The 64,711-nt window shown below is 37.5% G+C and overlaps 3 protein-coding genes across 4 annotated transcripts; all 3 read left to right on the forward strand.

Moving 5' to 3' along the window:
• The first annotated feature begins 342 nt into the window (after window positions 1-342).
• Window positions 343-3,532, forward strand: oser1 (oxidative stress responsive serine-rich 1). 2 transcript variants are annotated; one of them, XM_077197843.1, is made up of 5 exons: window positions 368-465; window positions 557-672; window positions 1,189-1,294; window positions 1,413-1,523; window positions 2,335-3,532. In XM_077197843.1, exons 3-5 carry the CDS (start codon window positions 1,209-1,211, stop codon window positions 3,020-3,022), a joined length of 885 nt encoding a protein of 294 aa, XP_077053958.1. In that variant the 5' UTR covers window positions 368-465; window positions 557-672; window positions 1,189-1,208; the 3' UTR covers window positions 3,023-3,532. The 2 variants fall into 2 exon arrangements, with proteins under 2 accessions (XP_077053957.1, XP_077053958.1); XM_077197842.1 differs by having other exon boundaries at window positions 343-672.
• Window positions 3,533-17,851: 14,319 nt separating this feature from the next.
• On the forward strand, window positions 17,852-28,607 carry sdc4 (syndecan 4). The gene is made up of 4 exons (XM_077197844.1): window positions 17,852-18,494; window positions 24,628-24,807; window positions 25,302-25,497; window positions 26,956-28,607. Exons 1-4 carry the CDS (start codon window positions 18,435-18,437, stop codon window positions 27,114-27,116), a joined length of 597 nt encoding a protein of 198 aa, XP_077053959.1. The 5' UTR covers window positions 17,852-18,434; the 3' UTR covers window positions 27,117-28,607.
• A 14,935-nt stretch (window positions 28,608-43,542) lies between these two features.
• On the forward strand, window positions 43,543-49,806 carry gdf5 (growth differentiation factor 5). The gene is made up of 2 exons (XM_077199925.1): window positions 43,543-44,404; window positions 47,434-49,806. The coding sequence occupies exons 1-2, from the start codon at window positions 43,780-43,782 to the stop codon at window positions 48,291-48,293; spliced, it is 1,485 nt and encodes a 494-aa protein (XP_077056040.1). The 5' UTR covers window positions 43,543-43,779; the 3' UTR covers window positions 48,294-49,806.
• Window positions 49,807-64,711: the final 14,905 nt, after the last annotated feature.

A 64,711-nucleotide genomic window follows, 5' to 3' on the forward strand; every position in this document is an offset into this window, starting at 1 on the left:
TTTCAACTGCAAGCAGTCTTAGCAAGGAGCGCACATGAAGGCCTTGAGACAATTCACTTGAACACCACAAGAGGACACCCGTCAGCAATGCGTACTGCTTCTGATCATAGAATGGCTGCTATAACAGTGTAGAAAACATAGACGGGTAGAAAATGGTTCAGGTATATCTTTGAAAAAAAAAATATATTTATATTATTGCACATATATATTTTATTATTGCACTTAATATATTCTATATATATTATTGCATCATTTAACAACAACAAAAAATAATAATTAAAACGCACAACCCGAGAAGCTTCTTTGAGCATTTTCGTAATCTATTGACGTTTGTGCGTACGTGTACTACGTCATCAAGATCTGCGTTGTTGCAGAGTCACTCTTGAATGGTTGAGTGTAAACAAGAGACTAGCGAGAGAAAAATCTAGAATATTGTGTATGCTTTGTTGATTACTTCTAATAATTGTGAGTAGTTACTACATTTACGTAGTATCTAGGTCAAGTTATGCCCGACGACAGCCTGTTATCGGTCGTTTTAAAGCGAGTTTCTTTACAGATACCGTTTCTGCATGCTGACTGGCTAACGTTAGCTTTGTGAGCACACAGACCCTCATAACAGGAGAAACAAGCTCCTATATGTCTAGGCTTTACACGGGGTTTGGTCCTTTGGCCGTGAGTATATATCTCTAATGGTCCATTTTTGTTAATGTATTTTGTTCATGCAAAATTGACAATGTAAACCGCGCCACCTTTGATGTACTCGATGCTAAGCTAAACTTCATTATGCGAATTGTGTATGTGATCAGCGTTACATAACATGAGACAAAACTTGTCAACTACTGCAGTGTGATAAAAAATTAATAGTGTTAAAGGAAATTACAATGTTGGAGTGTATTTGTAAAAAGCATTTAATTAAGTCAATATTTTTTAATATCGTTTTTTATAACCTTCAGGGGGAAATTACAATATGTCTGTTATTTTGCTTATAGATTCCGCCATTGCAGTCTTTCTTCTTTTACAAGGCTATATTCTTCGGATTGTTTGAAATCTTTGTTAATGGTTAAAAGTAATTGAGAGTGTTAAAATAGGGAGTTAATGTTATTGAGATCTATAGTTAGTAACTTGCTATAAATATTTGGGTTTGTCATAACTGCTCACTTGTATTATTCTCTATGGTTTTGGTTTCAGTCTTAAGGCTGTCTAACATTATGGCTGCTGTGGAGAAAGTAGAGAAGGAGTGTGAGGAGGAGACCCTGCAGACTGCTTTTAAGAAACTGCGTGTGGATGCTGAAAGGTTTGTTGCCTTTTCATTTGTTTCAACGTCAGATTGTCCGGCAAGTGAAGTGGATGCTCACTATTTTGGCAGAGAGGGTTTTTGTACTCTGTGAATAATTGCACGTTTTTCTTTCCAGTTCCACAAACACAGTCCGCGTCTCTGAGTCTTTGGCTTCCAGATTGGTTGTTCGAGGCAGTCTGGATGGAACCAAATCCAAGATGACCTCCTCGAAAGATAACTGGCTTGGGTAGGAACCTCAAGAAACTGTTTTTAAAATAGAGTTTATTGAACCTTAAGATGATATTTTATTTAAAAATCTAAAGAAAAGTTTTGGGTATCATATTTGATACCTTAAGCATTTCTATGTCTCATATATAGTATTATATACTGATCATACTGAACTCGTATTTAAGAAAGAAAAAACATACATTTTACTCAGTGGCCCAAACTGAGCATACATATGCAATTTGGTGCCGATGTTATTAAGATGAAATTCTGATAGCTTGTAATGTAGATCAATAAGATTTTTATAACTGTATAACAAATTACTTGCATAAAAAGCATGCAAATATCCATTGTCTCTCTCTATATCTCCCCATAAAATTTCTTAATAAAATGATATTTAAATGCTTAGTTTTATAATCAAAGAGGCAAAACATATAATGAGTGCAATACAATGACGATTGAGAGATGAACGAATAAACGTTCCTCCAATGCCTGATGCATCACGTTTCATTCATTTTAAAATAATTTTTTTAATGATGTATGAATAATTGTGATAAATGAGAATAAGTAAAGATTTCACAGCAGAAATTTAAGTGAAACACAACCTTAAAGGGGTTTTTACAATTATACTAAAAGGCCTTTTAATTGCAAACAATAAACTATTAATCAAAGGGCAGAAGGCATGTAGTTTTCAGCAATGTTACGATCATGCTCATTATTTAGAGACCTTAGAAATACATGTATCGAATATAATACAGTAGGCTTTACAGGGTTAAAGCAATAACAGGAGAAATATACCAGTAAATATGTTTTCACCTTTGTTTTTACTATAGATGCACGAGAAAGTCATCCAGAGGAGTTGTGAGAAGCCAGCGACGCAGACGATCAAAATCTCCGATCCTTCATCCTCCGAAGTTTACGTACTGCAGCAAAATGTCTCCTCCTCCTGGACACCTGAAACACAAGACCCCGCCAGAGCCCGACGACACCAGCGGCGTCAAGAAAGAAGTGGCGTTCTCTGCTCCATGCTCCACTGTATTTGGGGTCGTTGGGTATGAAACCCATCTCCCTTATCCTAAGGGTCAGGAATCGCCCCTCAGTCCGAGAAAGCCGTCCGATGACGAGAGCGCTCCCGAAAACAGGCCTGCTTTAGGATGTGGGCCGGGATCTCGGGAGACGGGCGAAGGTAAAGCTGTTCCGCCTGACTTTAAAACTCTGTCCAAGTTGCAGGAAGCCGGTCAGTGCCCGTGTGGGCAACGAGAATGCCAGTGTCCTGGTTGGCAGGGGGTCGAGGTTTACTCGTTCACCGGCCTTCGTGACGTGATCTCCGAATGTGAACTTCCAAACAGCAGAACTTCCATTGGGAGTAATAACGGAACTTCCAGCTCCCCTCGTTCTTGTTCCGAACAGGCCCGCGCCTACGTGGATGACATCACAATAGAGGATCTTTCCGGATACATGGAATATTACCTTTACATCCCCAAGAAGATGTCGCACATGGCCGAGATGATGTACACCTGAAAAATGAAATTTAACGAAGCAAATTGAAGCATTATTAAAGATGGATAATGGATACTTTTAAGAAAAAAAACATTGATTTATTTAAAAAGAATAATCAAAAATAGTAATGAAGATGTTATCTAAATGCAGTTCTACTTGTATTGAGGATTTCCGATGTTTGTTCTTTTTCTAAAACATCCGGACAACACGTGCTGACTAAGAATCATGGGAGCATGACTCATTCTGTGATTTACTGCTAACTTTCCTTTGTTTTTGTTGGATTTTCCTTGATAACTGTTATGTTTGATTTTCCTTGATAACTGTTATGTTTGGTTTACATTTTAAAGTTGCCAAAGGTCTATCCCAGAGACTGCAGGTTTGATTTCACTGATATATGCAAACTTCCACAATCCCATGTAATAATTCTGTTCTCCATGACCGAGGCTGTGATGTCATCGAAATTCTCAATAAAACGGCATTTTGGGGATTGTTCATGACTTTGTTGTCTTGGACATCTTGCTTTATATCTTACTGCTGCTTTTGTGACTGAGTTACCAAGATGTTTTATTTCTGTAGGAAAGGAATAATCAATTAAATTGCTGTATGTATTTTAAGTAATAAATTGCTAGTCGAATTTTAGTATAAACAATTTTAAGCCTTGGCATTACTTTACTGTATTCACCCATAAAGTAATTAAAAATAATAAAAATGTATCATAAAAATAACATGATGCATTATAACAATTGATAGGATATAATGTACAATTAGTTATACTTGCATGGGTTCATTATGCAAATAACCTTCAGTTTTTATTTTACTTGTTAGAAACTTGTTATTCAATTGAACTAGTACTACATGATTGTTTAATCATCAAAAAAACAAGTCCTTTTCTGACGTAATTTTATCTTTATTTAATTGAATCACCTTCCTGTAATGGTCACTAGGGGGAGACACTGGCGCATTCATTCACTTTCACTACACACACGTGTTCTGCTTAACACGGCAAGTAAAGTAGTTGTTTTTAAACTTAATTTTGTGAGCCATTAGAGTCCAGTGATTTCCAATATTAACAACATGCATATTAATAATATGTAATGGCCTGTTTAGTAGCTGATAGAAGTTGTTCATTGTTTTACTCTTTGCCTTTTTGACACAAAATAAAATTGAAATAGTTAATGGAGATCTCATTTAATCACATAAAGAAATCTCAATCACACAAACCACAACATACTATCCGTGAACCGATTTTGTTTCTGTTTTCTTAGTGTGGAGTTTTGTGGAGTCTTAAGACCACATAAATGTGCTTTTTTTCCGTCTGGGACTGGGTCTCGAAACAAAAATTATGTTCAATCTCGATCTGGATCTCAGCTTGTCCTTAGTCAATTTCAACTTGATTTGAAATTCTACAATAAATGGAGCATTTTCTCTATTTTAGGTCTTTCTGGTTTTTGAATTGACATGATTTTGTCTTGATGGGCGTCAAGTTTCAATGTAACCGTATAGGCCTACTCAAGGATGGGCAGACCAAAGGTAGGCTGATTATATTAATATTCAACTATTCAACCCCCCATTAGTCAAGTCACCTTTATTTCTATAGCTCTTTTTACAATACAGATACAGTGATAACAGGAAAATGATTAAATAATGCAAAAGAAAATGTTCAGCTGAAGTCAGCTCAGTGTTGGTTCAGTTCCATTGAAGATCATCAATTATTAATTTCATCTATAACGCAGTTCTGCAGAAAACAGTCATGTCATCATCCAGTTCAGTTCTCATCCAATAACCTCAGTGCAGTCAAATCAGCAGTAGCCTATTGTTGACTAATTAAGTGTCAAATTTACAATTAAAGTCAAGTAATAATCTGCATATTCACTGTTTATGGTGGTTACGGGATCACCAACTCAGATTTACACAATCATCTTCTTTCTCTCAGATGTAAACGTACAGAAAGCACAAGAGCGAGGGAAAATAAATATCCATGTAAATAGATTGACTTATTCCAGAATGGTCCCAGTGTTGACTTTCCCTAGCCCTGCGCACATGTGCCGGTCAGGTGACTCAGTTCCTGTCAGTGGGCGAGACGCCCTAAAGGGCATTCCAGTGAAGCATACTTTGTGTTTTCAACCACGTCACAGATACTCCATATCATAACATGTGTTCAACGTCACGGCAGAAGTCATCTGTAATGTTGGCTTTGTATTTAGATGCAAGTCTAAATCTTATTCAACAATCCACATTTTTCTGCTTTACTGGTTTCAATTCTGTCTCTCTGCTCCTGTGAGAATGACTTGGTTGTATGGATTTTTACAAAGGGAAACCTCATCAAAGCATACCAAGAAAAGCTATGGAAACGCACAAAAGAGTCTGTTGGATGTTGCCAGTCAACAAAAGCTAACCAGTTTGCCTAATAATCAAGCCTTTTGTCAACCAGATTGAAGAAACACAGGGAATTGTGCTGGGAGTGCCACTGCTTGTGTTGTGGTGTGGTGTGCATTTGTTGGTTTGTCTGAAATTGCTCAGAGGTTATCTCGCTCAGAGCTCATCAACTTTGTCTCAGGCTACGTTAACACATAGCCGGGTTTTAGAGAAACGAATATACCCCCCTCCCCCCCTCCGTTTTCAATAATAACATCGTGCACACAACCCGCATAAATACGCCGCGAGCGCCATCATAACTATGCCAAATCTATGGGGCGGCAGTGTTGGGAGAAGGATAAAGCCATGCAAGCCAATCAGAATCCTCAGAATCGACAAGAGGGAACCTAAAACCACGTTTCTCCCAGTTGACACGGCAACACATAACCAGCGTTTTCAGAAATCTCCACTTTGGCCGGAGTTTTTAGAAATAATCGTTTTCTGTGATAAAAACGGGGTTTTCATGTAAATGAGAGGCCAAACCGCAGGGCAATATCTGCGCTTTCCCTTCGTGTAAACGGGGCCTCAGATGTTTCTATTAAAATGCTTTAAAGGTGCTCTAAGCGATGTCGGGTGACATCACTTCTTGTTGGCGTTTAAAGTATTGTCAAACAAAACGGAGGCTAGCTAGACCCTCCCTCCTCCTCATCCGCACACTAACCCCCCCAAACCCCACCCCAAATCCTTCTTGTCGGTTATTGGCTGGAACAGTTTGTTATGTTTCGTGGCGCGGGTTAGCCCAGTTTGTTTTTGTTGCTGTTTTTGGAGCCTTGGGTGTCTGCAGAGGCTGTGTTTTTTTACAGTGTGTTCAGGGCACAGGCAGCTAGTGGATAGTGAAGAGATGTTTGCGGTATTTGGCAAAAAATGTTTTGGCCTAAAAAAGCGTGACATCGCTTAGATCACCTTTAAGAGAAATTAAATTTGTTATAAAGAGTCCAGGCGCCGGTTGCATAAACATAGGCATTACGTTAAGACAGTGTCTTAAGTTCTAGTATGACCCACTAGCAGTTAGTCAGGGGCAGTCAGTCTTACTTTTCGGTATTAAATTAGGCCAATCCACGTTTTTATGTAACTGATTTAAAAAATGATCAGTCTAAAAGAAACAAATTTGATGTCTAACTTGTAAGACTAGTCTTTTATAGGTTTATGCAACTGGCCCCAGAGCTATAAAATGAGTGTGGATTGCAGCTCAGATGATTTGGGAGAAATGTTTGAGTTCATACTGTGGTAAAATAAAATTTGAGACAATTTTAGGTTCTGAAACTCTAGTGCCGTTATTATTCACAACAATTATTCTCATACTTATTTGAGGTCATTTTCTAAGGAAAATCAGGTGGCTTTAACAAAGATTTCTTTATTTGATCTCCATTCAGTCCCATTGCTGTCTAGAAGAAACATCTGAAATATTAAAGAGAGATTTCATTTCTTGCTCCTCCATTACACATAATAACATTTCTGTGGTTTGTTGGTGGACATTTCTGGCTCACACATCATGTATTTCAGTTATGCATGTTTTAACCCTGCAAAGTCTGACATGAAATAATAGTCAGAATTCTTATTTAATGGAACAGTTTATTGAACCTTTAGACAAAAATATATTTAGAAAAACTTTGCATGTGTGATTTTTGTTGAGAATTATATTTGATACCAGACTTTTATGGCTCCTTTTTTCAATATTTACGAGTTTCAATAAATAGCAAAATTCTATTAAATTCAGTCCATTCCCTTGTTCCATTAAGATTTAAACAAAATGTTTTATTAAGCGTTTGTTTTTTTTACTCATTTAAAATTCTAAATTAATAATATGAATAATATGTTAAGATTATTCAATGCAATTTGATGGAATTTTACTATTAATTTAAACGCATAAATCTATAAAAAAGGCTTCATTTTTTTTATGTAGTAAGAAAATGGAGCACAAACTCCTCAGTTTTACTTGAGCAAAAATAATGCAATTTGGTGCAGATATTATTTACAAGATATTTTATTCTCATTATTACTAATGAGACCTGTATAACAGTACTTATATAAAATGCACTCTATGTCTCTCAATAATATGTAGGAAGTCTTACTAACCACGACCTGAAGGTGGACATTAAACGGCCTTTAACTTGCTAAAAAGTATGAACTATCAGTCAGTCAACAGAAAGCATGGTCATGTTGATAATTTAGAGAGCTTTGCGTATCAAATCTGATAGAGTGAGCTTTAAAGGTTAAAAGTGCTGCTGTTTGAGCACGATCTGGTACCTGCAGTGCTACTGTGCTGGTTTTGTCGAGACTTGTCTCCTCACCTGCGGTCCCTCATTCCCGGCCCTCCCGGCTCTGCTCCTTTTGTACGCTGGAATGTTTGTACTTGAATCCTCGGCTGATTCAATCACGGGCTCAGGAGAGGGAACGCCATTGTTCATCCTGGTGGGTTTGCGTCCCCTCGGGAGACTTATTTCATGTAATACAATATGTTCTTTTTTAAAGGTGGCTGCACAGATTGCCCCATGATGAGATTCGAACTATCTTCTAACACATGCAGGCACATTTTCAGATTTCCACTTTTGGCAATGCTATGGAAACTATGAACATATATGTCCGTGTGGAAAAGATTATGCACCAAAATTGAATACTTAAGGGTTCTGAATTAACTGTGTAAGCACTAGTAACAGTGATGCTTTTCTTAGCAAGACCTACTAATAATATAAAGAGACATTTTACAATGTTTAGATGGACTTTTTGACCCAAGCCACTTTTTCCCATGGTGTAGGATGAACGGTCATATGGAAGTGTTTAGAACGGCACAGCTATAGCGCGGTTCTGTCGCCACTCAACCCGCAGCCACCCTCACAGGGGCATGATCCTAGCAACTGGGGGTCAAAGGTCAGCAGAGTTGAGTGAGACTGGAAAGATCCAGATCTCACCCCTTCTAGATCGCTCTGATGAGTCGGTATGTGTTTTTGAAGGGTTCGAACACTTATTTCTCTTTTTTTCTCATCTGCTTCAGCTGGATTTTGGGAAATGTTCAAATTCTATTTATTTATTTTTTAAGATGGATCACATGGCTTTTATATTTCTATGTACCGTATATATATATATATGTATATGTTCATAAAAATATCATCAAACAAATCTCATGATATTGTATAGATCTAAAATAACGTATTAGATATTAATCATTTGCATTACAGCTACTATGAAATGAAAATTCACATCTAATTTGTAAATGCAGCATGCGTTGCATGATAGATCTTATCAATGAACAATTCATCTTTGCAAAAGATTCTTATTTTTACCTCATAATGTTTAATCGAAATGGCCTTTTGATGAAAATAGCAGACTCTCCCGTTTTATCACTGATTAAAGCAGCGATTTGAGTATTTCAAGTGTTTGAGTGCTGAAAAATAAATCAGTAATTTTGTCTTTTTTCATCTACATTTGAAATAAAATACTTTAATTGTCCAATCTTCACATTCCATTTGTAATATTAGAAACATATATTAAATATTGAATAGTAAATAAAACATAAATCCAAAACACTTACTAATCTATTTTGTTGTCCTTATATCTTTCAAATACATATATTTGATCATATTTCCAATTTAGTTTCAACAGACAAAAAAAGTGGGTTAAAATAGTCATTTTATGTAACATAAATTATCCCTTATTTACTCTGTATACCCTAAAACAAACATTAAACTGTTTTTCCTTTTAAATATGTAAAAAATGCATTATGTTCCTATATTAATTAGATGTATAAGACTCCATTAGAGGTTTCATAAGCATATGAAATACAGATGAAAGCACTCGTTGACTTTGATTTTCAATCTAATGCTTATTAAAAAGGTGAATCAACATTTTCTGTTCTAATTAACAGCAATTCACTTGCAAATGAGAGTGCTGGCATTCATCTGGCTTATGATCAAAGATAAAGTTGTTCTGATTACTTTCTAAACTAATGAGCTTTGTAATGAGAGGAAACATAAAGTCAACACAAATCTCTGTTCACTGACTGATGAGGTGAGACTTTCTATGCAGTGAAGCTTAGCAGAACATTGATTGCATCAAGTACTTCATCATGATCATGACAGCATCTCAATGCTGGTAAATGCTGGCTCCTTTTTAAGTGTCATCATCGCTTATCTATTCTAGTTCTTCCTGGCAGACCAAAACATCAGTATCAACTTCTTCAAGGTCAGAAACACTGATTTGCAAAGACTCAGACCAGTTTTCAATGTCAAAAAACATTTCTAATTTAATACTTTTAAAGCTCTTGACTCTTATAAGAGTACATTTCTCTCAGTTTGTTCTATTTTATTTAATTCAAAGGAAAAAAAGAGCAACATCTGAACAATTAATTGTACCTCAGATGTCCACATTATCACAGACTCAGACTCAAACCCCTAATTAGAAATACATATGAAGCTTAGAACCTTATTTTGCAATGCGGAACTAAGATATTTCTATTGAATCTGCAAGATTTCTAATTAGCCTTTTTCACACTTCCTTGTTTGTGGCTTCTGGATTAGCATAACTAGAAGAAGAATAAAGTGCTGTGAACTGTAAAATTGGAACTTCATTGCATAAGATAGAAAACAACAAAGGCATTGCTTTCATTGCAGGATTTTTTTTATCTGGAAATAAAAATATATTTTTAAGGGTTTCAAATATTTTGAAGGAAATTATTTTTAAAGGCCCACTGATGTGCCTTGAAATGTGGAGCGTTATTCAATGCGTCACATAATTTCTACTGAAACAGGAAGACAGGGCGGGACATATCGAGCAGCTCCTCCCCTTTTTGTAAAATAGCCAATAGCTTTAGTTTATATCACAGCTGGTCCAGAGCCGTTGAGCTCGGTAAAGCTGCAGTTTCCTCGTATTCTCTTACTGTTTCTCCTTCTAATCTCATCCATCGCTTTAAAATACAGCATTCTGTGCAGAATTCAAATGGGTCTGATAAGTTTTGTGGTCTGCGCCGACTCACACATATGATCCGCTCTGTGCTGTCGTGTCTCTGGACTGGAGCTGTGGCGGTTTGCCTGACACTAACGTGAAACCAGACTTCATTTCAGCTTTTATTTATATTTATTTCACTTTCAGTTTTAGTAATTATTAGAACTTAAACTTATTTTATTTCAGTTAGCTGCCAAGGCAATATCTCCCCCCAAAAAATAATCTAATATTTATATATATATTTATTTATTTTATCTCAGCTGGAGTTTAGTTAATGAAAAGTATTTGTAATAGTTTTAATCAACAATCACAACACATGAGGTATTTCATAAATCGGCAGCACAAACATTAGAGCGTGAGTTACACGTGATGCAGCAAAAACCACTAATGAAAGCAAGAAACTTGAAAAAATAAAAAAGGGCATAATATTAGCAATAGAGTAATATTAATAGAACACACCAGAAACTCTTTTTATTTTTTCATGAAACCACAGAGAGCGCCTGCCGTCTGCTCATTACTAAAAAGCAGAAGAGAAACTGACTCGGTTACATCCTGACCTTTTGCCAAAAACCCCAGATTCATTGTAATAGTGGAGAGAACACAGAGAATTATATTGTGTCCTCATCAGAATCATGTGGCTTGTATAAAAGAAACGCTCATTGTGTATTGAAATGTCACACCTGGCCGAGAGCAAAAACTCGGCAGCAGGTGAAACACCAGAGAGACGTGTTAAGTGTCTATATTGTCTCGTGGGCATATAAACACTCTGAGATGGTAACATGATCCATGTCAGAGTTTTTGCCTAACAAAGACAGTTATGGATAATCCTCAAGTAAAATTTGGAGTTGTATGATTCTATTCATCCAAACTCCACACCCTGAAACACATACAGTACATGGACATGTACAATTTAGATATGCATATTTCCCTCAATTAACTCAAAGTTTCTGATGCTTTTTATTTTTATATATATATTTATTTATTTTTACATATTTTGAAGAAAACAAGTGGCGTTGACTCGGGTGTTTTGTGTGGTTGCCACGGTGTGTATAGGTGGTTGCTATGGTGTTGCTGGGAAGGATTTTGTTTTTTCTAAAATGTATAAATAAGTGTTTTTTTTTCACCCATTTTAGTTATTCTCATTCTCTCATTTAAAAAAATCCCAAAATTTTGGGGCCAGTAAGATGTTTTTGAAAGAAGTCTCTTTCAAGAGTGCATTTATTTGATCAAAAATACAGTAAAATTAAGAGTTATATTGTGAAATATTATTACAATTTAAAATAACTGTTATATGTCCTGTAAATATTGTAAAATGTAATATATTCCTGTAATGCAAAGCTGTATTTTCAGCATCATTACTCCAGTTTTCTGTGATCCTTCAGAAATCATTCTAATATGATGATTTGCGGCTCTAGACACAATTATTATTATTATCATGTTGGAAACAGTTGAAATGCTTCATATCTTTGTGGAAATTGTCATGCATTTTTTTCTTCTTCCAGAATTCATTAATAAATCGATAGCTCAAAGGAAAAAAGCATTTATTTGGAAATCATTTGTGACATTATAAATGTATTTACTGTCACTTTTGATCATATTTGTCTTTTTTTAATGTTATGGACCCCAAATGTTTAAACAGTATTTTACAAGTTTATTTTTTATGAGATAGAAATGGTTTCGAAAAAGTAGAAGCACGTCTAACAATCTTTTACTGTGGATTTTAAGGTAAACATGTGTATGGTTCATGATAATCAATATGAATAACTTTATAAAATAACACTTTTAGTAGACACGATGATACCAGCTTATAGCTTTCTTCATACAGGCCCAACTATTGTCTAATAAATTCCCGAAGGAATTATACCACAAGATTTGGCAGAGCGCTGAGGTCAAATATCATTCATGTGAAATCTTTGACTCATCATTTATGGTTAAATATTTTCTCTTCAGGCAGTAAACTGTGGCTGACCAGTGCAACACATGTGACGATTTTAGCAGGAAATTCCAGTCATTCCAAACAATTCCCTTATCACAGCACACACACACACACACACACAGACAAACACACACACACACACACACACACACACACACACACACACACACACACACACACACACACACACACACACTGCTTAACCCCCTATGGGCTTCCTCTTAAATTCCATTTTCTTGCATATGCACAGGAAGTGCTGACGTCTCTGTGACTTTTAGCATGTGTTTGGAAAGGGAAGATGTACTCTTCTATATATGGCTTGTCCGTGCGGATGTGGGTGGAGGAGGGGGTGAACTGGAGCTGTTTTGTGCCTGTTTTTATGGCTTATTGTCAAAGGAGTGACCTTCTACAGCCTCTATCTCTTTCACCATACGGTGAAAGGGAGCAATACGAAAAGGGAAAGTTTAAAACAACAAATGAAAACAAATGAATTTGAGAGGGAGAGAAAATACAGATATGGTGTGAGGAAGCTGATTACATTAGAAAGAGAAGGAGGATCCAGTTCAAAGTTCAATGGAAAATGGGTGGTGCTTTAGTGATATAGTGAAAAAAAAAATGTGTATGTTGGTGTGCATTTCCAAAGAAGAAAAATTTACTGAAAACGGAAAGCAAAATGCGTTTCCATATTCATATTTAAGAAGTGAATATGAAAAATGCTTTGTCATATTTAAGAAATGAATATAAAAAACGGATTTCCACAGAATTACATTGAATATATATATATATATATATATATATATATATATATATATACATACATACATATACTGTAGCATTAACTCAAAATAAGTTATACAGGAGTCAACTAATTTTTCAGTTTATTAAAAACGGTTTAAAAAAAGTCAGTTTGATGTAAATTAATTTGAAATTAATTATACAGGCAAGTTGATAGTACTTTAAAATTTAATCATTTTCTGTATGACTTTATCAGTCTCTCAACTCGTCCTGGACGAATTTTTGCTGGCTCGTGGCACTTCTTTATAAAGTTGCTTCATTTCTTTGAGGTTTGTGGGCATTGGATTCTGCATAGCTCTCTTAAGGTCCCGCCATTTCAATCTGGTTGAGGTTTGGACTTTGACTGGGCCATGGCAACAACTTAATTCTGTTATTTTTCAGCCATTCTGGTATAGATTTGCTGGTGTTCTCGGGATCATTGTGCCATTGCATGGCCCAATTGCGGCCGAGCTTTAGCAGTCGGACAGATGGCTTCACATTCGACAGAATACTTTGCTATACAGAGGAGTTCATGGTCGACTCAAAGACTGCAAGGCGCCCAGGTCCTGTGGCTGCAAAACAAGCCCAAATCTGTTTTTGAGTGGCTCCCCTCAGGGCGACGGCTTCGCTGTCCAGGCTGTAAGACACAAAGGAGGATGGCAACATTTGTTCCTAAAGTTGTGCAGCTCAACCATCTCTGACCCCTTGTTTAGCATGCCCTGACTTTCCCCCCTCTTATTTATATTTTAATTGCATACAGTTGTACATTTATACATTATATATATATATAAAATAACTTATAATAATAATTTGTCAACATTTATATTTTATATAGCGCTTTTCTGGGTACTCAAATCGCTTTACAGAGGGGGGGGGGGGGGGGGGGGTCACTTCAACCACCAGCAGTGTGTAGCGTCCACTTTGATGATGCGACGGCAGATATATTGTGCCAGAACGATCACCACACAGAGGCTTATTGGTGGAGAGGAGACAGAGTGATGAAGGCAATCAGTATATGAGGATGATTAGGAGGCCATGATGGACAGAGGCCAATGGACAAATTTGGCCAGATATGTATATGAAGAAAAAAAAGGAAGAAAAAAAATTCATTCTTATACATGGTGATTGTTTTTACGCCATGTTTTGGACAGTTTTTTAGGAATCTGCTTGCAGCACATTATATTTAATATGTACATTGTGCAATTGATGTTTTTTTTTATTTAATGTATGATGCTTCTGATGTAATTTGTATTATGTTACTATATTTGTCGTGCTGCCATGTTCTTTATAGAGAGAAGAAGCTTTGTCACCCATGGCTTCTCCATTTTGGCCTAGTTTTTGTTAAATGAATAATGACACTGTGTAATATGTCATGTTTTGTTGTTCATCTGAGGTTGTATTTACCTAATTTTAAGATGATTTATTTATTAGGTCCTGATACGTAAAACCGTAGAATTCAATAGGGTGTACTTTCTTTTTCACAGGACTGTTATATATGATAACGACTGATCGTTCATCAACACAGACAACAATTCCTTTATATCAAGACCAATTAATATGTTAATTTTTTTAATGATAGAGGAATGTGGGGCTGCAGCCTTTGTAAACTGATGAAGGAAGATAAAGAAAAACAAACAAACAAAAAGGCCGCCCCTAACAGCGTTAACCTAATTTATGCTGGCTGCTCAAGAGAAATTGCGTAGCTTTATTGTTCCAGTGTCTTCTGTGGCATGTGTTTTTGTGATGAGCTTATTTACTTCATATTGAGTAGTTTACAAAAGCAACGACAAGCACAAACATCATCTCAAGTGTAACAGCCCCTCAGGAGAAAGAGATTAGAAGGGATTGTGTGCACTAAACACTTTAAAGATATCACTGAATACCACACACCTGCTCCGACTGCACACTAACCAGATCTCACAGGGACAGCAGAACTACTCAAGTACAGAAAATGTAGTTTTAAAGCAAAGAACAAAGTATCATTTTTTCTATGAATGGGGGGGGGGGATTTGTTTAAATGTCACAAAAAATTAAACAAAAAATGAGAAAAGAAAGAAAACACAATATATTCAACAATATATTCTATACTTATATATAGTTTTTCCAAGTGAAAGAAAGAAAGATAGAACACAAACAGTATATATTGTGTGTATTTATATATGTATATATATATATATATATATATATATATATATATATATATAAGAAAGAAAGGACTCTAAAAGCGTATGGCACACAGAACTTCATACTCTCACCCCCCCCCCCCCCCCCCCCCCCCCATCCCCATCATAAACAGTCATAAATTCTTCTGCAATTGTGTTTTTTGTTAAGGAGGGGAGTTGTGAAATCACACACATACCAGCAATATGGCTACAGAAAATGATAAAACTTTCTAGTCCATCCAGAGTGTAATAAAAAAATGAAAAGCAAACACACACACACACACACACACACACACACAGCAGCGCAGGCACAAAGGCCTCCATTGTTGTGCTTGAATTGGAATGTGTGTCAGACTATGTCAGAGGTTGGGTGGAATTTGCTTTTTACATGGAGACAAAAGACGGACTATGACTGAGTGAAAGTCGAGGCGGGGATGTGGAGAAGGCCAGTGTACAGCAGCACTGAGCCAGGCAACTCTCTCTAATGTACACCATGTGGATGTGATTGCCACAACGGCTTGAACGAGCTGACCCGAGCTGCAGTGTTTACTGCCTCTGCCTAAACTTTTCCATCGTTGTTCTTGGATCCGCAGCTGCTATAGAACAAAATGATTATCAATGACGGCATAACAGAAACACTGACAACCCTTGAGTTCTGAGATGCACATTACATTCATGCACAAACCAGTATGTGTCGTAGAATATGTGTAAATGGTCTATTTGACTAAACTTTGATTGACAAGGATGTGAAAAGTCTGTGAAGGATTCACAACAAGCTTTCGGTTCATAACCATGACACACTGCTAAATACTTAATTCATGCCATTTTGATTTTTGATTTTAGGACTTTCCGGTAATAATATGCATCTTTCTTGGAAATAATAAAGAACATAATGCATCACTAAGTTGTTATGTCATGTTAGATCATAGCCTTGATTGATTGCTATTTTTATTATCAAATGTCCACTTTCCCCCATGTCGCATTTCTCACTTTGCATGCGTTCAGTCTAGATGTCTTTCACTCCCCACTCTCGATCTTAAGGCGAGTACCATCTCAATCTTAAGGCAAATGCTCATCTCTTGCATTTTTCAGAACACTTCCATCAGGTTGTTTAAAATGTACTCTAGACCCAGACTAAACAAATCAAGCCTGAAATCAGGCCAGATTCTTCTCTCACTTCATAACACAGGACAGTCTGAGACCTCATGAGCACCAGGTCAGACATGCAGCAGTTTTACAAGCAACCTGAAGTTGCTGTCTAATAAACTTTGCTGTAGTGCAGAAGTGGAGAACATATACTGTAATCATGCAAGAAATCTTAATACTGCAAGATTCCTCAGAGTTCGAATATCACTCAACAATATCATTTCAAACAGGGCATTTTTGTTGTTTCAACATTTACAATATAAAGGGAATTGTTGGAAGTGCATGAATGTATAGGCCTATATTTAGGTTGTTGACTTAGCATTAATAATGTCTGTTTAATAGTATTAAAATGATACAGTGTATGTTATCTCTCTGAACTGGTGGTCAAGATTACAATACATAGTGGCAAATTAAGTCAAATTATTTACTTTGCTTTTTAAACCACAGGAATTAAAAGTGGTGCTGCTAAGTTGATTAACCTACTTTATAAAAATGCCTAATTCTAATCTTTGCGATTGAGTATTTCGGGCTTTACAGAAATTAAATGATTTAGGCTAAATTAATAAAGTGGACTGGGAATAGAGATCTTTTCACTGACGATGTCATGTTAAGACATGCAAAAGTGGTTTCAAGTTCAAAGTCATGCTAGAATAAAAATGTTTAGATGAAAACGAGAAAACTTATTGAGCCATTTCCCGTTATTGTGGCTGGATGAGCAAACTGACACCTTTTAATGGAAATGACAACTGTAAATTCCATGAGCAACACCAGTTAAACCTGAATGTAACTGACATTTACGTAAAGAAAGGAAAAAGAAAACAACCCCCCAATACCAAGATGGTTTGCTGGTTTTAGATGGTCTCTCCAGCCTACTCTGTTTGCTGAAGATTTTCGGACAACAGCGAGATTAGCATGATGAACAGTTAAATCTGAAAACTGAGACTGAGAGACCACCAACCATCTAAAACTAGCTTAAAGGGATAGTTCACCCAAAAATGTAAATTCTGTCATAATTTACTCACCCTCAAGTTGTTCTAAACCTGTATGAATTTATTTCTTCTGCTGGACACAAAATAAAATATGTTGAAGAATGTCTGTAAGCAAGTTGATGGGCCCCATTGACTCCCATAGTATTTCCCCCCATACTATGGAACTCAATGGGGCACAGCAACTGTTTGGTTACCAATATTCTTCAAAATATCTTCTTTTGTTTTCAGCAGAAGAAAGAAATTCATACAGGTTAAGAACAACTTGAGGGTGAGTAAATGTTAAAGAATTAAAATTTTTGGGTGAACCATCCCTTTAAACCTACTAAGAACAGCTAGTTTAAGAATTTCTGACATCAAGGGAGCAATAAAAGAAAGAAAAAAACTCGTATCATCAACAGCATCTAAATATCATTGTGTTTTTCATAATCGGGAAAGAGGAAGAACAACTCTCAAAAAGTACGGTTAAAAAAGATTCCCGGAAGTTTACGTCATTGAAACTTTCCATGAACGTCTGTATTTTCGCTTTCCGAGCTCTCCTTCCAAAAACTTCCTCAAAATGCTAGTCATTATTCTAGTTTCATATTGGTCAATTAGAGGCAGAAATTTAGAACACGAATCATGTGAAATTGGGTCAAGACGGAGGATTTTGTTTTGGTAAGAGATTAATAACTACTAAATAGCCAAAAAACAAAACAACCTATTCTAATATTCGCATAATTTGGCTTTTTACATTCTCGACATGGGTTTGGATGTATGGTGTTGTGAACTGTAGCGTCCGGACTCCGGAGTTTCCGAGAATTACGTCATTGACCGTTTGCTCTGCCCTGATTGGCTGCGTGTTCGAAATGAGGCGGAGTTTAAGTTGGTTAATAAAACCAAAAAGGATCAATCATTACACAGGAATACTGCGCACCAACACACAGGACAGCAGTAAGAACACGCGTTAAAATCCCTTCAAATCGACATAATAAAGGACTAACAAAGCGAGGACCGGTTTATTTTGATTCATAAAAGTGAATCATTTCGGAAACTGACAACCTTTTGACACCGGGGCTCCTTACTTCGAAGAGAAGATGTTGAAAGTTTACCTCATGTTGGTTTTGTCAGCGGCTGCTGCTGTTTTCGCTGAATCGGTGAGTATCTTGTGAATTTTAACTAATATTAACTTTAATATGCTAAGGCTATAATCGAGCCAAATCGTGTTTTATAATCACACTTGACCCCAAAAAAGTGGTTATATTTGTGTTAGCTAAAGCGTTAGCTAGCTTTCTGACAACAGACCTGTTGAAACAACAAAGGCTTCTAAGTTAACGTTATATGTTCAACAAAATTGACAATTTAGATGAATAATTTCAACTTTAGGTTAATTTGACAAACGTCTTGCCAAGTCTTCTTTGACTTTGGTCGAATTTATCGATGGGTGATAATCTGAAATAAACCTAATATTACAAAAAAATTATATGATTAACGTTAGCCGAGTAACAATTCATCGTTGTGTTGTGGTGTGTTTTTAGTCTTTTTTGTGCCTGTGTATGTGATGTCATTTATATATTTAAGAGAGTAACTTTCTGGCATTTGGCACCAAACTAGTCATTTTTGTTTGGTGAGTAATCTAACGAGTAGTATTGGCTTTTTCATGTCACAGTATTTGCCTGCAGGGATTCTTTCTTTCTTTCTTTTTTTTTTTTTAGCACAATTTGTTTAGACTGATTCAGTCAATGAGGTTTACGTTTCCATCTGTTCATTATGGAATCACCCACTGGAGCACCTGTGAATGGGATGCCACAGCTTTGTGTTGGCCAGTTCTTTCATAACTCAAAAGAATAGCTTGCTGCAGATGTCTTTGGAGCTGAAATAGAAGACAAATACCACCCAGTGTGCTTGCTCGGTCAGTCAGACACACACACACACACACCCTCACACAAGTCAAAATGCAAATTCTTTGAGCCCAAAGCCTCTATTCTCACAGACCTTTGGAAAGGTGTTGTCGCAGATCTTTATCTACACTTCAACACCAACAGATCCAGCTTGTTTTCGTCTTGTGTCTTGACCTTGTCTGCTGAAGGGTTTACTGTGTAATATTGTGTAATCTACTGGGAAATAAAGTAATAGAACATTAAACAAGCTGTGCAGTTTGTAGCAAATTAGATGGTGTGATTTAATCTCGGACGGGAATGTTGCAACAAGCTTGCACACTCCCAAAAGCCTTGTCCTTTCGAGGCAGAGAAGGCCGCAGCATTCCTCAAAATTATGCTGAAGTGTCTGTGTTCCTTTCATCCCCCTCCCTCTCCATTCTGTTGCATTTTCCTGAGGAATTTGACCCCTCCTGACCTTGACCAGCCCTTCTTTTGGGATTTCACACACTTCGGCGGATTTAAATGGTCCACCTCTTTCATCCAGGTCCCTCCTCTTCAGCCACTGGACAAGTGTGTGTGGCTCAAACTCAACACGGCATGGACACTTTAAACCTCAGAAATAGGCAAAGTAGGAGTGGATGTTCCCGATTTGGCTTCGGGGTTTATTATATTTGAATACTTGTGTAGCTTTCTTCTCCTTAACTGATGTGATGTTGCTACTGCCACTTTTTTTTGTTTGCCCAATGTGTGTCTTTCTAACTAGATATGGAATAGATGTTTGTTTTTTTCACAATAAAAACCAAAACGTTATTGTAACACATAACATGCACTGTGAATATTTTGCTGTTATTATTTTAAGTGTAATGGCCATGCTAGATGTCCTGGTAATGATTGTGTTATGAATTAGGCATGAGGTGATTTGCATATGAATGGGTTTGGTTTTTATTTATTTATTTACTCAGTTATATTTGGGGTGCAAAGCTAATCTGAATGACCGTTGAAAGGCAGAGCAGTGAACATGATAAATACTTTCGCCTCGATTTAATAATGATTTCTGCATTGCTGTCCACTGGCCTAATAAATCGCTTTTGAGCGTGGAATGTTGGCACAGAGCGAGAAGGTTTTATTTGCTGCTTGGGTGAAAGAAGGATTTTAGTAATTTGCGTATTGCTTAGTGTATGTCTCTTTCCATATTTATTTCAACAAATACAATGCCCAATGCTATACCCTTTTGTTTGTCAAGTCCAGAGAGGTATCTTGAGGCCATGTAAAGGGAACCTTGTGTGTACTAGAGTCATTTAGCAGACCACATCCTTCACCATTCCAGTTCTGTTGCTTGTGGGGCTATTAACCATATGCCAGACAGGCTTTACTTGGAAACGCTGATAACCAGCCACCAGCTGTCCTTCATAATAACAGTTCCTCTTTCTTGAGTTTGCCTTTTTCTTGTTTTTCAGCTTCGTAGTGTGTGGATGATAACACTTTTGATGCTTTTATTTGTGCTCAAATAGTAATTTTGTGCTTGCATCAGAATTTGTGTTTCATTTATTGATTGATAGTTATTGATCTGAATCAACTTTACTGACTACTCTAGTTAGGTTTCTTTGTGGACTATACCCTCCCCCTAAGCAATTTCCATCAAGGCTTTTGTCTTTTAAGTGTACTTTTTTTTGTGTACACAAAGTTTGTGTACATTTTTGGTGTACTTCTGAAAAAAACATCTAGGTGTTTCTCAAATTAAAGAAATCTAGTCTAATCACCCCATTTATCACCCTAGAAACATGTGGTAGTTGTTGCCCTAATAACACATTTAATGCTAACTTTCAGTATTTTCAGTCTTTGTATTGTTCAGATGTAGTTAGAACGCTCTTTTACAGTTCGTCATTGCGTAGTTTTGGAGCGAATTGTTTTCTTTCAGTCAGAAAATCTGACAGGTAATTTGTTAATAACTGGGAGCATAAATTATGTTTTGAGATCTAAATGGTCACATTTATGTTTTTTTTGGCCATGTCCGACCGTTAATCTTAATACTTTTCGGTTCTCAAATAAATGGCTGTAAAAAGTTGAGTGATTATGCATAAGTAAATAAATAAGAAACTTTTCCTGTGAACATCATTGTTTCCTGTTGAACTTGCATGTGTGCCATGGCATGGTGTTATTCTTTAGAGAGCCAACCAAATGTCTGTGTCTAATGTGTATAGTTTATTGGTCAATCTCTTGACATCATCAAGAACATATTTACAAGCTAATTTTTGATTCATTATCCAATCGCCGTCTCTATTAACTTCCGGTTTTAGCCAGTCAAGGAAGGTCTGTTGTCAGAAAGCTTAAAGAACTCCATGTTTTCAGGCCTAGACTACACAATGCTGATTGTTTGGGCTATTCAGAACAGCACATTGTGTATTAACCTGGCTTTGACTTAATGGTGAGAACCTACATTAATGAAAGCCACTGCCAGATAGAAGCAAAGCGTGATCACACTTCCTGTGGGAGAGAATAGAGGCTGACACCAGTGAGGCTGAATAGTCCTTTTTGTTTGATTTAGTTGTAGATTTTGAAGTCCAATCTTGTTTCCTTCACATACCCTAATGCTTTAGGGCTTTGAACAGGTGTTGGGGTGAGAATTTGGCGTGTGATTGAACAATTAGGTATCGTTTACCAGGCAGGTGAGTCTTTCTGCCCCGCTGTTGAGTTTCAGCTGGGGGTCTAGAAAGGGAAAATGCAGCTATAAATAGTTCCCTCAAAGGTGGAAAGAATTCTCCTGATGCGCAAGTGTGTTTGTGTGTGCATAGTAGGACGTTCACTCTGTCCCGAGCGAGGAGTGTATCTCATGAGGAGATCAGATGACATGAATAAATCCGATTGGTGGGAGTGACAGACACCGTTTGTATTGACGACTGGGGCTGTAATTGGTTGTGACCTGAAAGGACAACAAGGAGAGTCTCAGTCTTCAAACCACAACAGATACTAGCGGATAATAATTTGTACTGTAGCTTTAACGGGTCATCACCAATCAATCGCAGACAGAATCTGTGGACATTTTCTAAATTTTTTTGGAGACAATCTGTGAAATGTGTTCCAACTCTGTGTTGACCTATAATGACTTTTCATACACAGAAACAGTCGCTGTTTTTAAAAAAAATTGGCCCTTAAACCGTGAATAATCACCTGATCACCAGGGACAGTTTACCACACTATTGGACGAGTCACTGATTGTAGTATCTTCTCTTTACCTCTCCCATTGTGACTCACTGGAACCGATGCCAGACCATTTGTCAGCAGATGGCCGGATTTGCTCCCAGATTTGCTAGTCTTGACTGAGGCCTGGTTTACTAAGCTGGTTAATTTACACAGGCTTCTCTCTGGCATTACAGCTCACTCTAGAGCCTGGAGATTCAGTACTAGAGCATACTCATACTTGTAGACATGTGCATCTTCATATCAGACATATTCATTTCAGTATCGGCAGCTATCATGAGGGTTACCAAAGAAAATAGAGCCTTTACTCACCCTCATGATCTTTTAAATCTGTACGACTTTCTTTTGCGGACACTGATGCCAAATCAAAACACAATTTAGATAACGATGTGAATAATAACTTTTCAGTTCAAGCTCTGTTCACTCCAGTTTTCAGACTATTTTAATAGTGCTTTTTGTTCTCTTTGGAGCTCAACAGCGCCTGACTCCAGCCATTGTATGGACAAAAGAAGCATGAACATTGATAAACCTCCCCTTTTGTGTGAAAGAAAGTCATACGGGTTTGGAACGACGTGAGGGCGAGTAAATGATGACAATTTCATTTTGGGTTAAATAAATGAACTAGCTATTATTCCTTCTAGATCTATTATCTCACACATTGGGGTTGTTTCTTTTAAATGAGGGGGGTTTTGGTTATTGCTGAGAAATTAGAACAAAAACCTTTATTTCCTGCATTACGACTGAGAAATTTCGGGGGACTTTCTTTAGCAGTCCATCTTAATCTAGAGCTTTTAGTTTGCTCGGTGGGATTTCTGTTAAACTCTTTCAAGTGGCTTACATATGTTTACTGAGAATTTAAGGGGTTGTTTATGGGAATTGAAGCATTGGTTTAATTGAACCACGGCCTTGCGCCTCTTCACAGTCAGAGAGCATCCGCTGTACTTTCTTAGACCGCTTTTTTTCCCCCTGAGCTGAGTATCTCATAATGCCGGGGGATTTTGGTGTGGGGTTTCACAGCACTGTAAGGCTGAAAACCATAAAGTATGTCGGTCTCTCTCCCCACACCCTCTTGTGGTTTCTGCCATTCTCTGTTTCTCGCTCTCTCTTTTTCTTTTATTATCCTCAAACAACAGAGCAGACTTGAGCTGACTTGCAGTTTCATGTGACGTTTGCATGATCCTGGTTTTCCTGGAAAATGAGTTAGCTCCCCCTCCCCGATCTCCATTTTAAAAACACTTCCATTTAGCATCTAGAGCCATTTTAAGCATCAGGTTTGTTTTAAAGATTATGTATTGTAAGATAATCTTGAAGTCATTGTCGCCTCACTAAAATCCCCTTTAAAGTGTGTTTGAAATTTGTCTAAAGTGGTAACACTGGGTTAGGCGGCATGAGTACACACCTGTACTGCATTATGAATGTTTTTTATTTCCCGGTATGTGTGACTTTTCAGTGAGTCATGTTTGATTAAATCTGTTTTTGACAGCGAGCAGGCGAGCGAGACTGATAAAGACCCTCGGCCCCTGAATTCTTTCGTTGTTTTACACAATGGCGGCAAACCTGCGCTAACTTGTTCTTAGCTCTCTGACTCACTTCAAGGTCAAGAGGGGTGTGAATGTAATACAGTATTGTGTAAATCACAGGTGTATGTCATTCAGAATAGAATTTAGAATCTTTTTTAGATTACAGTTAAAAAGAATATTTTGATGTCTCACAACCATAGCAACAGTGAAAATAAAAATGGCCACTTCAGTGGGCGACTCTTTAGAGAGAGACGAGGAAAAACATAAATCAGTATGCGTGTTCTACTTCCTCCTGTTATGCTAATAGGCTTAGTGCATTAATTGTTTAAAACCCGTTCGCAGTGCTTGTCCAAATGGCTCTGCTAACGTGATTAAAAGTGTTGGTGTGTCTTAATTAAATTAAGTGTGCTCTCAGAACCATTATGATGCCGTAGACCAAGGTTTGGACAGTAACCTGTTTAATTATCTAAGGGATATAGGAAAAATGATTTTACTTCAGGTCTTAACCAAATAAAAAAATCCCCCTCTCGATTAATGTTGATTTAATGAGGCCTTCAGTTCATTCATGTTTGCATTGGGTTACATTACCAAAGAATGAATTGGGCCGTTTTTTTTAATGCCTTAATGCCTTTGAACAAATGGAGTCTGCCAGGTGTATTTTCTTCATGATTTTTTTTTTTTTCTCTTTGTAGGTACGAGAAACAGAAACATGGGTACCTCTGAAAAACGAGTCGCCCCATGAGGATCTGGAGTCCTCCGGTGACTCTCCGCGTCAAGATTTTGAGTTTGCTGTTGACGATGAGGATGTCGATGATGATGATGATGATTATGATGACGTATCAGGCTCAGGGTTTTCAGAGATCCCTTACGAGGTAGCTATACTTTTTTATTTAAAAAAAAAAAGTATGATGTCAGATTGAGTAGCAATTATTTGGATACTGCAGAAATGTTTGGAAGCAATGAAATTAATGAGGGTTTCATCTACAACAAGTGAATAATTTAAAAAAGAAAAACTCTTTAAAGAATTTTTTTAAAATTGTAATAACTAGATAACACATCTTTCTATTGTGTTTTCTCACTGATGTTATACAATAACAAATATGCAGCTCAGCTAGTCTCATTTGATTTGTGCCTCCTATTCTTAATGAATGTCAAAGTGACTCATATGGATTACGGATCATTAGTTTAAAATGACTCGCTCATGGTTGCTTAACTGACTCACTCACTGATCCAAAAGTCTGTAGTTCAGGTCATATCTGACTTGAATTACTGATTGGTTGTTCATATGACAAAGCTTTATTGCATATTTTTGCAACTGATTTGACTGTTGTAGGAATTTTCTTATGACTGTTTCTTCCCCTCTCAGAATGAGCTCTTCAATAACCGGATATCCGATCCTCTGGGTCCAGTTGCCCCGCTGCCAACTGTAGATGAGGAGATCCTGGTTAAAAAAAATGAGGTCGGCTTGCATAAATCAAACCAAGAAAACGGCCAACAAAGCAATGTGCTCATGACCATTGCTGGAGAAGAGAGCTTGTTCAACAACACAGAGGTGCTTGCAGGTGAGGAGATGGTTCAATTCATTTGTAATGGTGTTTGTTTAATATGCCAAGTAAATGGTTTAATACATATTATTGGACCAATATGTAAAGTTATTTTACCCAAAAATGAAAATTTTATCATCATTTACTCACTCTCATGTCGTTCCAAAGTCTTTCATTCATATTCAGAAAAGAAAAAATCGTTTTGGTTAAATCTGAGAGATTTCTGTCCCTCCATAAACGGCTACACAACTGACACTTTGACGTTTCAAAAAGTTCATAGAGAACTTGAAACTAATCCAAATGACTTGAGCGGTTTAGTCCAAAATTTCTGAAGAGACACAATCGCTTTATATGATTAACATATTGTATTTAGGCTTTTATTCACATATAAACATTGATCAGCAAACATAAATAGAAGCTCAAACAAACCAGCTTAACTCGCGAGGACAAACCTCATTGGTTCTTGCTGAAGCTCAAACGTGATGCGTAACACGAGAATGAACCTCATTGGTTCTCGTGCATCAAGCGAACATGCTTGAGCTTCCTTTTGCCACAGATGATGTGTGCGTTTATAAATGTTTATATGTGAATAAAAGCCTAAATTAAATCTGTTTTATCACATAAAGGGATTGAGTCTCTTCAGAAAATTTAGACTAAACCGCTCGATTCATACGGATTAGTTTTACGATCTCTTTATGACGTTTTTGAAGCGTCTTATGCTTTCTGTACACCTAAAGATTTTGAAAAGATTTAGAAAAGACTTTATAAGATTATCAACTCACATCTAAAGACTTGGGTTCACAGTTTTTAGTCTCAGACTAAAGACTTGCGATAATATCAAACATGTTTGATATGAAAGACTAGAGAAAGACTGGCATAAATCGGGTCGCCGACTGGAGATTATCACCTCACATTTAACGATCGAGACGACGGGAGCGCGCCGAGACTCCAGTAAGATTCCTAAAGACTGTCGGTCTTTAGTCTGGGACTGTGAAAATCCTTTGGTGTACGCCCGGCATTAGTGGTAGTTGTGTAGCTGTCAATGGAGGGACAGAAATCTCCAGATTTTTCAAAAAGATCTTAATTTGTTTTCTGAAGATGAACGAAATCTTAAGTAAATTATAGAAATGAGGGCGAGTAAATTATAGAATTTTCATTTTTGAGTGATCTATTTCTTTTTTAATGTTATTTTAGTATTCTTGATATACTGTTATAGCAGTATTAATATTGTGAATTAGCTTTTATTTTGATATTTTCAAATTTAGTTAATTATAGTAATTATGTGCATTTTTATTTATTTATTTTAAATTAGTATAGTTATAATGTATGTTTTAGTAATGTTAGTTATTAATCTTGGTGCCCCTATTCTTTTTTGAATAGGACCTTTCATGCAGTTTGTGAATGTGTGGTTTTATGGAATGGTTTTACGGCCGTGTCTGTAGGTTATGCCTCACATTTTCTATTTCTGTTTTATAGCTATTATTGCGGGCGGAGCAGTGGGTCTCATCTTCGCCATCGTCCTCATCGTCCTCCTCGTTCATTTTGTTCTCCGCATCAAGAAGAAAGACGAAGGAAGTTACGACCTGGGCAAGACGCCCATCTACAAGAAAGCTCCCACCGCAGAAATCTACGCATGAGCATCCTCACCCTCTCATACCTTCTCTCTCTCTCTCTCTCTCTCTCTCTCTCTCTCTCTCTCTCTCTCTCTCTTTTGAACTATAAGCTCACATGGTGCCTCAGCCCTACGGGCCGCCGCCAACCTCTTACGTACCACGAAAACCGCAGGAGAACCTCACGAATAATTTACTCTGACTGGACACTTGCATTGAAATCTCAAAGTGAATCGAGGAGGATCGCGTCTGTTGCCAAACTGCCCGATTCTTGTCTTTTTGTTCCCACACCATCAGGCTTATTGCCTTTTTGTCACGTGGCCCATTATCTCCAAAAATTATTATTATTTTTTTTACATAAAACACTACAAGGTGCAATGGAGCTTCCACAGGTTAAAGGCTTTGGATTGACCATTTTATCCACCGTTATGATAAACACTCAGTGTCATGATTGGTGCTACAGAGGGGGTGTTACTGTAGCCTTTTACGTTATCAAATGTCTTTTGTTTTTAAGTCTGTGATGTAAAACCTTTTTAATTTTCATATTAAACATCAGAGGTGAAACCAAATTGAGGGCATGCAGTATGTGTTCGAGACTAAATTCTGTGAGAGCAAAATCTGAAATCAGTGTACTAGACTGATGTATACTCATTTCAGCCATGGTGTTATGGTACATTCCACATATCCGTATGTAATTGCTGTGGTGGTTTTACACGTCGAGAGACTAGATCCACTACGTGCTGCTTGACTGTCAGCTAAGCTACTTTAACAGGTACAGAAGATGCTGTTGATTGAGAATCATGTCACTGCAAACAGACTTTGTACATCCAGGGATCTGTATATAGCCATTTGAATAAATGTAAAACTTTGGTACTTAGCCATTTCTTGACAGCCTTTTATTTACCAAATATTTAAATGCCAAAATCAGTTTTTATTGTTCTTATATCTCATCCCGGTATTTGCTTTTGGCATAACCTGAAAGCAGATGGTTTGTGTCTGTATCTTTTGGAAACATGTTTTGTTTGAGAACAATGACCAATGTTAGTACTAACTTTTTTTTTTCCAATGTTTTGTAGATGTTCTTAATTCCTTTTTAATTTTTTTGGTATTAATTTAACTATATTTTATTGCCTGCCTTCAGGTCGGGGATCTTTCTTCCCCTTCTCAGCTGTTGTACATGTAATAATTTTTATTTTATTTTTTGTTTTTTAGATTTGTTTTATATACAGTAGTGCAAAAATTTAAAGGCTGTTAGTCTTTCAACAGATTTTAAGAGTTTCTATTTCTTTTAGACTTTTTAAGCCGAATATATTTATGTTTTTTAGAAGGAAGTTCTGGATTAGTAAAGGTGAACGTGAATAAGCTGTGCATTGCTGTGCATGGTGTAAAACGATAAATTTGCTGCTTTGTTTGGTCACATCCAGATAAAATCACTGATCTAATGTTGAAGTCAATGAATCATTGATCTCTGCATGCAATTTCTGATCTGTTGAAAATAAAGCTATTTTATGCACATAACCATTTGAAACGGTCTTGAGCTTTATTTCATACTAAAAGGAAAGGTTGCCTTTCACAGGGAGTTTACACGACACCATTTTCAACTTGCAACTGTTTTGGAAAAAGTTTGAAAAATGCAAACTTTGGAAAACTGGTTTCTGTGTAAACTACAAAAACGTGAATTTGTGAAAACTGTGACATCACACCCATGCGTATTACATGTTCTGACTATAGCCGCGTAGTGTTTCTTTAAGAAGTGACATCACCAACTACTGGCCTGGCATTAATAATACTGGCCTGACATGAAGTGTTTTTAGCCGTTTTCGTGGATCCGTGTGAAATAAAGGGGGATCGTTTTGACAGTATTGTCGTCTGTATTCGAAAAATGCAAAGAAAAAACATTGAAACATTTCGACTTAACCTAAAAACCTACACTTTTATTTATCATTGGAAATAATTTGTATTGGTCTGTTGGGTCATCTATGTACAAATATGTTATTTTTTAAGGAATCAGTTCGGCAAAAGTAATAGCTAATCTTTTACTATGGTCCTAATCAGTAAAAATAGATACTTTAGCCACCATTGTGGTGAAACCATCTATAGAGAACCTCAGAGAATCCTTTTGTACAACCTAAAAAAAAAATTTTCAAGCACCTCAAAACTAATAAAATGTGGTTACTAGAGGAATCACTGACAGTCTTTAGGGTTCCTCTGAGAACTGACCTTTCTGCCTAAAGTCTTTTCACCAGAGTGAGGCCTTCTGTGTAATGTCACTTCACATAATGATGACTTTGCCTATGTTTGGTTACTATGGTTTTGCAACCTGATACCTTTGGAGAAACACTGTAAGTTCAATGGTTCTTTAGAAAACCATCTACACATTGGGATCAGTAAAATATGGGATTGTTTTTTAAATACATCTCAGCAAGGATGCATTAAATTGGTCAAAAGTAACAAAGACATTTATGAAAAACATATTTTAAATTGTAATAATATCTCACAATATTACAGTTGTATTGTATTTTTGATCACATTAATGCAGCATGAGCATAAGGCATTTTTGAACAGTAGTCCAGGAGAGCTTCACCTTTCCTCTGTTAACAGGTGAAATACACTGACCTGAAGAATAATGTAAAATCAAGCTTTTTTTAATCAAAACTTAAAATCCCTACAGTGAAAATGATTAGTTATTTTGAAGGCACTTTGGTAAACCTCAAGTGTCACAGAAGAACCTGGATGATTGAAGAGCTTTACGTAGGGTTTTTAAAAGCCAGTTTGAACTGAATAACACTCACAGATCATTAACATTAACACATCAAAGTGTGTGTTTTTTTTTTTAAGTTTCAGCTGGTTCAGTTTGCATATTATTCGTACATGATTGTGATGGATGAAAGTTAATAGGACAGTCTTTAAAGCGTAATCTAATTGGCTCAGTGTTAAATCTACAGTAATTACTATAATTACTGTAAGACTGTGTGTGTGTGTGTGTGTGTGTGTGTGTGTGTGTGTGTGTGCGTGTGCGCGCGTGTGTGTGTGTGTGTGTGTGTGTGTGTGTGTGTGTGTGTGTGCGTGTGCGTGCGTGTGTGTGTGTGTGTGTGTGTGTGTGTGTCCCATCATGCTGATGCCTGTCTGCTCTGCTAAAAAAACAAATTAAATATCATACCAGGAGAATAGAGTCAGTTTGTTTTCTTTTTGGATTGAAGGGTAAAAATAGACATGTTTTGATTAAACAGTGTTATAAAAAGGGTCATGCATGAGGCAATTGACTATTTTGTTTTTTAAAAGGAGAAAGATTGACAGGATTTCTTTCATTTAAAATAAATGCCATTTGGTTTAATATTTTGGTTTGAAATGGTGAGCGTGAGTGTGTATGTGTGTGTGGCCTAAAATTAACACTCGCCAAAAATTATGAAACCGTGTCAATCGCCAACATTACACAATGGTAACATATTTATGAATCCTAAAAATCACCACTAAAAGCGCAAGAAGACACGAAAGGGAACTTGATTAGTTTCTCGCGCGTCGCTCATCTCACACAGTGCAAATATTGAATCTTTCGCTTCTTCTTGTGCTTGAACAGCCATGTTCAAACCGAATTATGTAAAAATGCCTGTCTTGGCAAGTAGCATCGTAAATATAGTCAGTTATGTCTTAAGTGAACGTAAACAGTTGAGAAAAACGCATGTGTATCAGTATTGGATTCGTGTATTAGCTCTTAAAATGAGACTAGCCTAATGAACCTGCTGCCATCTGTGTTTTTCATTTTAATCAAACGAAGAATAATCACTCACTGCTCTTGACTGAATAACTTTTGCAACTTTAATACGGATTCCATTTATGTTTCATGGCTGGTAAAAATGTTTATGGCCTGTAAGTTTTCACTGCATGGCTATTGGCAGGAGTCGCAAAAAGTTAGTTGTTGACCCTGTGTGTATATGATGATGTAGCAATATAATTGTTAATGATAGGGTGTGTTGAACACATGCCCACTTTCAGTATATATACCTGAAAAAGCCATGAGAGACGAGTTGGTCAAATGAATCACTCATATTTCACACAGACATAATTACATGACCTGCACGGGGAAGTTCTCTTATGGTTTATTATATCAGGTGATGTTGTAGTGTAACCAAATATATCTTAATGCTCATTGAAAATAATATGCAAATCTCAATGTTTCCATGACGAGTTTCCCATTTGTCTTTTATCTGTTGAGAAAAAACAGCATGCATGGTCACATGTTGAATGGACAACTAGACAAGGAAGTTTTTTTTCTCTTCCTCATAGCACAAGGAACAATCTCATCATTAACACACACACACACACACACACACACACACACACACGCACACGTTTTCTGCTATCTTGAATGCGTATCAGAAAAATAAGTCTGTGGAACGTTCTGGAAAGTGTTCAAACTCTCACGTATTACGCCATGCTATTGGAAGATTAATGGTGCCTTTTCACTTTCAACTATAGCCTGGGTTTGTTTACACAAGAGGTGGAGCAAAGGAAACAGCAGAAAACGGCCGTTTGTGATGATCTCTTTAAAATAACCCTTACATTTACTGTGGATTGAACAGGGGTAGTTGTCTAAGCGGCAGTTGTCTAAGTAAAGTCTAAGCAGAATTGTGAATCATAACTCACTCACACACAAACACGCACGCACGCACACACACACACACACATACTTTATTATAGCCTACTATTTTGCAAATGCAAACCTGATAAAGTCTTTTAAATGCAAGGCAGGCAAATCTCGTAAAGGTAGCTAAATAATGCATCTCTTATTTTTTGTAATATGTAGATGTAGATTTAAATGCTAAATTTATTTCGGAGAGGACATGGATAGGCCCACTGCTGAATTAAACACGATGATGAGGTCGCATGGCCTAAATTTAGCACATTACATAGCCTAATACTTATTGCTTGACATGCATAGAAGGCTGTATACGGTATGTAGAAAGCAGTACGGTAGTATTTACGCCTAGAGAAGTGTGGGATTTCGGACACTAACCTGTCTCAAAGGTGTCGTGGAGAGCATTTGAAAAGCTCCAAACTACTGCCACCTGCTGATTTGTTTTAGACATTACAAATCTTTGTCCCTTTAGATATTTTATGGGTTTGCTTATTTTTTCAGAATATATCAATCATAAAAAGACTTTCTTAGCCCATTTGGACCCTTCGTCCATTACAATGGACATCACATGTCAGCCCTATTCTTTCCCACTTCTGGAGCATTTTAGAGATGGTTCTCACTGCGGAATATGAAATCCGCGGGGAGGAATCGGATCCAGATCAGACTCCTCCCACCTTACGTACACCTAAACCTAGCCAACTCCGCCCCTTGATCCCTAAACACACCCCTCAACCCTAAACCCTAAACCCAACCCTAATCCTACCCATCTCCACCCCTTGGATCTTGATCCGACTCCTCCCCGTGGATCTCATGTACTGCATTGAGGTGCTACTGGCATTTTACCCATGATTTCACCTAGTTTAAAGCCTGTAGTCCATGAGATTGGACGTTTGTCTTCCAATCAAATGGCAGTAAAGCTCTGCATGTGGTAATTAAAAAAAACACTACATTGAAGAGAAGCATGGCAGCACTTCTCTCCAAACACAGCAACATTTACTATGGTTTTATTTACATTTTATTATATGTTTGCCAGTATTTCATAGTTTGTCTGTAAAATAGATGGATTGAATCTATTTTGAAAAGTATTTAAAGTTAAAAATCATTTGTAGAATTGCAAGTTTTAAGTCAGGATTTTTTCAAATGTGTCTGTCCATTAGAATGTACATTTGGTTCAAACACCTGTTTCTGAAATGTGAAATCACATGTCCAGTGCAGATTGAAATTTCTTATATATATACTACCAGTAGTAGGGGAAGAAATTGAGATTGAGGCGGAGGAAGGTCAGAATCAAGAAGACAGAGAAGATTATGAGCATGAGGCAGATGTATAACTTTAACCAGTACTTGGTGATGATCCTTTTACAAGCATCACACAAAAGAGTGATATGAAACAACGTGGAAAAATCTCGTCGGTCTACGTATGGCAATGGGAGTTCTTGGTCTTCCAAGAGTGAGAATGTTGCTTGATTTTGTCATGTCGTGGCCTGATTTCGTTGCTTGATTTCGTCGTGTCATTGCTTGATTTCATTGTGTCGTGGCTTGATTTTGTCGTGTTGTGACTTGATTTCGTATTGTTGTGGCTTGATTTCATAGTTTGGGGCTTGATTTCATAGTTTGGGGCTTGATTTTGTCGTGGCTTGATTTCATAGTGCCGTGGCTTGATTTCGTGGTGACGTGGCTTGATTTTGTCGTGTTGTGGCTTGATTTCGTATTGTTGTGGCTTGATTTCATAGTTTGGGGCTTGATTTCATAGTTTGGGGCTTGATTTCATAGTTTGGGGCTTGATTTTGTCGTGGCTTGATTTCATAGTGCCGTGGCTTGATTTCGTGGTGACGTGGCTTGATTTTGTCGTGTTGTGGCTTGAATTCGTTGTGCCGTGGCTTGATTTCGTTGTGACGTTGCTTGATTTCATCGTGCCGTGGGTTGTTTCGTTGTGACGTGGCTTGATTTTGTCGTGTTGTGGCTTGATTTCGTCGTGTCGGGGTTTGATTTCGTTGTGTCGTGGCTTTAATTCGTTATGTTGTGGCTTTATTTCGTAGTGTCGTGGCCTGATTTCGTTATGTGTGGCTTGATTTTGTTCTGTCATAATGGCCTGATTTTGTTGTGTTGTTGCTTCATTTCATTATGTTGTGGTTTTATTTTGTTATGTCGTGGCCTGATTTCATTGTATCGTTACTTGATTTCGTTGTGTTGTGGTTTGATTTCTTTGTGTTGTGACTTGAATTCATCATCTCATGGCTTGATTTCGTTGTGACGTGGCCTGATTTTGTTGTGATGTTGCTTGATTTCGTTGTCGTGACTTGTTTTCGCCGTGTCGTGGCTTGATTTCGTCGTGTCGTGTCCTGATTTCATTGTGATATGGTTTGATTTCTTTGTGTTGTGGCTTGATTTCGTCGTGGCCTGATTTTGTTGTGATGTTGCTTGATTTCGTTGTCGTGACTTGTTTTTGCCGTGTCGTGGCTTGATTTCGTTGTGTCGTGGCTTGATTTCATAGTGTCGTGGCCTGATTTCTTTGTGTTGTGGTTTGATTTCTTTGTGTTGTGGCTTGATTTCGTCGTGTCGTGGCCTGATTTCATTGTGTTGTGGCTTGATTTCATTGTGTCGTGGCCTGATTGTATGTTGTGGCTTGATTTCATTGTGTCTTGGCCTGATTTCGTTGTGTTGTTGCTTTATTTCGTTATGTTGTGGCTTTATTTCATGTCGTGGCCTGATTTCATTGTATCTGTACTTGATTTAGTTGTGTTATGGTTTGATTTCTTTGTGTTGTGGCTTGAATTCATTGTGTCGTGGCTTGATTTCGTTGTGATGTTGCTTGATTTCGTTGTGTCGTGGCTTGATTTCATAGTGTCGTGGCCTGATTTCGTTATGTTGTGGCTTGATTTCGTTGTATCGTGGCCTGATTTTATGTTGTGACTTGATTTCGTTGTGTCTTGGCCTGATTTCGTTGTGTTGTTGCTTCATTTCGTTATGTTCTGGCTTTATTTCGTTATGTTCTGGCTTTATTTCGTTATGTCGAGGCCTGATTTCGTTGTGTCTTGGCCTGATTTCGTTGTGTTGTTGCTTCATTTCGTTATGTTCTGGCTTTATTTCGTTATGTCGAGGCCTGATTTCATTGTATCGTTACTTGATTTCGTTGTGTTGTGGTTTGATTTCGTTGTGATGTTGCTTGATTTCGTTGTCATGACTTGTTTTCGCCGTGTCGTGGCTTGATTTCGTCGTGTCGTGGCCTGATTTCATTGTGATATGGTTTGATTTCTTTGTGTTGTGGCTTGATTTCGTCGTGGCCTGATTTTGTTGTGACGTTGCTTGATTTCGTTGTCGTGACTTGTTTTCGCCGTGTCGTGGCTTGGTTTTGTTGTGACGTGTCCTGATTTCGTTCATTCAATTTGATTGATTCTAAGATATTTAGTTTGTTACAAACAATGTGCAACCCGTAAAACAAAAACCTCAAAATTAAAGTTGAAATGTTGAATTAAAGTTGAAAAGTTAATATGTTATAAGCTTAAAGTATAGACCAAACAATTGTTATGTTTATTATTTTATTTCATGTTGGTAATTTTTTTTTAAGTACCCCTGTTTTGACCTGACGTCCATTGAAATGGAAAAAAAAATATTTTTATATTGTAATATTTTTATTTGGTCTCATTTATAGAAGCCTCATGAGCTCGGAAAATGTACTTTTATATTTTCAGAAACTGGAAACATAATTCAGGTCTGAAGGGGTTAGAGGGGATTTTTCTTTTAAAAAAACGGTATATTCTTACATTATTTCAGTCTGTTTCTCACACAGTAATCACAAGGCTCCAGATGATTGGAAATATTTTGCACAAGTTACATGTTTCCTTTGGAGAAACACTGTAAGTTCTTTGGTTATTTAGAAAACCATCTACACATTCGAAAGTTTGGGATCAGTAAAATATGGTATTGTTTTTTAAATACATCTCAGCAAGGATGCTTTAAATTGTTCAAAAGTGACAATAAAGACATTTATGAAAAAAGTTCAGAAAACAGTTTTAAATTGATCTTTTACATTGATCACTTGTATTAGGCTATACTTCTATTGGTTTTTGTGCCTTTTTAATTAAACTATTATTTAATAATTAATGGGAAATGTAACTATCAATAATTACAAACAAAGAAACGGGTCCCAATCTGCCCCTGTTTTACCCATTCTGGATTATTTTATTGAAATTGTTATTTTTTTAATTTGTATATAAATTGTTATTGTATTTAGTTTTTAAAAGCCTTTATACCCCAAATAAACGGAATTTAAAATCCAACGGTTCATGTAGTAAACTATATAGTTTGATCTTTTTTGTTTTTCTAAATGTATTACCCGGAATTGTCCGAAAGAGGGCAATGTTGCACTTATTTTCAGCCTGTTATTGTGGAAAAACTTTTCAGGCATCAAACATAGACTGTACAAGGCAGCAACTCAATTGTTCACGTTCTATCGGAAATTTCCTATTTATTTCCTACTTTCCTGATGTCGTGATTACGAGTTCGTCGCGTTCAAGGGAGTTTCTGTCTGAAAGAACACAAATCATGAAGGACAACAGGTTAATATGGGATTAGAAGTGTTGCATTATTCCAAATAAATAGATTAAGATTCACAAATAAATGTAAAGAGTTTCACACTTTATAAAATTCTCAAATAAAAAGATTAAGATCCACAAATAAATGTAAAGAGTTTCACATAAAATTCACAAATAAATAAAATGAGATTTGCAAATAAAATAAAAATCTTTACAAATGTTTTATTATTTTACAAACACAAATGCCTGGCATTTATTTGTGAACCGCTTTCTGTGCATTTGTAAATCGCTGCACACATTTGTGAATAGCTTCTTGTGCATTTGTAAATACCCTCACGTATCAGTGGATTCTGAAACATAGCGTCAATGTGCAGACAAAGAGACATATACACAAATAAGTTAACTCCACCCACCGTTCACTCAAGCCAATCAGATAAAGGCGACATTGAGCTAGCCAATCGTAGCACGTTCTCGCTACAACCAATCAAGTTTGGTTTTACACTAGGGGCGGGAACAGATTCTTGCACCCTTGAAAGGAGCAGTAATAATAACCTTTGGGCGCTGCGTTCAAATTGAGCTGAACTGTTTGTGTGGTTACAACAGTGGTGGATGCAGAACGTGATAGATGACGGGTGGGCCCGAAATCAAAGCAGGTGTCCCGAATCCAGGAAATTATAGGCTACCAGAGCAGCAGTCTTGAGTTGCCTGATGAAACATTAAAGGGGCATTCGGCAACTATTTCAACTTAATAAAACCGTTGAGAAATCATTTGGATGGTTTAATAACCTGTTCTGGTGAGAATGGTGACTTTCCCCGCTCCCCCCAACGTTCCTAGGCAGAAAACCAACCTTGCAACATGAGGATTAACGTCCCGGTAAGTGTGAAATAGGAAGTCTCGTGAGAAGCGAGAACGAGCGAGAAACACAAACTGCTTTACGGCAATTCGACATAAACACACACGCCGCCCTCAATGTGTGTGATGTATTACCCACCTCGGTAGACACAGCTCCACACGATAAAGTTGGCCGGCTCCGATAATAACAAATGCACATGGGCAGCGGTAGAAAGGGGGAGGAGGGGCCGCAAGTGAGTTTTCTAACGACGTTGTTGTGAAATATACGCCTCACAGCTGTAGAGGGAACTCGTTGACAAAACATGCGACAACAAAAGTGAAAATCAGCGAAGAAATAGCTAGAGTTGCCGAGTGCCCCTTTAAAAACTGTTCACTGCCAGGAGTGCAAAATAATTAATCTGTAACGTTTGTTATTTTGAATAGAAATAATCACTCATAATGCATTCAATCACATCTTCTCAGGTTTATTTGTGTTCACATATAATATAGAGAGCCTCAGTCCCTCCCCTTCCGGTGGACCCTCCATGGGACCTTATTTCGGAAAAAATACAAGGGGGTAATCCATCAGCCGGAAACTGAAGCTTCGCGGGAGCCGCCATTGTAGCAGAACTTCAACTGCTGTTAGCATTCCATTGACTCCCATTCATTTTGGCGTCACTTTGACAGCGAATAACTTTACATCTGAGGCGTCCAACGACTTCATTTTTCCATTATTTATTTCTAAAGAAACACGACAATGGGTCCATTACTTTGTATCTTACGTTATGGCCCCGCAGAAGCCGTTTTTGTAAAATTAGGCTAACGATTGCTCCATAACCACGCGACTTTATGTCGCACAATAGAGACATTACCGTATAGACAAGAGGAGAAGCTCGCAGGCAATATTTTACTGTCTTTGGGGCAATCGGGGGACATAGAGTCATAAAGTCAAGGAGAAAAGCCCATAGATAGTCCATAAAAGCAACGGGACAAAATATTTCAACAACGTTTTTAAGAAATTAGGTGATTCAGATTTGTCTTGGCGCAGCTAAGAAGATTTACAACTGTCAGACTGTCGTCACGCTCAGTTTGAGCCTGCGCAGTTGCTCAGCCATCAGACAGGAAGTGCAATAATCGCGCTTCAATCTTCTCCATTGAAATCAATGGGGTCGCTGTGTCCATTTCTTTTACTGTCTATGAAAAAATATTGTATGGTAGTCAATGGCAAGAGACAACGAATATTTGGATCCCAAATATTGAATTGTGCCCTGAATTACACATATGATGTTTGTCAATTTAAAAGATACATTTTAAAGTCAAGAAAGTCGCAGTTTGATGTAAAACTGTTGAGGTATAAGACTGTGAAAATACGTAATTACAAAGACTACAAACCCAAAAGCCGCGCATGTGACGTCATACCTTTTCTCTCAATGAATGAAGCTAACTTTACTGAAGCTAACCTCTGTCATTTTTTCTATAGTCTAATGTTATAATCGTAACGTTTTGCCATGATGCCTGTGTGTTTTGTACCAGACTGCACACATACGAGCTTGGTGACGTACATAGTGCCAGACGAGAGATGTAGTTCATTGAGCGATTTTCACATAAAACTAAATGTTACTCTTCTGTTTTATGACCAACTGTGACTTTCTTGACTTTCATAATTATCTTTTAAATTGACAAACATCATATGTGTAATTCAGGGCACAGTTCAGATGGAATTAAAAGATAAGTTGTCTCTCGCCATTGACTACCATACATATTTTTCCCGAAATAAGGTCCCATGAGCCGGAAGCGGAGGGGAGGGACTTAGGCTGTCTATACAGCATCCGCCAGGGCTCTTAGTCCAATGGTGCGCATATTTGGAGAAATAATTATTTATCATCACATGTTTGTAAAATATTTCGACATACAGAATAACATTTCTATTCGTTTTCCATTGTGCGATCTGAAGAGCTGAAACAGCGAGATCTGTCTCTCCTCTTCCTGATTTGTGTCAGTATGATCTCAGCTCTCTCATTCGCTGTACAGTTGTCAATCATCCCAACGTGACCATAATCCGGCATGACGCGGTCCTGTGTGTTGTTTATACTTCCTCATTCTGCCCTCTGTGATAACAAAGCCAAAGACACATCTCTTCACCTGAAACAAGAAGCTAATAAATGCACGATTTCGAGTATATGTGGTTTGTGTGTGATTTTCGTGCGATTTGGGGTATTTTCATATGAATAGAGAATGTTTACAGTATACATGCTAGGTAAGGTGTAGCCCTTATGGAGAGCCTAAATATAACACATTTCTACATCTTTTTCTGACTTAAACCCATTTAAACCGCGACCGGAATATGATATAAATACTCAATGGTGTTTTAAAGTGAGATTTAAGTAAAAGTGTAATATTAATCTTAGCATCAGTGGAGGTCGTTGGTTCGGAGTTCATCTTCGCTTCTCTCTCAGAGTCAGCAGTTGTTTCATTACGATCCACAGCGTGGTCTTCCAAATCATTCTTGTTCTCAATACGAGTTTTTTTTATTTTTTATGAGTGAGTGCAACTTGTTTAGCCATACTAAAGAAAAATCAAGATACCATGATGATGACCCTTCTAGCTATCACTTTTCGCGCCAGATTGCAATAGTGCTACATTGATGTTGCATTGACCAATGAAAACACACCAACAGGTGAGCAACACACTTAACTTTTTAAATAGTTATCATCAGGCTTACATATAATTTTACTGTTTTTAACATGTTATAAATAAAAATACACCACATACAGTACTAATATGATGTTTAACTATACAGAAAAGTGTACGAAAGTTTACAAATGCACTAGAAGCTATTCACAAATGTGTGCAGCGATTTACAAGTGCACAGAAAGAGGTTCACAAATAAATGCCAGGCAGAGTTGTGTTTGTGAAATAATAATCCATTTATTTGTGAATTTGATACATTTATGTGAATCGCTTTACATTTATTTCTGAATATTAATCTATTTATTTGGAATAATGCAACAATTCTTACCCCATAGTATGATTCTTGCCTTTTTAAAGCCAAATGTATTGAAGATATTTAACTTTGAATAAAATGTAGCGTCTCTCATTCTTTGACAGTCACATTCATTGTGCTATAGACAATTGTGGAATTTCGGTCGAATACATGTTTTCGCGGTGTATAAAACATGACAAATGGTTATTCAAATATGTAAATATGGACTACTTAACTGACAAAACAAGGCTGTTGTAGAAAAAACTAATATGCTACCAGTCACAGCAGCAAACGTTCTCCCCTCCGCCATGTTTAAAGATCCAACTCGGGAACTCGAGTATCAAAATTATCTCTGAGTTTCCTAGTAGTAAATACGACTTGAGAGGGCGTTCATCGGTTGACGTCCAATTTTTGGTTTTATAATCAGACTCTCACAAATTAAATAAAAATCTGGATTTAGATTTATCGGCTAATATATCGGTTATCGTTTTTCAAATATAAAGAATTATCGGTATCGGGCAAAATGTTCATATCGGGGCATCCCTAATAAAAGCATCCACCAAATAAATAATCATAAACATATCATGTGATTATTGCCATTATTTAAGCCACTTTATTCACAGTGCACCTATTTTAGGAATATTATTATTTTTTGCACTCTTTCAGACTCTATTTATTGATGTAGAAGTTTTATATGCAAGAAGGGAGTGAAATTGCAGAAATTACTGTATTTAAAAAATGTTAAATATAGGAATACACAAAATATACTGGCCACCATAACGGTATCGGCCGATATATGTTAATTTTTAATGTTATCATTATCGGCCTGATAAGAAATTTGTCCGATATATTTGTCCAATTTCCGATTTGGAAACTCGTATTCACGATAATTCCGATAGCACGTGAAGGCAGCATTATATCATGCTCCGTGTGGCCCAAACCCTTTCAGGAACACAAGGGGAACAAGCTGCAGTGAAAACATGATAGATAGGCTATTACAGGCCTATAGGGTCCCTAAAGTCGATATAAGAGAACTTTGACAAAAGTCATTGATGAAATGAATGAAATCTTTTTAAAAAAAGAATGGAAAAGGGTTTGTTGATAGGCAAGCACAGGAGTTGAGACCACATGATTATTAGCAGAATGTCAAAACTCCTCCAGAACAAGAGCCCCTTTTATTTCGTTTGTCCACGACTGCACCTGAGAAATTTCTGTGGTTTTGCAACGACTAACACCTCGACAGCACATTTCTCTGCACAAAGATACCAGCGTAGCATGGCAATTTGGGGGAATGTGAAGGGGGTCAAAGCCGTACGGTGGGGTCCCGGCCTTTAAAATTGCTCGTAAATCCCTCATTTTGCTATATTATCACTATATATTGGGTTCAATTTTTTTGTAAACTTGTTTTCTTTCAAATGGAACAGATTTTGTATTTCTTTTTTTTTTTTTGGAACTGATTGATTGTAGCCTCATTAATCTGAATTTATGTAACTCAGTGTTTAAATCAAAAAGTTCACTCAAGCTTATTCTTCTCAAAAGCTGAGGTGCGTATAAGCTCAGATCAATGAGGCCTACAATCTATCAGTTTCAAAAAAGAGATAAAGGAAACAAGGTGGGTGGAAAAGTACAAAAATGATTTTACTTTTGGGGGAAGTTGTTATACCCTGTGTGATCAAAGTCAGTAAGTTTTAGTCCAATGCGATAACAATAAGGATTTTCAGGAAAAAGAAAAAAGCCGGAACAAAATGTGAGAGTTAAAGCGAAAGAGAAACAGTCCAAATTATAAATGCATGCCATTATTTTCAATTCAGCTATATATAATTGTGTTTAACTGTATATACGTGTATGCTTTGTAATGAGAACAATTGTATTAAATAAGAAAAATGTAAAATGGAAGCATCACTAGTAGTCTTTAGACTGTATATTCACACAAAAGAATTGTTCCTGGTGATCCATGCCACTGTGGTGTGGGGTAAACCACAAGCCATGTGTCCTCCGTCCTTCTGAAAACATCCTGAGACGCTGAACACACCTCGGACAGTTGGAAATGTGCTGCGTTCACTGTTATGAGCGGCAGTTTGCTGGCCAGCAATGAGGTTTTCACCCCTGGATGAGCATGTTTATGTGTGTGTGTGTGTGTGTGTGTGTGTGTGTGTGTGTGTGTGTGTGTGTGTGTGTGTGTGTGTGTGTGTGTGTGTGTGTGTGTGTGTGTGTGTGTGTGTGTGTGTGTGTGTGTGTGTGTGTGTGTGTGTGTGTGTGTGTGTGTGTGTGTGTATCCTGAGCTTCACCTGCGTAATCCACAACACTCTTCATTCCCTCGTCTGTTTGTCTACGGAGGTGGGGATTTTTTGTATGTTTTTCTTCAATGTTCGGAAAGGAATTGGAATGATCTGTGTGGGTGTCTAACATAGCGTTACCAATAGTCCATATATTTAACTTGAGGAAATAAACTGTTTCTCTACAGTTCTCAAATATGAATGTATGGTCGAGGTTGAGAAGAAACCGAGTGCATTGCCAGTTTCTACATCCCATAAACTTAAAATCTGTCTTGTGACCTCTGACCTTACACCAGTGTGATAATATAAAGATGATGTGGCAGATAAATCCGGTCACCTCATTTGATCTTTTAGTGTTCAATGGAAAATGTACTACTTGCACATAACTCTGATCAGACAGTAGCTCAGTGGCTTACTCAAATCAATATTTACTTATTTATTTGAAATATACTACACAAAAGACAGAAACTATATTACATTTATAAATTGCATTTAATATAATTAAATATGCAAGTTAGTAGCCTACATTTATTTTCTTTTTGTTTTGTTTTGTTTTACGGTACATTTTAAACATTTGAAAACATGCAACAATCTGATTCTTAAAAAAACAGACTTAGTTAACATGTAGCCAACGGCAGATTCTCTCATAATGTTTTTGACTTTTTGGTTACTTGACAAAACACGTTCAGTTAAATAAAACTTTTGAAGAGTAAATCCAAAATCTATAATTTTTTAATAAGGATCCATGAAGTTTAATAACGTTTCCACATATGCACATAACGTTTGCTTATCAAGTCATGTATAATGCATGGTCATTTGCATATCAATTCTGACCTATGGCTCATAAACAAACTGAGGATTTATTCTGGTGACCTAATGCAAAGCTTTGGGTTTTATGTATTCAGTGACTCATGCTGTAAGAAGAAATATTGCACTTGAATAAATCTGGACAGCATGCATGACATCAGAGAGTAATTAAGCCAGTTTGCGTTGGAATTCCGTTTCCAATTCCTGCGCTTAGGTTTGCGCACAACTTAAGCACCTGCAGGTTTCTGTGTGTGCGTGCTGTTTTCACTGGACGATGTTCAAACTCTGAGAAAGAAAGAGAGAGTGAGGGAGAGAGCGCATTACGCCATCCTTCCCTCTTGGAAAAAAGTGGGATTTGAAACAAGTCTCTTACAAGATATCAAGCAGAACCGCTGGACTTCAACGAGAGACACTGCGCTTTTGCACCTACTCTTGGATCTCCACTCCGACAGAGCTGGATCACTATGGTTCTGAAGAGAGGGGCACATGGCAATGGTTTGCGCAGAGTAATCGATCAGACGTTTCCAAAGCTTCATTTTTACCTCTCCAAACCCGTTCATGGTAGTTCGCCAAGAGCTGTTGGTCATTTCTCCATCACCGAAACTCAGAGGAAGATCAGAGGATGAAAGTTCTGACTAGTCTCCCTCTTTTACTGGGCTTCTGGACTCTGCTATACCTGGTCTTCATCCCGCAAGCGCTCTCCCTCGCCGGCGTGGCCGGTCACAGGGGCACCGGAGCGGCCAAACCCAATCCGCTGTTACCGGTGGCGCGCAACGGGACGACGCTCGTTAAGCCCTCTGACAACGCGAAGATCTCTCGCATCCGGGCTGGTCCACCTCTGATAAAGTCCGAGACTATCCCGGCTCGCGCCTCGGTACCTGTGAGTTTAGGGCGCAGGGAGGCCGCGCGCTCTTGGGTACCCAAGGATGCGGCGAGAGTCGCATCCTCTTCCAGCATGCAGCACCAAACGGGACACAATAAAGGAGTTTCTAAAGCGCCAGCTGCAATCAGGGCCGGTCAGCTCAATCCTGGCGTGATGAAAAGCATCGCGCCAGCACCTGCCCATATGAGAGCGAACGGCGTAGTAAAACTGGAGGACAGTGAGGAACCCAAACACCCTTTAGTGACGCCCCATGACTACATGCTGTCCCTGTACTGGTCACTGACCAGCGGAGAGGTCAATACTAGTGTCCTGCACGAGGCTGGGATGGCCAATACCATCACCAGCTTTGTAGATAGAGGACAAGGTATGGTATACATATTCAATCTGGTTTGCATTAGAGAGTTATGTTGTATGCACATTATAGACCGGGGCAAGTTGTCACATTGCTTAATTGTCACAAATCTTAGTCAGGTATTGAATCAAAAGTCAAATTACATATTTATTTTTCCCCCTCTAGCAGTGGTTTTGCCTGTTCCATGTTTTGCATATTTAAAATATAATATTTCATAGTATGGTATACAGCATTCTGGTACTGGTATACTGTAGTAGTTCTGCTGTTAGGTAAACGAATGAACACAATGAAGTCACGTTGGTTTATTGGAGATGGTTGTCACTTTTCTGTTTTATTAATTACAATTAAAGTGGCCCAAAACAATATTTTCTTCATGTGGTTTCATGAATACTAATTTAACTATTAAAATGAGCTGAAAACCCCATAATTAGTTATTTTATAGCAGCCTAGCAGGTTCCAAATGTGACAGCTTACCCCATGTACTGTGAAGATATGGCCTGCTATTAGAGTCAATGTAATTATATATATATAAAATGGTGATAAATGGTGAAATATTTCAGCTTCTTTGTAGTCAACAGTTTTAACCTGTCTACAGAAACTAAAAAAAAACATCCCCTAAAATATTTACTTGAGTAGGAAGCGTGACAACCAGCCCCGGTCAAGATTGTAAGTTAAAAGTTATTTGAATACATAAAGGTATGTGTATATTAAAGGTCACTATACCATTTTTAATTACTTTTAGCTTTTGGAGTGCTATTAAATCATCTAGCAGTGTGAAAAAAAACATTTCAATAAATATCCCATTTAGATTAATATGAAGTAATAAAAAGTGCATGTACGACAATGGCACAAAACATTAGAAAGGAAAATGTTTGATTTAGATGAATTGTAGCCTGTCAAATAGCAGGATATTGCTGTGACTGCTTGAAATGTCACGTCAGCTACCCATCATAAGTCTACAGCATTTAAGCTAAATTGTCCTTTTCTGTTTATACAAAAGAAAAATCATGGATAAACATTTTTAAAACGTCTTATTTCTGCTTAGCATTGCACTACACACTAAATCTACACAATAATTTTTTTCTTTTCTTTTTTTATCTGGGTCTCTGACCCAAACCAACTGTGTCAATATGCATCTGGCATAAGACTTTTGATGGACCTCTGCTTAAAGTAAATAAACTCCTGGGCCGGTTACAAGTAGGTGGCCTCAATATTCTTTTATTTTTTTTAAGTAAATCTGTTTAAAACAGCATTTAAATGGCCCTGCTTTCTGTAGCTGCAATGTTGACTCCTCAGAAGCTTTAAATGGTTTTAGTTTATGCTGTGTGAAATACCCTTTGCAGATTTATAGTTACCACATCCTCTGTAGACTTCAGGCAAGAAATGCATGCATCTCTCTTCCTTTCTCACCTACAGGGAAAGTTTCCCTAAAAAAATATAATTTACTCACCCTCATGTTGTTTTAAACCTGTAAGACTTCTTCTGTGGAATACAAAAGGAGATTTTTAGGTCTCCAGTCACTTTCATTGTATGGATAAGAGCAGCCTGGAACATTCTGCTAAATATCTCCTTTTGTGAAGTAAAAAAAGTCATGCAGGTTTGGATCGACATGAAGGTGAGTTAATTATGGCAGAAATTCCAGTTTTGGATGAACTATTTCTCTAAGTTTAAAAAGCCACAGCACATCATGCCCTTCTACATCAGTGTAATTTACGGCGCCACACACACACACACACACACACACACACACACACACACACACACACACACACACACACACACACACACACACACACACACACACACACACACACACACACACACACACACACACACAGCACTAATCAGTTGCACTCTCTCTGCCCCTCTCTCCATGTGCTTCAGATGGTTTTTTCAGCCTATGTTAGTGAAAGCCATATGTCACGGTGGTAGGCACACTGGTAAATAGCTGCAGGTTGATAATAATGCTGTGTTTACAGTATGTTGTGGTCTCTAGGCCGAGTTCGTCTGGTTTTAATAGTCTTTTGAAAGCAAACTGTTCTTGGATAAAATTAAGCCTTTTGATTTTTATAATGCACTACTTTCATATTGCATTGCATGCAGAGATAAAGTGAGCTCTCCCTCTATATATATATCTTTCACACACACACACACACACACACACACACACACACACACACACACACACACACACACACACACACACACACACACACACACACACACACACACACAAACAAACAAACAAACACAAACTAACAAACAAACAAACACACACATTGGATTTCCATGTTTTAGACATGTACAAACATTACAAATATTTTACCCCCTAACCTACCCATCACAGAAAACTTTCTGCATTTTTACATTTTCAAAAAACTTTACTTAGTATAACCAAAAAGTTGTGTCCCAATAATGTAGGGTTTACCTGAACACACACACACACACACACACACACACACACACACACACACACACACACACACACACACACACACACACACACACACACACACACACACACACACACACACACACACACACACACACACACACACACACACAATCTAAATACGTGAGCTTTGATAGTGGAGAAGCTTAATTGTGGTGCTCTTAGAAAAGCTCAAAGTGATTGACCATTTTACTACTTTCTAAATAAATATCTTCCACAATTCAGGTCCAATTCTCAATGCTCTTAAATATTTCCACAAAACCACAGTATTACCTTGATTGTCATGTGCAAAAAACATGGTATTAAGATGGTAAATCACATAGTAAATGTTAAAAAAACATGACATTGTGTCCAAAAATCATGGTAATGGCAGTGTACGTCCAAATAAATAATTATCACTCTGACACCATATGCAAAAACATGGTATTACCATGATAAATGTCCAAAAACATGGAATTACCATGGTACATGTTAAAACGGTATGGTTGGTATGTGTTTGGCTTTTAATATGGATGTTATCAAGATAAAATGCAACTAATAAAACAATGCAAAGGCTATTTTCATTGACCTCTGACCTTAACTTATGCAGACGAGCGCGCGCCCCAGCTGAGACGCCAGCGCTACCTCTTCAACATCAGCTCGATGGAGAAGGAGGGTCTGTTGGGCGCAGAGCTACGCATCCTCCGAAAGAAACACATGGACTCTCGTAAGGCCACGTCTGAGGGCACAGCTCTGAGACTGTACACCTGTGCATCAGGTAAGCACAGAGGCCTACTGGTGCAAACTCTTCCCATCGACCCTCACAGCGCACCTTACTGGGAAGTGTTTGACATCTGGAAACGGTTCAAAGACTTCAGAAACGCTCCTCAGCTTTGCTTTGAGCTGGAAGCCGTGGATCATGGCCGACCGCTTGACTTGCGATTACTCGGCCTGGGGCGAGCGGGAAGGCAAACCAAGGAGAAAGCCTTCTTTGTGGTATTCGGGCGTACAAAAAAGCGAGGGCTCTTTTACAACGAGATCAAAGCCCGTTCAGGTCACGACAACAAGACGGTGTACGAGTACCTCTTCACCCAGCGTCGGAAGCGTCGGGCACCATTGCCACGTGGGAAAAAACCACCCAAGAACCAAACCAAACAGCGTTGCAACCGCAAGCAGTTGCACGTCAACTTTAAGGAAATGGGCTGGGACGACTGGATCATCGCTCCTCTGGAGTACGAGGCCTTCCACTGCGACGGTGTCTGTGACTTTCCCATACGCTCCCATTTGGAGCCTACCAATCACGCCATCATCCAGACTCTCATGAACTCCATGGATCCCAGGTCCACGCCAGCGACCTGCTGCGTCCCCACCAGACTCAGCCCCATCAGCATTCTGTACATCGATTCCGCCAATAATGTGGTGTACAAGCAGTACGAGGACATGGTGGTGGAGAGCTGTGGTTGCAGGTAGCAAGATATGAAGAACCTTTTGGGTCTTCTTCAAGACTTCCGGACTTTTTTTGACAAGAGTTTTATTTTATTGCCAGAATCAAGAGTACGACTTCCGTTTGTTGATCAGCTTTGGAAACGGGGAACAGGGTTGTGCACCATTCAGAATTGCATGGAGATTGTCTTTTAAATTCCAGTTTAATTCTTGATTTAGAATTATGGTACCAAACAGGGTGCAGAATTGCAATTTGAAGGTTAATGTAAGAAAGTATAATTAAAATTAACTGGAATTCAAAAGAAATCCAAAAACCTCTTGGGGGGGGGGGGGGGGGGGGGGTATTTAAAGTGATATTTAAAGATTTAACTTTAATAACATGCTATTTTCCAGTAACCTTCAAAGGTATTTAACAAAATTACCTGAAACAAAAATGTTACAGTCAAAAAACTGTATCAATCCAGTATTACATTTCTAAAATGTATGCTCATTGCAAGTAATATTATTGGAAATTTAATTTAATCAAAGTATTTTTCGGCAATATTTACATATTATATTACACTTTTTTCACAGTTATTAGATCCACACCTAGATAGATAGATAGATAGATAGATAGATAGATAGATAGATAGCAAAAAATTCTATATTACATCATATTTAATAAAATAACATTAGTGTATCAGTGTGGAAAAAGCCAGAACGCATCACTTGTGATGAATTTCTTTGAATTGCAATTCAGCAAATTCATCTCCCTGTCACTGCATTTCAACTTCCTGTGGATTGTGGCCAATTTGATTCAAATTCACACTCCAAAATGGAGGGGGATACAGTTCTTCCACTTTGAATTTTGCACAACCCTGACATGTAGAGATCATTATTAACATCTGGAGGGTGACATAGAGGATTCAGAACAAACAAACACTGTTGCCTTTACATCTTGTTCTTCTTTGTTAACACAACCCTGTGTCAATGTGCCAATGAAACGCCTCGGATTCCCTCGTCAAATGCAGGTGTCTTCTTCAAAACTAGCCGAGGGCTTCACTGCTAATACATTAGTCTGGTTAGCGATGCAGTCAGCCCCTGCTGGTAGATGTCATAACTACACCATCTGGCTGCTAAAAACATCTCTCTCCACTGACTGCCATTCAGAAGTTTTTTTTAGTGTATTCTGATGGAATACATTTAATTGCAAGCAACACATATTTCATTATATTATACACTAGCGCAGAGACTATATCTTTAGATTTGTGAATGTTGCTGGTGAAAATACACCACTACTCACCAGAGGCATTTAAACAGGTTGATGGTTTTGTTCTCACATTAATAGCTCCACAACAGAAGTACATTTTTAATTATTTTTTTATAATCATTAATGAAACTTGATTAAATGTCTAGTTGTTATATAAAATTTGTTGTTTTTGAGCTAAATGTCATGTAGTTCAATACGAAGTAAATAGTTTGTGTTACAAAAATGTTTTACAAAAGAAAAATGTTGCTATTGCTTTTAAAGTGCTTTAATTAAAGGGATAATAAACATGTGTATTATTATTTTAATTTTTTTTATGATCCAGTTCAAGGTTACTCCCCAGAGTAACAGCATGTAACGCATATTGTGGTGTAAACCATTTAGAAACAAAACAATGGTTTCAAAACTTTTTGTTCTATTTGAACATGGCGTTTAAATTTAATTCATCAACCATAGCACAGATAGTTTATGTTCGCACTTTCTTTCTTTACTTTTTTTTTGTATATAAATGGAAACTTTAAACTAAGATTTTTACAATGCAGCAGATATTCATAATAAACAAAAATGACCCAGAAAAAAGTTTCAAGTGATTTTCTTTGCAGGCATTTTCTATCCAAGGTATATATATATAGGCCTATAATAATAATAATAATAATAATAATAATAATAATAATAATAATAATAATAATAATAATAATAATAATAATAATAAATAAAGTTTTTGCTAGTGAGACAGGCACAATGTTTTCACTAAAAATAATTTGTCTGTCCAAACTGAAAGAAGAAATGCTGAGAAATGTGAGAACAAACAATCAGAACATACAATATGACAATGGCTCAATTTCTATGGTAGGCTACTGCTCATTAGACCAAAATTGATCCACATATAGCTTTGATGTTGATGATGCTTCATTAGAATAATGAAAATGTATGCGCCAGAGAAAGCGCACGTGCAGCCATCTTTAGAATTTTTGTCTTTGAACTGCCATTATTGCGGTAGCTCTTTATATCTCTATGGCATCGCTGGTGAAGTGGATTTACTTATTGAAGAGTTAACGAAAGTTAACATGAGCATTGTAATGTTTGAAGCGGATGACGTAAAAAAGTTCAGGACACCGGGAAGATATTAAAACGAGTGGTGTAGCCTATAAATCCGTAAGCTTTTAATGCTGTGGAAATACAGACCAGAAGGCAGAACACAACGAGCGCAGTGTGGAAAAGCTGTTGAATGATTGAATCTGATTGGTTAACAAGCATTCGAAGGTGTGCAATTATTTTTTTTAGGGAAACGCATGGCAAAAGTAGTTCCAGGCAGGTCTTGACCGCATTACAGTTACAAATCACTGATCAAATGATTTCAGTTATTTCAAAGGTCCACAGACTTCAACAACAAAAGAAACAACACCCACAATGACACTGACCAAGCAAATAAATATACAACAGGATTAAAATGGCAAAATTATTTACATGTTTTTGCCACTAAATTATGCTTTATATGTACGGAAAGCACATACTCACATTTAGGGCAGTCATGGCATAATGGTAACAGAGTTGGAATTCCAACCCTTCCCGTTGCTGGTTCGATTCTAGTACCGGCAGGAATATGACTGAGGTGTCCTTGAGCAAGGCACCTAACCCCCAATCGCTCCCCGGGTGCCACTCAAGGCTGCCCGCTGCACTGGGTGTGTGTATCCACGTTTGCAGTGTGTGTGTTCACTAATCTGCTCCTAATGTGTGTGCACTTACTTGGATGGGTTAAATGCAGAGGTCAAATTCCAAGTATGGGTTTCCCTTGGCACTTTCACTTTCACTTCATACTCTCTTTCTCCCGCTCAAACGCACACACGTACAAATACACACTCACACAGAACTGTGTTGTCAGCACTGCTCTCACGATTTTATAAGTAAAATAGTTTAACAACTTTGACAACAATGACAGTCAACAACTCGCTGCCGAACACTGTTGACATGCACAGACTCAGGTAATTCACACATGCTAAATTTCTCTCTCTCTCTCTCTCTAGAGTCTGTTCAACTAATTTAACTCATATTTTAAGTCAGTTTAGTGTAAATGAGACTTGAAATGACATTTTTAAGTTCAATCAACTTCAATGTTTAAGGCAGCAACTTTTTTTTCTTCTTTTTTTTTACAGTGTAATAACCGCATTAATAACTGCATTACTTTGCTATCAGTGGCTGAAGTCTAAAATTATGTTTTGGAATTAGCAATGGAAGCTTCGGAATAAATGCATAAGAAATTAGTCCTAAACAAAAGAATTTTTAAGGACAAAAAATAAATACATCATTTGAAAATTGTTTTGAGGTATGGTAACCGTAGTAAAAGTGGAATAATTGACTCCAGATCGTTGAATTATTGAAAAATAATGCACACCCGAGGTGTAACGGCCGCATTACCACCTCGGGTGTGCATTATTTTTCTAATAAATCAATGGCCCGGAGTCAATAGTTCCTTCCATATTCTGTGCAACACAATTGCTAATCACTGAAGTACAGCTTAGTGGGGTTTTAGAATAACAAAACAAACAAAATATCTGAAAATTCAAAAGTGTAAAACATTTTCACTAATACAAATATACAGACCTCTAAAATTCGGCTTCAGTTTAATGTGGGTGATGCATTTGAATGTTACACATTCATCTCCTATGTCAACGAGCAACATTTATTGTACATTCGCCTCTTGTACCTTATTTTTTAAAGCATGAAATTTCGTAGACTTGTTTTAGTAGGGAGGTTAAGTGACTTTTGACTTCAAGTCATGATGCAAAGGTCCCCTTTGGTATGGAAGTACCTTAGGGCCATAGAAACAAATTTATCCTAAGACACAAGTGAGATCACATTTTGTATCTTATATACGCACATTTTTTAAAAATGGCCGCCGACCATACTTGAGAGGCCCATATCTTTGCTTCTGTTATAGCTATTATGACAAATTTGGTGTAAACGGGTACATTTTTGTGGTCAAGGAGTCCAATAAAATAGGTTCCAAGACTAAAAAAACAATAATGTTGTCCTTAACATGACAATTGGAGGTGAAGTATGCAATTTTGTATTAAAAAACGCATGCCAAACACACAGTCCATTCACAACTTAATAATTTCTTCGTTTAGGTCTGCTTCGCATGCGCCCTTTACAGCACTGGCTGAAGACGCGGGTCCTGCGTCGAGCATGGGCATCCGGTCGTTTACGTATTTGTAGGATTAAGTTTTGGTTGTTGCAGTACGTGGCCCTAGATTGTGGCATACTGTCAAACTAGATCAGATTGTACAGTATCACATAGTCTTACAGAGACGTGTTTTGTTTCCACATAAGCAGAAACACCTGCTCGCTTGGATTGGAGGGTAGTTTTAACCCGTGGAGCTAATTGAATACAACTTTAATTGCCCATCCATTAGCCTGTGCAGATTTCACAATGATACTTTGGGAAAGCTGACAAAAACATGTCTACATTAACATTGGCCAATGGACACTCGCTACACCAGAGTCTTTACACGCTCTCACTTTTATAGAGTTCCTGCGGCTTTGAGCGGAGAGTGTGTTTCCTAAACCGTAATCTCTCCCTTTCCCTCCATCTCCTTCTTTCAGGCTTAACATTTTTGTTGGCTTGTTATCGGCTCTGGCAGGGAAACCTTGACCGATGTTTAACATTTTTCCAACGCAATCTTATATTTCCTTGACAGATGCCTGTACAATTCTATTATATAGCAGGATACCACGTATTGGAAAACAAATTAAAGATGTAAGCAAGCAGTGATCACAAAAAAAAACAATGTTTTAGGAAGATTTTTTTTCCTTTTAGATGGGGAAAAGGATAAAGTTTAACAAGGTTATAAAACTCGAGAGAAAAAACATAACACCCAAACACTCCAGTAGAGCCTATGAACTCAACGCTCTGAGTTATATTATGCACTTATGTCAAATATACACTACTTTATTTAAATACCAAAAAACATATATATATATATAAACTGTATCTTTTCTTAGCAAGTTCATGACCCAAACTTCTTCCTGGCCATCTAAAGTGTATCTATGAGGAAATAACTCTCTATTAGTTATACTATTAGTAACTCTATATCACTGTGTCCAAAAGCATAGGCAGCTGACTTATTGCTCGCTGTCTTATCAGGCAGCATTTGTGCACATGCACACAAAGGTACCTAACAAAACTGATCTCGGACAGATTTTGGACAGACAATGATCTACAACAAGAGAGAGAGAGAGAGCTTTGGTGATGACAAATTTAATAACTACAGTAGTAATTTCTTGCAATAAATTACATCAAAACATTGGTAAATAAAAATACATTTACACACAAACTGACCCCCAACTGGAACTTTCAGACGCCATCCTTAGTTTTAGCTCAACTGTCACAGAATGGTACGCATAGGATTATGGGATATCAAAGGCAGTGAATGATAGGCCTACATCTGTTCCCTACAAAAATTGATCAGATGAAGCGATCGATCAGGAAGTGAAGCTAACATTGGTTTCGGACGTGACTTGATGCCTTCAAACCTTGGAATGTCTCCTCTGAAGGCAGCAATTTTTAAGCTTTCGGTCGTAGCCTTTCTTCCAAAATGTCTTTACAGGACCTGACTGAACACATGCAGTTGCACAACTTTAGTACAGCATTTCATCACAAACAAAATGTTATCATTTCCGCATAAAATTTACATGACCATCCTTTCTCACCAACTTAAAGGGAAAAAGACAGATTATGGCGAAGATTGAACTGTGAAACCATATCGAGTTCATAATATATAAGTAAATCAATTGGTTAATTGGTTAATCAATATTGTTTAGAGTTTAATATTTGACACCTAAAAAAACACCACTGTAAAAATTATATGATCAGTAAGTCATGGCAACATACTCTTTTTTTTGTTTTGTTTTTTGTTACAAGTTGTACAAAATTCAACTTGATTTTTTAAGTTAGTTTAATTGATTTAAGTAGAATTTTAAATTAAAAATTTAAGGCAGCACTTGAACTTAAGTTTTTAACTTATAACAGGTGGATTTTTTTTACAGAGAGTACAAAGCAAGTGAACAACACTGTCAGCAGATACATTCATTTTTTTATTGAATTCCCCTTCGGTATGTGCCGTGTTTTGGAAAAAAACAGAGGCCAACTGTAGCATCAGCAATCGGAGCCAGAAAAACTTTGATAACTCAGCCAATACAATGTCATTTGGTCAGGCAAAAGACCACCTTTGTCGTTCATGCATAACCTTCCCAGCTTGCCTGGACCTCCTGGTTTTGGCCGCCATGCTGACATTCTGCAGATTATTCCACCCCAGCTTTGAGATCTGCTGTTGAGAAAACACGGGAGAGCCTGATGGATCAATGGCATGCATACTTTCATGACTTCAGTCACTGGATTTGGCAGCTGCTAACGTGCATCAAGGCATTCCAATGGAGGCAGATAATTTTATCTGCCTCCTCCTATTTTCTATCACTAAACGACATCAGAACACCATGTAGAGATCTGTCACGGCTAGACGAATTAGCAGTGATACTTTGAGCTTTAGTACTAAATCCACACTGCACATCTGCTCGTGGAACAACAGTGAGGGGGGTTTAAACTAATGTGAACTGGAGGGTCGCAGGTCTGTTCTGATATGGGGGGGGGGGGGGGGAAGAATCAATGCAAATAAAAAAAATCCAATTATATAATCATGCATAGTTAGGACAAATGTTAAATCATGAGTAGTGGGGAAAAAAGCTTTTTACAATTGCAGTTTTTCATAATTGTGACTTTTTTTCTCGCAATTGTGAAATAATTGTCTTTTGGATTATTTTAAACGTTCTCACATTAAGGTGGAAACTGGCTTCCATAGAAAACAAGGTACACTTTACTATTAACTAACAATGAAAATACTTCTAAAGCTTTATTAAAGTTTACAATATTAAAGGGGCTAAATGTACGAATTTTCATGTGTTAATCGCTTTTTTTTCCCCAATGCGTGAACGAATTCCCAGCTTATAACGAATCTTACAAAAACAAGACCTTCCCTGACTTCCTGTTGCCTATGAAAGCTTAGACTGATTTTTATGTGAAGGAATCGGGACATTTTTGCCTCTCTTCCGTTCATTGACACAAGAAATGAATGCTTATTCTGTCCTTTAATGTCATTGTGTCATACAAAGAAAAGGGGTTAATTCATAGTCTTACATAGTCAGATCTATATAGTCTATAGTCTCAAATATAATAGCAGTGTCATTCTAATTAGGCTACCTCATCTGTCAACATGATGCGTGTGAATTGCAGAGGCTCGTGCAAACATATCCATATCGCTACGATCCGATGCTTTCTTAACTGCTGTTTTCTCACCGCTGTAACTTTTGTTGTGTGTTATTTTGTTATTGAGAGGAAAGTGCTCACATGAAATATTAATCTAAACGTCGCTCAGTCTCGGCAGCGTGGACAGTGTCTGGATGTTCGTTTACAGTATATTGAGGCAAAGGTAGGCTATTTCCAACTTCTTTTTACTTCAAAGTGAAGAATGAAATACAACTTTGTCGTGGACCTTGAATCATGTTCAGTCTCTTGTGTGCAGGAGTACGAGCATGAGCAATAAGTTGCTGGTTGAAGTACACTTAACGGCCACCGGTGTCGCTAATAATAAAGGGTTTCTGAATTCTAGCCACTAGTCGTATCTTTTAATATTATTTAATGGACATGAGCTACCATGAACAATGAACAGTTGTATTTTTGTTACCCAACAAATATATTGCTGCTTAGTTAGTGCATTAAAGGACAAGTTCGGTATTTTACACTTAAAGCCCTGTTTTAAGATCGTTTCTGATGAAATAGAACGGTTAAGATTGAAATTTGGAGAAATACTGCTGTCCCAAGAATTTTAGGTTTTCTGTGTTAGCAAACCTAAAAAACACTGCAGCATTTGTCCAAATTTCAATCTTAACCATTCTATTTCATCAGAAACAATCTTAAAACAGGGCTTTAAGTGTAAAATACCGAACTTGTCTTTTAACTAATGGGACCTTATTGTAAAGTGTTACCAAAAACAATTTGGGTGCAAAATCCTCTTTCATGTAGTAGAAGCTATAGCCAAATAAGACAGATTCTCATGAACAATCATAAACAATCACGCAAAATAAAAAAAATTACTACTCCAATGACTTCAAATACAGGTTAAAATCTGGATCCTGAAGCAAAACAAGTTGAAAACCACTGATTTAAACAACTTGTAACATGCCGCGCTGTGGTTTGTCTGTCTTTTCCTTTGCGTTGATGTTGATTTTGTTCTATTCTTTCCAATGTGGCCAACACCTGCAGTACTACATGCACATTTCCAGTTGTCACTGAAACTGGAGTCTCTCAAAACATTGGCAGGCCACCTTGTGGGAATATTTATTTTGTCCTTTACATCGTGTTTTATTGTGTTTATTGTAGTATGCCAGGCGTGCTCTCTCCTCACAGCAGACTAAAATGGGAGCTGAGGAGGCGGAATTTACATTAGAGCTTATAGTTTGTTGAAAGATGAGTACTGCATCCCGTAACACTGATGTATAGCACATTGTAAGAGCAGACAAGAATATTTAAGGCCCGGATCTACTTTGCGCACCCCCGTTCTTCCAGTGGTGGTTTATTTGGTTGATGGAGTGGCAAATCACACAAGTCATGCTTCATGCAATAAACGTTATTTATTATTGTTCAATTGCACATTTTGCTGGGAGCCTTCTGGGGCCCAAGAATAGAAGAAAAGTGGATTTCCAACAAGAAAACAGGTTCCGCTGGGAATAACATGGCTAAGTATCAGCTGTCAAATGAAACCGAGTGCTGCTTGTATTGGGATTTCTTGAGAATACAGGTATGTTTTGTTATAACTTTTATTGCATTTGGCCAAAGTATGAAACCTAAGCCTGGTGGGTAAACACACAGTTATGCCATTTAAAACAATGTTGCAGCATTAGGCATTGAACCACCTGATGCTCATTCACACAGTGATGTCATTTCCCGTGTAAAAATGTGCACCCCCTGTAGCATATGAAGTTAAATTATTAATGAGTTTTACATGATAAAATCCTGCTTTAAAATGCTGTCAGCAAAAGGGTAAAAAAAGAGTAGTTCACCTTAAAAATTAAAACTCTCACCCTCATGTTTTTCCAAACCGGTATGACTTTCTTTCTTTCGTGGAAAACACGTAATTTTGAGTTTTGTTTAATTTTGGAATTTTGAGGAAAAGTCCTGTCCAGTATAGCCCATATAATGAAAGTATGTGAACAAAGGCTTCAAAACTGACCAAAAACACTAATAAAAATATAATAAAACTAGTTCATATGACTTGTGCATGAAATTCTTTAGTCTTCTGAAGTTAGACTTTTAATATAGTGAATATGTTGTACAAGATTAAAATCAGGATGGAAAAATAGGCTCCCTTTCAACTCATGAGTGTGGATTTTAAATAATTGGCCACAGGCCACAGGAAGTTGAGTTTGAATTTAAATTAGAATCGGAATGAGAGGAAGAGGAATTTACTGAATTCAACAAAGACAGTGCATTCTAGGAAATTACAGGGTGTTCTTTCAACCTGCTCCACAAATCAATCAATCAATCAATCAATCAATCAATCAATCAACCAATCAATCAGACAATCAGAGAATCAATCAATCAATCAATCAATCAATCAATCAATCAGACAATCAATCAATCAATCAATCAACCAGACAATAAATCAATCAATCAATCAATCAATCAGACAATCAGAGAATCAATCAATCAATCAATCAATCAAACAGACAATCAATCAATCAATCAATCAGACAATAAATCAATCAATCAATCATTCAGCCAATCAATCAGTCAATCAGACAATCAATCAATCAGGCCTGTAAACCTTTAAACTTCAAGGCTTTTTAAACTTTTTTCCCAAAGCTTTCAAACAAGGTTTGTATGTCCAACATTCAAAATGTTGGATATACATATAGCCTATCTAATTAATATTCCACTTTCTAATGGTTAAATTCAAACTCTGCAATCTGCTTGCCACCACCTTTAAATAGAAATAGAACTATAATTTAAATGTCCAATTCAAAAAATGGTCAGCAACCCCGTTTATGTTACTTTTTTGTTTTGTAGAGCCTAACAGCCATCCACATTCACTTTCATTGAAGAGCAGATTTTGTATTACACTGAAGAAAGCCCCTCAAACTTATTTGAAATGGCATGAGAGTAAATGATGAGAGAATTTAAATTTTTGGGTGAAATATCCCTTTAAATCACCATATGATTAACCTGTGTTTTTTTTACTGATGGTATTTTAGGATTATTACAGTGGAGTGAAACAGGTCAGATTTATTTTCTATAAGTGTACAGAGCACCAAAAGTCAGGATCTCCTATGTCCTTTGGAAGCTTTCCAGTCTTAAAATCATGGATAAACTAATGGATGGCAAACAGAATAGAGAGGGAGTTAGGACAAATGTCCGGCACAAACATAGAGGCGCTTCTGTTCAGCAGATTGATGGATCATAATGACACCTGCATGCGCACAATTTTGATTTGAAATCAGCCAGGGCTCATTATTCAGGTTTTTCAGAAAATGCTCAGGTGTTGAAAAATAATATTTGCAGGACGGTTCAGGGTCTCGGCCTCCACAGACTGTGTCTTTATACCTGCACATCCTTCTCCTGCCTCCCTGCCCAGCATCTGTTCAAACAGCCGTAATCAGAGCTTTCAGTAAGCAAAGGCTATTCCCACTGAGAAATTTCCAGTGCTTACACAAACACATCCTTAAGTCCTCTTGTTATGATTGGCCGTCATATTCCTACCAGTCACACACAGGTATACGAGCACTGTGTACGCACACACACTTGAGTTTATAAACTGTGACGCACAAGCTCGGTACCGGCGTGCTGTCATCTTAAACACACAGAAAGAGCTTTCATCAGGGCAGCTTTTCAGATGGGAGCTCTTAAAACTCATGAGGATCTCGAAAACCAAAATGAAACCAAAATGTTTATGATATACTTAATTCACACATCTACAAAGTGTAGCTCATCAGTCTGCCTGGCTGATAAATTAAATATTCACATTACATTTACTGATGATATACAAACAACATCATGAATATTCCTATAATATCATCATTAATTAATAATTAATTAAATACATTGTAAATTTATAATAATCTATCAAAATAAAGTTGCCATGAAACTTAAGTTGCGATCACCTTTTCTTCCCTATTGTGACGTATATCTGAGTGAAACAGCTTTTCGAACAAGAAAAAATAAAGGGCGGGGCTTAATTTTGGCACAAGGAATTGATTGGATGGTTGTGGTTTGCTATTGGTGGCTCTAATGCCAGTGACCGGTTTCCCCGCCCCAAACATGTCATCAGAAAAGAGAAAAGATGTTGCTGCAAGAAGGAAGGGAAGTGATTTTGGTTAAAGATTATGAGGGCACATGAATCATTTATAATAAATACAGCAATATTCCATAAAAAAAATACAATAAATGCCAATTTTGATTTCATAGTGGCTAATATTTTTGGGGAAAAAAACTTTTTTTGTGAATAATTTAACTATTGTGCAGCGTATATGACTGATTCTGAAGAGAGGTCATGTGGAAGACAGCAAACTGGCTATATGCTTACTTCAACTGTACAGTTTAATAGTATGTCAAATTCTGTGGCAAAGACACCATTAGATTTGGAGTCACTCAACAATGTTCCTAGAAGTCTCTGTTTGGTATTTTTCATGTGAAAATGTGTTATAAAATATGGAGTTTGTAGATAAATATTGCTGTTTGTTAGTGCAAATAAATATGATTATGATTATGGATGTGATTGGCCTACATATAATTTGTCCTTGTGAGGAAAACCTGTCTTGATTATCTATAACTAGATTTTTGCTGTATTTTACTACGCCATTTCAAAGCACATAGGCCTACACAAATATGAATATCATCCAGCCTTACCCATCACAGACTCAATGCCTTTACTTTGCGAGCTGAGCGTGTTCAGTGTCAGAGACTGAGTAACTCCCGTTCTTGACGTTTCGGGACATTTCTGCATTTTCCTGCTTTCTTTTAGCTTGTATCAGAAACAGGTGGCACTCGTAGAGCCGCTCTCTGATGAATGAGTTGAGTGAAGGATCTTGTTAAGTGTATTTTTATCGGCTTCATCTGAACCCGGCCTTGAACTGCTGTTTCCTGGGGGAACAAGTCATGTAAGAACCGACTTTTGTTCATCGTGGTTTTGTGCAACGTGGCTTCGACTAACATGCTGACAGTTTCTGCATCTGGCTCCGAATGTTAACTTCACTCATGGTGGAGCGGCTTTGGGGCCCCAAACTGCGCAAACACTTTCACACACACACACACACACACACACACACACACACACACACACACAGACACACACACACACACACACACACACAGACACACACACACACACACACACACAATTTTCACATAAATACACACACACACACACACACACACACACACACACACACACAATTTTCACACACACAAGTTCAAGATTCCCCTGACATTCTCACCTATTACCCGTCATTTAGAAAACAGCGCACTCTCGCTCTCTCTGCAAGGTGAAAGGCAAACATACCGGCCCTGAAATATGAAAATATCGGCACTCGCCAAAGCAATTCCCTTCAGCACGGATTTGCTCTGAGGAGACAGAGTGATTGAGTAGGCTAGCCCAAGATGAGAAATATGCTTCACTTTTAAATATTTTAATGTGTGTTGTTCACACTTGACAGGTTTAGTTCCATTAAAACGAACCCTGGTGCGATTACTCTGTTATGCTGCTTTCATGGGCTCGTTTTCTGCGGTCCGAGCCCGAGGGCGATTGTTCCCGGAGTCCGACACAGCGTCGGTCTGGTTTCACACTCAACTTGATTCAATCGGACCCTGCGTTTGCCTGCATATTACATCATCTCAAACGTGCACGAGGTATGATAGAAAACAGAACACGGATCAATATATTGTTTTTTTTTTTTTATTAATTTTGTGCTTATATGCGCAGCTGAGTGAACAACACGGGTTTACTGTGTGTGTGTGTGTGTGTGTGTGTGTGTCGCATAAGGTGACTTTCTGCTGCTTGCAAACGGACTCTTTTGAGGAGACAGTGGATTCCCAATAATTTGTTGCCCTGATTCCTCGCGCTATGCGCGAATATTCTGCAGGCAAACTCTTGCTCGTATCCAAGGTAAATCATCAACACTAACATCCCTTACATGTGTTTATTTAACTAAATAGCCTACATCATAATCAGCTATAACGCATGTGCAGGTTACTTTACTTCCTGAACAAGTGCGCACCCGAGTCCGTGTTGCTTTCACATACACGCGAATCGCAGCACGGTTCGGGAGCAACCTCCTCCAGGTAGTCTCGGGTTCGGTACCCCAGTGCGCACCCGGGTCCCATGACAGGGTTCACATTAGCGATTTTTCCAAGTACTCCTCGCTGCAGACTGTAGCGCGGTGTCGTCACGTATTCACGTCACGTTTGTACGTCACGTATGTGTTACCACGCATGCGCGTTACGCGGTGACGTCACGAGTCTTTAAAACGCATGCGCAAATTTGACATCATATTTTTAAAGAACATAATGTATTAAAAAAAATCTAAAGTTATAATGAAAGCAGCAAAAAGGAGTACAGAGCACATCCATAGTTTTAACTATGCCTGATCCAAGGTAAACTTATATGGAATTTCAAAGTATATATTGTGTATTATCTGTGTAGTATTTTATTTAAAGTTTATTTTCACATTCTGTTGCACTTCACTGTGTAAATTACTGTAAACATTAATGGCACCTTATATTTCTTATTTTAATCATTCCTCTGTAATAGTTAATAATTGTTTATTTTTGTGCATTATAAAACATTTATTCAAAAAAAGTAGTTTGAAGTTAAACCAAATACACACAGTACATTGTCAATCTCTGTATCACATATTATGCATGCCAACTCAAAAAACCAAACTCATAACAGTGATAACCTTTATTTCAAAACAAAGATGATAATTGTGTAAAAGAAATATGCACACACACACACACACACACACACACACACACACACACACACACACACACACACACACACACACACACACACACACACACACACACACACACACACACACACACTACTCTGCTTGAAATTCCCCTCCTTCATTGAAAAAACAACTGAGCAATAGCCCTCAACCTCCTTATCGGAATAAAATCCACGCAGGACTCTGCTTCTGCCATCACCTACCCAGGTGGGCAGTCCTTGTATATTGCAGTGCAAGCCCTGAGTCATTGAGTACGGCACCGGGAAACCTTGCTTATATTGTCTGGAAAATGCACTCCAGTTCACAACACCTAATTTAGATAAAATGCAGAAAAAACAATATTGAATCATTTTGAAGAAAGGCATTAACATAGTACACACTCAAAGAAATTTATTTTTCAAAATATTTTAAACATATTACAGGAAGATGTTAGACAAAGATATGTTTGAGTGTTATTGGCTTTGTCTGTAAAGTACCTAAGAGACTTACTTTGTTTATGAACAACATAAACTAGTTAAAAAAAAGTTTGTCAAGACAAACTGAAAGTTTGAAATAGTTTTAAAAGCTTGAAGTAGTTTTCAAGCTGAACGTTTTGATATAAATGGATAGACAGACAGATAGATAGGAAGAACAGACAGATAGATGGATAGATTGTACAGACAGCACAGTGACAACACTGTAAAACTCCCTTGATTTTTAGACCCAGGTCTCAAACACCTTTATAAGAGTAAGGTAAATTTCTTGAATAAATTGCAGGGAACTCAATACATTAATATGCTTTCTAAATGATAAAAACAACAAAAAAACAAACAAAGGAGAATCACAATTAGTTTTATTTTAGCAAAATACAAATGTTCAACTCCATTAGCCTACTTTTTAATTTATTTTACCACAAATTTATTTAACAGAACTTACAGTACATGCACTGCATTACGGAGTGTAACTTTTATAGTATGATCTGATAATGGGGACAACACTTATTTTGCAATGCATGCAAAAATCAACTACATAACCTCATTATGTAAGTCTTTCTGCTCTACTTGAAGACATCTTTCAAGCCTTAATCTGTTTAAAGGCGAATTAAGACTTTTACATATTTTAAGACTCGCTGAAACCCTGTCATTTTTAATGCAAATTTATATCATAAAACATGTCATAACTTTTTTTTTAAATCTAAAACATTGATGCTCTATGACATCTCTTAGATTTAAAAGCCGTTAACACAAAAGCACAATTGTTAAAACAGCATAAATAAAGCTTATTGACTTACTGCCATCGAATCTCTCGCCGGAAGTGATTGAAACAAACTGCGCGCGCGCGCGTGCGCACATGCGTATTATATGACGATAGTCATACTTTGCGCATGCGTGGTAACACATACGTCACGTACATACGTGACGTAGAGACGTGACGTCACCGCGCTACAGTCTGCAGCGAGGGGTATCTCGATTTTTCATGCGAACCGTGCCCCGTTCCGAACTAAACTGCCAGTGTGAAAGCCCCCTCACATTCACACGAACCGCGGCATGGTTCGAGTGCAACCGAACTCAGAGCACCTCCTCCAGGTATAGTAGTCTCGGGTACGGTACCCCAGGGCGCACCCGGGTCCGCATGACAGGGTTCACACAATAGTGATTTTTCAAGTGAACCGTGCCCCGTTCAGAACTAAACTAATGTGAACGCTAAGCGAACTAGTACTAAATTATTATTTTTTTGGTCCGTACCAAAACAAACCAAGCGAACTGAACTACAAGTGTTGAAAAAACCCGTATTGAACTATATTCAAAGTCTTGCGAGGTGTGTAACAACTTTGTGTGAGAGTGATCAAAATTTAAGTTTATTCTTTTAAGTCTCTTCATATAATCATCAGGGCAGTAAAATGTTCTTCTAGGCTCTTCAGAATTTGATTAGATATTTGAATGTGAACTCTTGGCTCATTCTTAATTGAAACTGTCCTTTAACGATAATATGCTTATAAATAATGTTAATTAAATTACCACGTTCTAGCTAATAGAAATAGAGTATAACATTATTTCGGTGAGGATCACAACCACATGTCTGACAATCCTGTTTTGCAGCTTAAAATATTGGGTTGTAGAGTGAATAACAGTCTCAAGCTGTTGAGACTTTAACATGTGGATGA

Source organism: Siphateles boraxobius, unplaced genomic scaffold (assembly GCF_051911475.1).
Source record: "Siphateles boraxobius isolate OS27281-9 unplaced genomic scaffold, OSU_SipBor_1 41, whole genome shotgun sequence".
Classification (NCBI taxonomy): domain Eukaryota; kingdom Metazoa; phylum Chordata; class Actinopteri; order Cypriniformes; family Leuciscidae; genus Siphateles; species Siphateles boraxobius.

What these genes read in the sequence shown, in the direction of transcription:
- oser1 (XM_077197842.1), top strand. Translation starts at nt 1,209, where the DNA reads ATGGCTGCTGTGGAGAAAGTAGAGAAGGAGTGTGAGGAGGAGACCCTG. An exon ending in CTGCGTGTGGATGCTGAAAG is followed by an intron (nt 1,295 to 1,412) that starts GTTTGTTGCCTT and finishes TTTTCTTTCCAG; the next exon opens with TTCCACAAACACAGTCCGCG. An exon ending in TCGAAAGATAACTGGCTTGG is followed by an intron (nt 1,524 to 2,334) that starts GTAGGAACCTCA and finishes TTTTTACTATAG; the next exon opens with ATGCACGAGAAAGTCATCCA.
- sdc4 (XM_077197844.1), top strand. Translation starts at nt 18,435, where the DNA reads ATGTTGAAAGTTTACCTCATGTTGGTTTTGTCAGCGGCTGCTGCTGTT. An exon ending in CTGCTGTTTTCGCTGAATCG is followed by an intron (nt 18,495 to 24,627) that starts GTGAGTATCTTG and finishes TTCTCTTTGTAG; the next exon opens with GTACGAGAAACAGAAACATG. An exon ending in TTTCAGAGATCCCTTACGAG is followed by an intron (nt 24,808 to 25,301) that starts GTAGCTATACTT and finishes TTCCCCTCTCAG; the next exon opens with AATGAGCTCTTCAATAACCG.
- gdf5 (XM_077199925.1), top strand. Translation starts at nt 43,780, where the DNA reads ATGAAAGTTCTGACTAGTCTCCCTCTTTTACTGGGCTTCTGGACTCTG. An exon ending in CTTTGTAGATAGAGGACAAG is followed by an intron (nt 44,405 to 47,433) that starts GTATGGTATACA and finishes TAACTTATGCAG; the next exon opens with ACGAGCGCGCGCCCCAGCTG.